The 72,089-nt window shown below is 39.9% G+C and overlaps 3 protein-coding genes across 3 annotated transcripts; all 3 read left to right on the top strand.

The window, feature by feature from the left end:
- Window positions 1-35,567: 35,567 nt before the first annotated feature.
- On the top strand, window positions 35,568-37,696 carry LOC125381567. The gene is made up of 2 exons (XM_048398610.1): window positions 35,568-35,769; window positions 35,867-37,696. Exon 2 carries the CDS (start codon window positions 36,240-36,242, stop codon window positions 37,539-37,541), a length of 1,302 nt encoding a protein of 433 aa, XP_048254567.1. The 5' UTR covers window positions 35,568-35,769; window positions 35,867-36,239; the 3' UTR covers window positions 37,542-37,696.
- Window positions 37,697-37,884: 188 nt separating this feature from the next.
- LOC125381464 lies at window positions 37,885-38,808 on the top strand. Its single transcript, XM_048398018.1, has one exon. It carries the CDS (start codon window positions 37,885-37,887, stop codon window positions 38,806-38,808), a length of 924 nt encoding a protein of 307 aa, XP_048253975.1.
- A 70-nt stretch (window positions 38,809-38,878) lies between these two features.
- Window positions 38,879-63,636, top strand: LOC125381463 (leucine-rich repeat extensin-like protein 3). The gene is made up of 2 exons (XM_048398016.1): window positions 38,879-39,345; window positions 62,217-63,636. Exons 1-2 carry the CDS (start codon window positions 38,879-38,881, stop codon window positions 63,634-63,636), a joined length of 1,887 nt encoding a protein of 628 aa, XP_048253973.1.
- Window positions 63,637-72,089: the final 8,453 nt, after the last annotated feature.

The raw sequence follows: 72,089 nt of genomic DNA, 5'->3' as shown, positions 1-72,089 counted from the left end.
TGATGATACTGAATTCATTTTGGATGGAAGCAGAACCTCATTCGAAGAAACAATTCATACTTTAAAACAGCTTGCTAATATTTCAGGTTTAAAAATAAATTATGATAAGTCCAAAGTTATTTGGATAGGGAGTAGAAAGAATAGTAATGTAAGGTATATACCTGAATTGAATATTAAATGGATTCCAGCAACTTTTAGAGTTTTGGGAATTGTTTTCTCCACAGATCTTAATTTAATTGAAGATTTGAATTATAGAAGGAAACTTTATGAAATTGAACAAAATCATTAAAAAGTGGATGAAAAGAATTATTACTCCTCTAGGAAAGATAGCAGTTATTAAGGATTTATTAGTTTCTAAATTGAATTATTTTTTCTTATCGTTGCCAAATCCTTCAGAGCAGTTTATGAAGGAGTTGAACAAGTTACTGTTTGCATTTTTATGGAATAATAAACCAGATAAAATTAAACGTCAAGTGATATGCAAATCCTCTGCAGATGGAGGTGTGGGAATGGTTGATGTTTTTAAGTATGTCAAATCTCAGAAAATCTCTTGGATCAAGAAGGTGTTGTCTGAAGACTATCAGACACTGGAAGGTGTTGTTGATGTCTTGTCATCCAAAATTATCCACTATGCACAAATACGGGTCCTCTTTTATCCAGAAATTGAGTGATCAAACTCTCAATCCTTTTTGGAAAGACTCTTTGGAGGCTTTTTATGAACTCTCTAATAAGGCTTCAATTGACCTTTTTGATGCACTGGTAAGCGAACCTCTATTTTGTAATCCAGATATCGAGATTGACAAACAAACTGTTATTTGGAAACAGTGGGTTGATGCAAGAGTGTATAGAATTTGCGATTTATTAGATATAAATGGTTGTTTTTTGTCATACAATGACTTTTGTAGAAATCATGAGTTCACACTGCCAATCATGCAGTTTAAAAGTATAGTTTCTGCAGTTTCAAACTATATTAAGAAGGCAAACATAAAAATGGAGAACACCATTAGCCCTTTAGATTACAGTTTATTATTGACTAAACTTTTCTCATTAAAGAAAGTTTCCAAACTGCCTACTATACACTTTTGGGACCTTTGGTTAGTTGGAAAGCCAGACAGAAATGGGAATTTATTTTTGGTGAATTAAGCTGGAAATCCATTTTTATAAAACCTTTCAAATACTTACAACCAACTCATTTCTATTTTATATCAAGAATGTTGACAGTGATCGATGTACTTTTTGCAGTGATGATAGAGAGACGATCGTCCATCTTTTGTGGGAGTGTGATAATGTACAGAATTTTTGGAAACAGTTTATGAGCTGGATAAATGACAAATGTGGACCCATTCATAATCTAATTCTTTCAGCAGAATTTATTATTTTTGGCTTTTAAAAAAATCTTATTACTGATAAAGTGTTTGATTTTATCATCCTGTTCACAAAATACTTTATCTACAGATGTAGAGTTCAAAATATACTACTGAATATACAGTTTTTAAAGAATGAACTCAAACTTCGCTATAAGATAGAGAAAAGACGTTTTTTGTCCACAAACAGAGGTTTGGAATTTAACAAAGACTGGATGATGTACCATAACCTTTTTGAATTTTAGGATATGTATATGTATGTGCTAGTGTCTACATTTCCGTATCATTCAATTGGAACCACTGACTTGAGATTTGAGATCTCTTTTTGAGAATATCATGTGTGTGTGTGTGTATGAGAGTGTTTGTGGCGTCCCTGTGTGAAAGCGTGTAAATGGTGTTTGTTTGAGAAGTGTAAATGGCTGTTGTTTTTATGATAAAAAAAGGGGACTCCATCATGTGATACATATATATTATGTATTAAATCATTTATTATCACTAGTAATATCAATCATCACATTACACATGATGTGCAAACAGTCAATGTATTAATATGCACTATATCGTGTACAATGTATCCTAAACCCTGAATAAAAAAAGTATTAAAAAAACCACCAAAAAAAACTTGGTCATCAAGAGTTTAAACAAACCTGATTCTCAGAAAATAACTTAAGATTATGCAGCCTCTCATCTGCAATGTTCAAAAGTATTAAGGGAATGCTCAAAACAACAGTGTTTCTAATGTGATTCACTACTGACACAAACGAATGGCCACTCGCAAGCAGTGTTCGAAATAAGCACCTTTAGATTACGCGGTGGGACCCTAGTTTCAGATTTGTATGGTTCCTTATGGCTCAATAAGATGGAGGCTTTTAATGTGTTTTTGGTTTGGTTTTCCTACTCGCTTGAGTGTCTGTCACCAGCAGTGACCTGTGATCCCATCAGACACAATCAGTGACATTAAAGTTTTTGTACATTATGTTTAATGTAGCAAGTAATACGAATGTTTCACAAATATTGTTTGTTTTCAAGGCTGGAATTTCTTGGCTCAATCATAGCACCACCATGGCTACTAGGGTTATGTCCCTTTTATGCCCCTCCTATTGACCATTCAGATTCAACCTCTAATATCACTTCAAGATGATCTAATCGATAATCAAATTCTATATTGTCATAAACGGGTCTTACTTCATGAAGTGCATCAAATCACATGAGCACCTTGATTAAAAACATGAAAAGATTTGGAAAATATGTGGAAACCCCCAGTTGACGCTACACATGTTTTGCAAATCCAGCAATCAACCGAAATCTGCCACGACAGTTTACGAACCAAATGTTGATTTCGTTACGCAATTTTGATTGGACCTTGCATAGACTCATAAGTCCAGCCAAAACATAACTCCAGCCTCGTTCGTCAAGTGTGGAAATTGGACTTTTATAGTCAATTAACTCCCTTGCCTCAGGAAGAGGGAACATTTAGTCAGTGCCTGAAACTTATAAGTCTGTGGGTCCTGTAAGCATTTCTTTTATTTCAAACACTGCTCGCATGTATGCCAACACCCTTCCTCCATCATGTAGATAAATGTGGTCCAAGGCGTTGAGGGTAGCTTGTTTTGAATTGAGATTCCGCAATCTTCACTTTGACAGCCTGCTCTGTGGTTCATGTGGACTGCATTCAATTTCACATTGTCAGTGGTTTGAATCCAAGTACACAAGTCAGGATATTCAATCAGTGGGTGCTACATTACGATGTCAATTCTTCTCCTGTTTTCATGAAACAATATTCCTGTCATTTTGATGTTAGTGTCTCAAACTTTGATTACACAAAACATAGATAATTATCAAAATGTTTTAAATATTATGAATACAATGTGTACTATTTCAATCTAAATAAATTAAACATCATTTCCATAAAAACAAAACAACAAAAAAACAAAAAAACTACAAGCATCAGTTGGTACTGACAAACCAGGGGCAAATCAAAAACCCAAATAATTACCATCATCATTTTCAGATCAAAAGGATGACAAAAGATAATATGAAAATAAAAAAGTCCTTCCCATAGGATTCCCCTATATCGGGTAAATGACATTTTAGCTCTTTGTTTTCTATAGATGAACCAACTTACCTTCTTTCATCCACAATCTTTCCTCAGCCAATGGTCCATGATCGCACTGCCTGAACTAAGTCGAGTGTCCTTCATGCTTGTTTACAACATATTTTTCACTGACAACCATTTGTCCACCTTCATATCTGGATCATCTTTACATGAAGCTGCTACCAAGGACATATGGTTTGTTGTGGACTTGATACAAGGGCGGATTGCAGCACATCCACTCTTTTTCGTAGCTGCTTCCAGTTTCTTCCCAACTCCTGTAATCAATTGTAACATGTAATTCGGGGGTAGAAACCATTTGCATATCCACCTTGTCTACAGCTCCTTTCAGACCAGACCCGTGAAGTTCAGGGGTGGAATAGGTCATCAGCAACCCATGCTTGCCGTAAACGGCGACTAACGTGATCCGGTGGTCAGGCTCGCTGACTTGGTTGATGCATGTTATCGATCCCAATAGGGTGGATCGATACTCATGATATTAATCACTAGATTGTCTGGTCCAGACTCGATTATTTACAGACCGCCGTCATAGAGCTCGAATATTGCTGAGTGCGGTGTTAAACAACAAACCAACCAACCAACCTTTCAGACCAGCGGTTCAATTGAAATAACTAATCCCGTTTTCACTAATCTCAGTTGTATTTATTATGTTAACCAGCTGACCATCAGATAATGTCATGCATGTCAGCAAATAGATGATAAAATTATGACAATAGTAATGTGCATGCGAGTGATTGAGTAATTATTGCTAACGACGCATAAGGCGTCTTGCAATGCAGCTATTTTTAGCGATCGTGCAATTGAAGTTGCCAATTCATAGTAAAATCTGTAAAATAAACTGACTAACACAAAATGTGTAGCATTCACCAATCACCATAATGAGTATCCTTACCTTGGGACATATACCAAACATCCAAGTAATGTTTCTTGTTTTTATGATCCTCTCTCATGTATTTCTTCACTGAGACATGGCGATCGGTGTTGACTTCCTCAATGGAGCACCCTTTTATTTTGAGAAATGATAACACGCGCTTCAGTCCCTCAAGTTCCAGGTGATGTGAATTCTTCACTCCACTGCATTAAAAAAATATCAAGAACATTAGCATTCATACAATCAATGAATCAGATGTACAAAGGTTGATATGCTAAAACGTCATACTATAAATGTATCACGTCATCGAAATCCAAGTGCGTGGATCGATGTTCATGATATCAATCACTGTAGTAGTATAGGTAATAGGGGTTCTGGCTCACTTCCACTGGAGCCAGATTTATTACCTATACTGCTACTACAGGAGGAATTTTTTATGTCAAAATGATTATGCGATTCAACGATAGTCATAACGTTAAGTTAAATTGGCTCTAGCTCACCACCACCTGGAGCCAATCAATGCTTCTATTAGTATAAAAATGATGATGTGATTCAACGAAAGTCGTTTTAAAAGAAACATCAATATTAATTAATAATGGATAAAATTTACTATAGCCCACGAGGATATTGGAAAGGTGTAGGAGCAATAAAAAAATTAGCCACCACGGCTAAAGTATCTAAAGATGTGGCCAAGGATTGGTTAAAGAAACAAGCGATGTGGCAGATATATTTACCGGCACCGCGTTATATACCGAGGAAGAAGTTTGATATTTTTACAACGAATGAAGTTCATCAGGCTGACCTCTTGTTTCTTCCCCACGATAAGGTAAAACGCAAAACGTATAAATACGCTTTAACCGTAGTGGATGTGGCTAGTCGATACAAAGAGGCTGAGCCATTAACATCGAAAGATTCAACAGAAGTAGCTAATGCACTAAGCCGCATATATAAACGCGGACCACTAAAATGGCCTAAGCTATTTCAAGTAGATCCCGGTCGCGAGTTTATGGGATCGGTAACTAAACTGTTAACAAAGAAAGATGTCAAAATCGTCCGTGGTGAAAGAGAGGCCCACCGCAGTAAAGCTATCGTCGAAAGATTTAACCGGACATTAGCGGAACGTTTGTTTGGCTATCAGTATGGGATCGAAATGAAATCCGAGCGATTGAGATCAACCGAATGGGTGACACGATTATCAGCCGTTGTATCAGCGCTGAATAATGAAGTAACGAGATTAATAGGGAAGAAACCATCCGATGCTATTAAAATGAAATCCGTGACTTCTGAATCTTCAGCACCGAGGAGAGGCAAATAACGAAAACTTCCGGATAGAGTAAGGGTAAGATATTTATACCAGGCCGGTGAACTCGAAGGAGGCCTACGTCGCGCAACCGATCCCATATGGTCCCTTAAGACGTATAACATTAGTCGATTGGTTTCGAAAGAAGGAGAGCCTATTCTTTATTATCTTCAAGATGGACCGGGTAGGGCATTTGTACGAGAAGAGTTGTTCATAGTTCCCGACGGTACGGTATTACCACCATAACCATAAGCATAGGTAGTTACACGATCATTATCAATCCATCTCTTTGTATCTAAGGGGGATAATGATGTCTTGTTCATTCTTAATCCATATATCCTATGATCGTAACTTCTTAAAGAGTTCATCTCGTGTTTGAACGTTCTACCGTTGAATAATGATTCTTTATACTGTTCGTGTTTGATATGCTTTTTTACAACATACTTCTTAACGCCCTTAGCTTTTCTTATCTCACCATTATCGGACTTCTTTATAGAATACATCTTAGGTCTTAATCCTACATACTCCGCTATAGGGGTCCCAGCACATTCATCCTTCATCTTACCTAACACCTTTTTATTTACAACGCTGTGCAGTGGATTATCTTTAGGATAATCGCTCGTGTCGTACATATCAATTTTTTCTGCCATATCTTTATACACATCCTCGGTTTGTATTTCCATCAACAAAGAATCTGTGTCGGTATATAACACCTCGCATCTATCGCCGTATTGCTTCTTAAGTTCGTTGTAATAAAAGTCATACATTAAGTGTTTTGACAAGTCTAGAATACTCATACCGACGTACACCGGCCTGTTGAATTTTATATTACTCTTCTGCATATGCAACGCGGCTAAGTCGTTATCGAATATCTTGCTTCTGTTAAAAGCCGGACTGGCTATAAGTTTCCTGAGTCTTTCTTCCTCATTAGATCTGACTAATTTAACATCAACACGCTTCCTTAGATTCTCCATGGTTTTACCAAATACCGAGTTATTCATGAGCTTATATAGATTCTTTTCGAAATCGCTGGTAGCCATCTTTCTTAAATCTGTGTTCAACCTTATATAGGGCTCCATCCAAGGGCTTTGATCAAACTTTAGAACTCTGTGTATTTTCTTAAGTTTCATACCCAACGATAGATACAACTGGAGATTTCTGTAGTGAACTATATATTTTGTCTTATCCATCAAATTTGGTACGAGTTTTTCTACGTTAGCTAACCTACTATTACCCATCAAGGAGCGTTGATATTCCGACATCCAATCTTTATTAACCATTAATCTTTCGGGAGCTAGCGGATAACTGTTATGATCTTTATGTAACGAACTTGGATATTCCAAGTCAACTTCTAGTATATACCCTTTATTCGCATCATTATTATGGATATTATCGATATCATTAACTTCGATCCATTCAAAACCACCCGTGGGTAAAGGTTGACTCATAGCCCATCCGTACAAATTGTTAGCGTCGAGATATAATATATGCGTGTCGGGTTTACTCGGATCGTATCCTTCCACTAATTTATTATTAGCCTTAGAATACCTTTTAGCTGTCATCGATATACCACCTCTTAATCCTTTCTCAATAAACAAGTGCATATCGTAATCTGTGAGTAGTTTTAGTTCTACGCTGGTCTTCTTCAACAATGCATCCCACGATAGTCCGGGACTGGAATAGTACCATGCCGGGTCCAAGCCGTATTGTTTGAAACACGTCTTTCTAAATATCTCGAATATATCGGCGAGTAACAATACATCGGTTTTTAAGTACAGATCGTGATAATCGCCTAAATTCTTACAACCTAATTTATCCCAGACCGTCAGAGCATGTTCATAATCGGCATCTGTTATTCTAGATTCTGTTAAGTTACTATAGAATGATTCGAGGGGTGGTAATTCAGTTTCTTCGAATCTAGACCAATCACCCATATATTCGTAAGGATATACACCTTTTCTCAGCAACAAATGATGAGTTATCTTATCGGTATATTTATTTGTTATCGCGAAGTCATCGGGATTGTTCGCATTAGCTAAATTGTCCAGGGAAGATAACAGAAACTGTACGGAGTCTATGAATCTAAGCCAATTACTTTGCTTTGTTCTAGATTTTCCATCCTTGTCCCTATAATGTATAGGTTTAGTCAACGAGAACGATATGTATTTTTCCATATTATTAGGAATGCACGTTAAACCGCCGTCGGTCTTTGAGATAGCTTGCATAATGAGATGTGAATCGTATCCCCTAAGGTTATGAAACACAACGGGGATGGGTATTGTTTGAGCATTCATTTTTAGTTTCAAGTTACACTCGTTATGAGCGGCTCCTCGATAATTACCCATGACGTGACAATGATCTCTTACGGAATCCCCATCAAGGGGTTTATTACAAACGTGACAACTCGTTGACTTCTTATGGACCCTCCAATCATCCCTCGTCATACGCATGGGTATCTTACACGATAATTTTTCCCTGATTATTCTCTCTTCATTTTGTAGATATTCTAGGAACTTTCCCGCTGCATCGGGACCTCTGTAAATCACGGGCGGGTTTGTTTTCCCATCATACCTTACAACGATATATCCAAACCCACAAGGAATATGTTCTTGAGTTTTGTAGGTAAAACTACTATCAGTATTGTTATGGTTGGTATTTTCTATGGGTTTGATAAGCGCTTCGAAGTCGGCGTAAATTACGTACGGTACTGGCATTTGATTACAATAATGTTCAAATTTTAATATATTTTTTCCCTCTTTAGGCATATCGATCCTGATAGCATTCTGTCCAACACCTCTACAGTCTTCTTTATGCGCTTCTAATAGATCTTGTCTGCTGTACCCATGTAGGCATCTTTCACAGAAATATTTCTTTCCCTTATATTTAGTTTGATCGTATAGCAGCCTGTTTAAACTCTTTATCCATGTATAATGATATTTACCATCTTTTTCGATCAGAAATGAATTGATTCTGGGAATATTTTCCGGAGCGGAGCTTATCCTGTGTACAACAATTCCTTTAGAAGAATGTCCGAAAACATTTATAGCTAAATTATTTTGCTTTTCCACCTTATCAATTTGTGATATTGGTGTAGGTTCGTCTATACCATCGAAGTTGAGTCCATCGTTTTGGGGATAGCTAGAAGGTCTATCTGGATTTTTGTCTACGGGGAACAATGCAGATCTTATCATCATTCTTAAACAGTCATCGGATTTATTTTTTACGTTAATTATGGCCTTTTTCTTCTTATAATACGGGGGTAAATCTATATAAGATCCACCTTTGAAGGGCATGTAATTTGCTATATCTAAATATAAACTATCGATTTTATCCACACCCCAACCCGAACCTCTATTAGGCCAGCGTTCTAAAGTTTCCTGTATTCTCTGAATTGATGTATCTAATGATGAGTTTATAGTATCGGATTCGGTTATAACTTCTTGATTGCTTCGGAAATATGGTTCGGTATATTCGGTGCTATCATCTGCGCTACTTTTACTCAATGCCATTTTAACCGTCAGTTGGTATTTTATACTATGTAAATCATTTAATTCATCGTTAATTTTACTCGATATGATGGGCTTAATATCGTTAACATCCATGTTGGAATTAATATCCATCTTCCAACCTCTTAGATATTTACCAACACCGGTGGATGTGGGTACAAATATTAATTCTTGTTGTTCATCATCATTATGTTGATTATGTACATCATTATTATCCAGTAAAGCAATCAATTCAAGAAGGCGTCTTTTTCTTGTTCGGCACCCCCGATTTCGGCACCCCTACAATATTTTTTTTCCACTAGAGCAATAGGATGTGTCCAAAGCATACAACTGTGCCCAACAAATTTCCAATTGAACATTTGTGCCCAACTACAGTATAGAACAAAAATGGAAGAAGCAAAATATACAACTATGGAGAGCATGGGAATACGCGCAGAAATGTCTATATTCCAACATATACTAGTGGAGAATGCATACGAAGACAACTTGCTACCAGATATATCCAAGGTAGACTATTTGGAAGGAAATCTGGGTAGAACACATCTAGAACCTTTGGATGGCCTGCCAACATTCGTAGACGATATGTATGTATTTGGCTATCTAGAAGAAAACGATATAGTATCTCTACGGGGATCTGTGTCTTGTACAACTGGAGAAAGTGGATCTGCAAAACGTAAACTACAAGAAATACAAATAGCAACGCAGAAAGTATACGGATGTCGCGTGCATGCTACCATTGCAAATACAATTTCCTATATAGGAGGCTCTGGGAGCAAAATACGAGACACAATACAACGAATACAAAAACAAACAGAATACAAAGCGAAGAAAAAATGGATGGAAAGATTTTCCAACGAAGAACCCAAAGGTATATTTGTATGCAAAATAGATGTCTCCGAGTTGTCCCTAGAGGAAACACAAAAAGGGTTGGATGCACTACACAAGCAACTATATTCCTTCGGATACGAGATATATTCCATAGACTATACTAGAGACTTTTCTGGTGTACTAGATAGGAAAAAACTAGTGGAATACCTACAAAGCGAGGGATACTTTCTACAAGGTATACAATACGATTGTGGAGAAAGAGAAGGAACAATTCTAGACAATACAGCGTCTGTAGGAGAACATGTATGTACTTGGGTATACAGTAGGAACAATAGAACATTTTCCGCGAAGATATACAACAAAGTTGTTTCCAATTTCGAAGCGGGGGACGTTCGGAATCCAATAGGAGCACATCTTTGCGAATATGTAGATTGTCCAAATAGACACCTACGAAAAACATTTTTGCATCCAGACGTACAGAAAAGAGGTTGTTCTCGAATAGAAATATCTGTGTATGCACCAGACGAAGACATAGGACCTTGGGTTGTAGACGAAATTCTAGAGTTGGTATCCCCCAAAGAAGAACCACTATTTCTCGAACAACCACCAGAAAACCAATGGAGAAACTTGGCAAAGAAATTGGATAGATGTTGTATAGTCGCCTCTAGACCTCTTGGGAAGATATTTGTAGCATGGTATGCACACACAAAAACTAGGAGAATAGCAGGGATACATATACATCCGAAAAAAAAGACAGTAGAAGATACGAAGAAATGGGAAAGAGCAGTAGAATTTGCAATTGGAGACTTTGGGTTTTCGCGCTTGTCCAATATTTCGTATAGACATCCTATCTTCCACAAACGAAGGTGTAGAGTTTGGACCACTCCGATGCTATACAAAAGCAAAGGATTCCAAAACTATTCTTGCGCCATCCAAACAACCAACAAAAATATCCAAGGCAGATACAAACCCTTCCATGCTTCTCCCAAGCACAGAACACATAGAATGGATATTCCGGAAAAACAAATCCCAGAGAATAGGAAAAGAAGTTTCCCAATTCCAAGCAATAGAAATGGAAACCAAAAGACAAATATCCACTCTTTCCAGATCCACTAGAGAACAAAGATTGCAAGACATAGAAGACTGGTTGGATAGCAATCTATGGAAAGAAAATATTGCAAAAATACACGAACAAAGAATACAAAAAGAAAAGGAGGAAAGGAAAAAGAGAGAACAAGAAATAGAAGAAATACAAAAAACATACAAGAATATAGAAGAATATAGAACTGCATCTACAGATACCAAAAATATTGTAGAACAAAATTTGGGAAGCTGGTGTAGAAAGGTGTCCGAATTTTCGGGAAAAACTATTTCTATACTCGGATGGAAAGGAGAACGTGTTGTAGCTAGATGTATCGAAAATGTAGATGTATATTGTTTTCCCGCTATTTGGCAAACAAAAAGACTGCGAAAGATACTAGAATTGCTAGAAACAGCTGCACAACACACAAAACCGGATAGATATGGAAAGTCTATGTATTGGATCCCAATGGTAGAAGGAGACGAATTGTCTTTGCACGTGGAAGAAACAAAAATGTTCTACAACAACGAGAACAAAAAAATAGAATACAATCCACTAGTTGTAGAAAAAACACCAAACCAAGAACTACTAGCAGCAAATACAAAGATAGACAAATTCGAAGAAGAAGTGGAATATTCTTCCATACAATATATAGAAAAAGCGCCAGCATGGAAAGAATGTACAAAAGCATTGGATTTGGAAGGAGTATATACATGTAGAAAATTTGCCAAAGGTATATTTCGAGGATTGGAAAGGACTACTCTGTTTCTACAAACAACAGATGGATCGGAAATTCCAGTATATGGAACATTTTTGCAAGAAGAAGTTGCAAAATTGGAGCCCTTGGATACATATACAGCACCAATACTATGCAAAATAGGAAGAGAAAAGAGAACAATACATAGGAAGAAAGATAGATTGGTATCTATATCTGCAAAACACTAGTACGCAAACATACCACAAGGCAAAACAAGTCTAGAGTGTCCTATTCTATTTGTAGCAATATACAACTTTCCTCCATATTTTTCCCTTCCCCAAACTTTCTCTTCCTCTCCTTCTGCAAGGTATCCATCTATTTCCCATCCCCCTTCTCCACAAGGATACTTTCTGTTTTTCTCTATGTATTCTTTTGCAGTATATACATGTTTGGCATTTCCAAAATCGTATTTCTTCCAATCTTCTACACAAAATCTTCTGGGCATACCATTTTCTTGGACATATTCCATCGTTGTTTCTATACTATACTATATATAGCATATATCCAAATGGAAAATCTATAGCATTCGAAAAGCATCCTGTTTTGTTGGAGGGTCCTGCGGTGGAACAATGGGAGCTTCCTTTTTTCTCCGTAGTTTCCATAGTACAACAATTGGAAGGAGAATATATCCCGCTATATTTGTGTATTTGGCAAACCATTGCGCTTTCTCTACATTCTTTTCCAAGGACTCTACTTCTTCTTCTATATCCTCCACATCCTTCCCCAAGGACTCCAATTCTTCTTTCTCCTTCGCAATATTGTTTCGTATATCCAACAATACTCTATATATATCTTCCAATATATCTTCGGGAGACACACGCTCTATAGGGTTGTATGGTTCCACCTGTGTCGTGCTTTCTACAGGGTTCTCCGAGTTTTTCCATATTCTATACAACCTCCCAGCTCCAATACCATATTTTCTTTTCGCATCCTCCACGGAGATGCTCCCGCGAAGGGCACGAATTTCTTCGGATAGATTTTTCTTTCGCGGCATCGTATACATATTCTACGATATCTTGTCTCCAATAGGAATCCTATACATAGAAATTCCACGCACCAAGAATCCTATACCTAGGAAAAGCAAGCAAATGCTTGTAGCAAAATATAGCAAAATATAGCAAAAATATAGCAAAATATAGCAAAAATATAGCAAAATATAGCAAAATATAAGATTTGCAAAAGAATACATAGAGAAAAACAGAAAGTATCCTTGTGGAGAAGGGGGATGGGAAATAGATGGATACCTTGCAGAAGGAGAGGAAGAGAAAGTTTGGGGAAGGGAAAAATATGGAGGAAAGTTGTATATTGCTACAAATAGAATAGGACACTCTAGACTTGTTTTGCCTTGTGGTATGTTTGCGTACTAGTGTTTTGCAGATATAGATACCAATCTATCTTTCTTCCTATGTATTGTTCTCTTTTCTCTTCCTATTTTGCATAGTATTGGTGCTGTATATGTATCCAAGGGCTCCAATTTTGCAACTTCTTCTTGCAAAAATGTTCCATATACTGGAATTTCCGATCCATCTGTTGTTTGTAGAAACAGAATAGTCCTTTCCAATCCTCGAAATATACCTTTGGCAAATTTTCTACATGTATATTCTCCTTCCAAATCCAATGCTTTTGTACATTCTTTCCATGCTGGCGCTTTTTCTATATATTGTATGGAAGAATATTCCACTTCTTCTTCGAATTTGTCTATCTTTGTATTTGCTGCTAGTAGTTCTTGGTTTGGTGTTTTTTCTACAACTAGTGGATTGTATTCTATTTTTTTGTTCTCGTTGTTGTAGAACATTTTTGTTTCTTCCACGTGCAAAGACAATTCGTCTCCTTCTACCATTGGGATCCAATACATAGACTTTCCATATCTATCCGGTTTTGTGTGTTGTGCAGCTGTTTCTAGCAATTCTAGTATCTTTCGCAGTCTTTTTGTTTGCCAAATAGCGGGAAAACAATATACATCTACATTTTCGATACATCTAGCTACAACACGTTCTCCTTTCCATCCGAGTATAGAAATAGTTTTTCCCGAAAATTCGGACACCTTTCTACACCAGCTTCCCAAATTTTGTTCTACAATATTTTTGGTATCTGTAGATGCAGTTCTATATTCTTCTATATTCTTGTATGTTTTTTGTATTTCTTCTATTTCTTGTTCTCTCTTTTTCCTTTCCTCCTTTTCTTTTTGTATTCTTTGTTCGTGTATTTTTGCAATATTTTCTTTCCATAGATTGCTATCCAACCAGTCTTCTATGTCTTGCAATCTTTGTTCTCTAGTGGATCTGGAAAGAGTGGATATTTGTCTTTTGGTTTCCATTTCTATTGCTTGGAATTGGGAAACTTCTTTTCCTATTCTCTGGGATTTGTTTTTCCGGAATATCCATTCTATGTGTTCTGTGCTTGGGAGAAGCATGGAAGGGTTTGTATCTGCCTTGGATATTTTTGTTGGTTGTTTGGATGGCGCAAGAATAGTTTTGGAATCCTTTGCTTTTGTATAGCATCGGAGTGGTCCAAACTCTACACCTTCGTTTGTGGAAGATAGGATGTCTATACGAAATATTGGACAAGCGCGAAACCCAAAGTCTCCAATTGCAAATTCTACTGCTCTTTCCCATTTCTTCGTATCTTCTACTGTCTCTTTTTTCGGATGTATATGTATCCCTGCTATTCTCCTTGTTTTTGTGTGTGCATACCATGCTACAAATATCTTCCCAAGAGGTCTAGAGGCGACTATACAACATCTATCCAATTTCTTTGCCAAGTTTCTCCATTGGTTTTCTGGTGGTTGTTCGAGAAATAGTGGTTCTTCTTTGGGGGATACCAACTCTAGAATTTCGTCTACAACCCAAGGTCCTATGTCTTCGTCTGGTGCATACACAGATATTTCTATTCGAGAACAACCTCTTTTCTGTACGTCTGGATGCAAAAATGTTTTTCGTAGGTGTCTATTTGGACAATCTACATATTCGCAAAGATGTGCTCCTATTGGATTCCGAACGTCCCCCGCTTCGAAATTGGAAACAACTTTGTTGTATATCTTCGCGGAAAATGTTCTATTGTTCCTACTGTATACCCAAGTACATACATGTTCTCCTACAGACGCTGTATTGTCTAGAATTGTTCCTTCTCTTTCTCCACAATCGTATTGTATACCTTGTAGAAAGTATCCCTCGCTTTGTAGGTATTCCACTAGTTTTTTCCTATCTAGTACACCAGAAAAGTCTCTAGTATAGTCTATGGAATATATCTCGTATCCGAAGGAATATAGTTGCTTGTGTAGTGCATCCAACCCTTTTTGTGTTTCCTCTAGGGACAACTCGGAGACATCTATTTTGCATACAAATATACCTTTGGGTTCTTCGTTGGAAAATCTTTCCATCCATTTTTTCTTCGCTTTGTATTCTGTTTGTTTTTGTATTCGTTGTATTGTGTCTCGTATTTTGCTCCCAGAGCCTCCTATATAGGAAATTGTATTTGCAATGGTAGCATGCACGCGACATCCGTATACTTTCTGCGTTGCTATTTGTATTTCTTGTAGTATACGTTTTGCAGATCCACTTTCTCCAGTTGTACAAGACACAGATCCCCGTAGAGATACTATATCGTTTTCTTCTAGATAGCCAAATACATACATATCGTCTACGAATGTTGGCAGGCCATCCAAAGGTTCTAGATGTGTTCTACCCAGATTTCCTTCCAAATAGTCTACCTTGGATATATCTGGTAGCAAGTTGTCTTCGTATGCATTCTCCACTAGTATATGTTGGAATATAGACATTTCTGCGCGTATTCCCATGCTCTCCATAGTTGTATGTTTTGCTTCTTCCATTTTTGTTCTATACTGTAGTTGGGCACAAATGTTCAATTCGAAATTTGTTGGGCACAGTTGTATGCTTTGGACACATCCTATTGCTCTAGTGGAAAAAAAATATTGTAGGGGTGCCGAAATCGGGGGTGCCGAACAAGAAAAAGACGCCTTCTTGAAGATAATCCACTGCACAGCGTTGTAAATAAAAAGGTGTTAGGTAAGATGAAGGATGAATGTGCTGGGACCCCTATAGCGGAGTATGTAGGATTAAGACCTAAGATGTATTCTATAAAGAAGTCCGATAATGGTGAGATAAGAAAAGCTAAGGGCGTTAAGAAGTATGTTGTAAAAAAGCATATCAAACACGAACAGTATAAAGAATCATTATTCAACGGTAGAACGTTCAAACACGAGATGAACTCTTTAAGAAGTTACGATCATAGGATATATGGATTAAGAATGAACAAGACATCATTATCCCCCTTAGATACAAAGAGATGGATTGATAATGATCGTGTAACTACCTATGCTTATGGTTATGGTGGTAATACCGTACCGTCGGGAACTATGAACAACTCTTCTCGTACAAATGCCCTACCCGGTCCATCTTGAAGATAATAAAGAATAGGCTCTCCTTCTTTCGAAACCAATCGACTAATGTTATACGTCTTAAGGGACCATATGGGATCGGTTGCGCGACGTAGGCCTCCTTCGAGTTCACCGGCCTGGTATAAATATCTTACCCTTACTCTATCCGGAAGTTTTCGTTCTTTGCCTCTCCTCGGTGCTGAAGATTCAGAAGTCACGGATTTCATTTTAATAGCATCGGATGGTTTCTTCCCTATTAATCTCGTTACTTCATTATTCAGCGCTGATACAACGGCTGATAATCGTGTCACCCATTCGGTTGATCTCAATCGCTCGGATTTCATTTCCATCCCATACTGATAGCCAAACAAACGTTCCGCTAATGTCCGGTTAAATCTTTCGACGATAGCTTGACTGCGTAGGGCCTCTCTTTCACCACGGACGATTTTGACATCGTTCTTTGTTAACAGTTTAGTTACCGATCCCATAAACTCGCGACCGGGATCTACTTGAAATAGCTTAGGCCATTTTAGTGGTCCGCGTTTATATATGCGGCTTAGTGCATTAGCTACTTCTGTTGAATCTTTCGATGTTAATGGCTCAGCCTCTTTGTATCGACTAGCCACATCCACTACGGTTAAAGCGTATTTATACGTTTTGCGTTTTACCTTATCGTGGGGAAGAAACAAGAGGTCAGCCTGATGAACTTCATTCGTTGTAAAAATATCAAACTTCTTCCTCGGTATATAACGCGGTGCCGGTAAATATATCTGCCACATCGCTTGTTTCTTTAACCAATCCTTGGCCACATCTTTAGATACTTTAGCCGTGGTGGCTAATTTTTTTATTGCTCCTACACCTTTCCAATATCCTCGTGGGCTATAGTAAATTTTATCCATTATTAATTAATATTGATGTTTCTTTTAAAACGACTTTCGTTGAATCACATCATCATTTTTATACTAATAGAAGCATTGATTGGCTCCAGGTGGTGGTGAGCTAGAGCCAATTTAACTTAACGTTATGACTATCGTTGAATCGCATAATCATTTTGACATAAAAAATTCCTCCTGTAGTAGCAGTATAGGTAATAAATCTGGCCCCAGTGGAAGTGAGCCAGAACCCCTATTACCTATACTACTACTGTAGTGTCTTGTCCAGACTCGAATATTACAGACAGCAAACACACATCTATTGGCTATATTGATACTTTTTGCACATCATTACAGCCATGCATCTGAACCTGACATATTCTTACTCACCTGGACGAGCTGTATATCCAACATTCTTCTGTCTTGAAGATCTATCAAGGTATCTGTGCCATATTTTGCAAAATGGCCCGGGCTGTCGCATCTCCCATCACCTCCCAAAACAAATGGTTTCCCACCAACATTTGCCAACAAGCTGGACTGATGTTCATTCCAATCTTTCAGACAAGATGGTACTGCATAGCATCGCTGTATGTTGATGAAAGTATCCATGTTAAAAATTGGCATTTTCATGCATCTGTACATTCTCAATACTTGTGCGGCACATGCCCTGCTCAAACGAATACTGCTGGCACACAGAAGATTGCCCAAGGGCATTGTTCCTTGCAATTACTGGCTGTTCCATCCTATATTGTGCCCCATCAAGCACTCAGTCTCAACAATTATCATAACGCCTTGTTGTTGCATCAGCTTAACTTGACAAGCCATGCCACACAATGAACTTGAACTTGACTGATGTGAGCAAAACTGAAGTAGTTTGGCAAGTGATGTTTCAGAGACGAGAAACTGTCTTTCATTCTGTGGATTTGATGACAGGTGGAGCAAATGATCAGTTTCAATATCAGTATCTGTATCACAGTCGGAGTCAGTTTCATTTTCCTCCAAATCTGAATATTCAGAAGGAATGTACTCCTCATCACTAGTTGAAAAAATTATGTCCTCACAGGCATGGTCATCCTTCACTACACATCTCTTGCTGATCCGGGGGCGGTCGGGTAGCCTTGTGCTTAAAGCGTTCGCTCGTCACGCCGAAGACCAGGGTTCGTATCCCGACATGGGTACACTGTGTGAAGCCCATTTCTTGTGGCCCCCGCCCTGATATTGCTGGAATATTGCTAAAATCGGCGTAAAACCATACTCACTCACTCATGCTGATCATAGCGCTTTATGGAGTATGGCCGACTTTTTGACGTCATGACAGTTAAGGGTCACGTGAGTTCACGGGCGTCTGAGCAGAATATGCATAATGGCCGAAGCCGAGAAACAGTAACGGTTTTCTTGATTAAAAGATGAATAGAAATATTTTTGCATTAAAACTTGGGTTCATGTTTCTGATGAATTTATACATGCGATACATACATCCGTGATTTCCTCATTCATTTAAGAATGAAATGACAAATGGTCTTTGTCACCAATACAAAGTGTCTAGAACAAATCAAGCAAAATACATTAGTTGTGAAAACGAACGCTGTGCTCGTAAAACTGCGTTTGTTTGAAATGTAAACAAAGCTAACTTCAGATTTTACACAGTGTAGCATTTGCTCCTATTTTGAACTATCCATTTGTGCATTATTGGCTTTAGGTTTTCAGAATATGCATGGGAAGAGAATCGTAGGAAGAATTAGGGAATTAAAAATAGAAACATTGCAATGAATCGATAAATTCAACACAAATAGTTTCCGTCTTGCGTGACGCCATGACTGACGCCAAATCACACACAACGACAACGGGTTTTCTCTTGGTTTCAATGAAAAACATAACATCAAGTAAGAGTACTCATATTGTCAGAATGTTTCTGATTACTTACATGTCACATTTATGTAAATACGATCCCTGATTCAACGAAAGTCCCCTTGTAAAATCCCGCATACTGCTGTCAGTAAACACGCCATTTTGTAAAAGTCGGTCACCGGTAGTGATGTCATACGTCAACATTATTGTACATATTTGGTAATTTCTTTGACCTGATGGTCCTTGAATGAAAGTACACACGATCATTATATCCTGTTGTGGACAGTATCAATTATGATGTTGATTTTGCATATCTTTTATACTTTTTTCACGCAATAAATTTCACTATGGATATGTATCAGTGTTCACTATATCATACGTAGATTTTGGTCACACAATATACGAACCTTTGATAATCTCCTGTTTCTTTGAACATTGTTTACATAAGAAATTGATAAGTTTATAGTGTCGTATACGATATTTCTTTCCTTTGGACGAGTGTTAGAAGATGAAATGTAAATGTAACTGCAACGTGGACGTGCACTGGTCAATATTATAATTTCATAAAAAACAGTTTAACGAACAGCCGTTTCACTTTATTTTAAAACTATGAATGAATATATTACTTGAACAAAATGGATAATATTTTTGGCTAAAATATGTGCACAATGTAAGAAGAGTTGTCTTGGTCTTGGCATTGTTTTTTTTTATGTCGTTTTTGATATACAGATGGTGACACGCCAGGTGCGCATTATAGTCACAAACAGCTTACGAATTATTCCTCTCGTTTTGTATTAAATAATCAATTGGTTCACCCTTTTTTTCAAAATTGTGATCACAGGATTTTGAACTTTTTACTTTATTTCTCCAAGAATTGTGAAAAATATAACACATATAAACTGTTGATCGAACCTTATACGATTATGCCGATAATTCTATACCATAGGAATTTTCTTCGCATCTTTTATTGTATGATTCTGAGATGAGATGAACAGAAAAGAATCACATAATAATCAACAAATACATGTCCAATTTTGAAAGTATTTTTTGTTGTTTTGAAATATTCTTTTGGGTATTTGATTTCGTAAAATTGATAGAAAAACAGATGCGTGTCTTGTCCAATTACGATACATGGAAAACTGTCTAATTGTTTATCTATTCAAGACATTATTTACATTCCAAAAGCAGTCATTTTATGTTGTGTCGAGTAAGCGTTAAATTCCGTTTTATACGTCGAGATTGTCCATACCATGAACGAAAATTAGGGAAGATATATATTAATCAAAATGCCAGTGTCAACCTTCTCCGACGTTGTCAATGCCATACAACCAGCCATGACGTCAAATAGAATGGTGTCATTCTTTCAGTAATTCATTACTTTTGATGAAAAGGCTAATGCTCCATTAATAAGGGTGCAACATTAATCAAATTACACTTGCACAATCAGGAAAATGTTGGAATATAAGAACTAATTTATATACTGAACCGTAAAATAAACGTCACCCCAAGTAACATTGCATGAAAAGTTGTCATTTAAATAACTGGGTAATTTTTGTCAAAGTTCCTAAAATTAACATTACCTTGTCCGGATAAATGAAATTTGATGATAAAATAACAAAGCAGATGACAATAAAAATCGATCGCCCAAACGCATCACGGCAATGGCCATAGTAACCCGATGCACACGAGTCCCGTGCAGATTGAAATGCACATGCGTTCCCCCATTTCTTGCCCTATAAAAATCCACCCAGATCGGAAAACATTAATTCGTTATTGAATTGCTACCACATGCCAAGATTGACAAGAAATCAGCGACGACAAGCCCTTGGATGATTGCAAGCTGGTCAAACCGCCCGGCAAGTAGCCACTGCATTTCAAGTCTACGTAAGGACCATATACAGGCTCCAGCAACGGCACCAGACCACCAACACTACTGATGACCAACCACGTAGTGGAAGACCAAGGGTCACCACCCGACGTCAGGATCGTCAGATTGTGTGACAGCATCTTAAAGATCGCTTTGTTACTGCTGCGGAAACTGCTCGACAGACCATGGGGACACACCAGCTACACATTAGTGCGGACACCGTGCGTCGACGATTGACGAGCAGACACCTCCACTGTCACAGGCCACACTAAGGACCCATTCTGACACCACGTCATCACCGGGACCGTCTTCAGTGGAAAACACAACACCAGCATTGGTACCACCAACAGTAGAGAAGAGTCCTCTTCTCAGACGAGAGCCGTTACTGTATCTCAAGAGCAGATGACAGAGAGAGAGAGAGAGTCTGGCAACGCCGTGGGAAACGTTATTTGGATGCTTGTGTTTTTGAGAGAGACTCGTGGGGTGCTCCGAGCATCATGGTGTGGGGAGGAATTGGTCTTGCACAGAGAGTCGGCCCTGTGGTCTTCCAGAACATCAGTCCTGGGAGAGGCAATGGTGTCACAGCAGCTCGGTACATTGATTTGAGTTTGAGACCATACGCCATACCTCATTTGGCACGTCGCTGCAACCACGAGTCCCCTCAATCCCGATTTATATCCTGTTGAGCACCTGTGGGACGAGATTCAAAGGCGGCTGAATGACGTCCGACCAAGGCTGACAACTGCAGCTGAACTGAAGTGCCTATGGCCTTCATCAACCCCCTCGTCCATTCCATGTATCGACGTTACACTGCAGTCATCAATGCACATGGCGGACACACAAGATAGTGACTTGTGATGCCATTTTCTCAGGGACTAGTGTTATGGTTCACTTTAAGAAAATTTGACACTTTAATTTAAACCTTGATGATCAGTTTTGCCAAGTTTCATCTTTTTATTATGTCTCAAAGTATGTTTACAGTGTTTGGACAAATAAGGTTTTTCATATATCTATCCATGGTAACGTTTCTTTTTCGGTTCAGTGTAGGTTAGATAGGGCCATCTATTGCGCTTTTACTTCCTCTTTTATGAAGTACGATTTCATAATTTTTTATGGAAAATGTGCGTCAGAAAACAACAACTTGGCATCCAGAAGGTTAACTTAGTCATTTATAGCATTTTTTTAAGCATTCTCCTTTAAGACCATGCGTGAATAAACTCGAGATTAGTCAAATAACTACCTGGACAGAATGATTGATAATTCAAGGCCAACTGATAGTTTAAAGTTTTATTAACACAAGGCAATTAAGCAGTACTAAAATAGTCAGATAAGACGACTCAGATCAGAGACAAACCCTATTACAAGTATTAAAGTGAACATAAATATAAAATACCAATGCAAGTTCATGTTATCCGTGGAAACAGGTTACATTTTGGCGTAAAGGTCAAACTAGCTGTGAAAATGAATGGAGCACAGAAGGCATTGCATTCTACAGAGACACAGGTATAGATTTTGACGTCGCCAGTACAATCACACCACATGTTGTGTATTTAGTTGTCTGTAGGAAAAGCGACAGGGTCTTTGAAGTTTCAGTCGGGCACCGACGCTGCAAGTCGAACTGATAGACAGTTCTTGAGTATCTCTCAGATGGTATTTGTACCTGCGCGAGAATAGGGCGGATCTCTGCTCGGACCATCTCTCACCTCCAGTGGTTATTGAGAGTGCTTCTGAACTTGATATCACAGGTACGATTATTAATTGACATAAGTTATATATACTGTACAACGTTGGTACTTTAAGAATATGCTGTACATACAACCTAGGCCAAAGTGGTTTTACAGTTACAGCAGAAAATGTAAGTAAAAACTAGGGTGAAATTTACATTGATTTACATTACGTTACATTTACATTACGTTGAAAAAATAAGATATCGCGCACATTACCAGTGGATACATATTGCCTTCTATGCATGTTGCACATACAATACTAAAATAGTATTTAATATTCAGTTAGGATAAGCAATAAAATACAACAGTGGCAGTCCATCAGTTTGGAACCTTGTCACAATCAGTGAAGCATTATGAACACAAAGTGTATAATCTGATTCAAACTAAATGTTTCTTTTTCGCCCCGAAAATTCATTTTTCTTCTAGCTAACTATCTCGTTCTCCAGTTCTTTCATACTTCCACTGTATAATATATCGGCAGAGTTCAACTATATCTTCCAACGCCATGGTAAACACAATATACATATACATGCATAACACACAATATGATAAAAGTATAAGAGCATGACCATTCAATTTATTGAATGTATAACTAATGAACCTTTAAAAAGCATAAAGATCAACATATCTCACTAACAGCCTCTTATGCATAACATTCCTATCAACTTTCCTTCATGCTCATGTAAATAACTAATACACATACTTACGAGGCCTCAAGACAGGTGTGATCCAATTATTGTTTATGTTGGTTGACTAAACAGTTGAGGGGCAAACCTTGCATATGGGACTCCCAATTACAACTTGCAGACACATGTAATACATGATGGTAGGTACAGAATGTCAGTCGAGGTATTGAGGTAGGTGCTGAAGAGGCTGAGATGAATATGAGAAAGAGCTTGTGATAAGACCAGGCTGTATGGAATCCCCAATGGATCACAAACAGCATTTGTCGTATATTTGTTCGATACACAAATAGTTGTTACCAAGACATGTTCTTAAGAATTAAACAACAATCTCGTAGTTTTTAGAAACGAATGTCACTATAAAATTGATGTTTCCTTCTAAAACAGTGGTTGTTACCGTATGGTGTACGTGATATACTGTATACTGTGCGTGATATACTGGACACTGTACGTAATATACTGTATACAGTACGTGATATACTGTATGCAGTACGTGATATACTGTATAATGTACGTGATATACTGTATACTGCACGTGATATACTGTATACAACACGTGATATACTGTATAATGTACTTGATATACTGTATACTGCACGTGAGATACTGTATACTGTACTTGATAAACTCTATACTGTACGTGATATACTGTATACTGTACGTTATATGATGTACACTGTACGTGATAATATGTATACTGTACTTAATGTGCTGCATATTGCATGTGATGTGTTGAACACTGTATGTGACACACTCTACTTGATATACTGTAAACTGCACATTATAAATGTAAGCTGTACCTGTTATACTGTATACTCTACGTGATATAATGTATATTGTACGTGATGTAATGTACATGTATACTGTACGTAATATTCAGTATGCTCTTCGTGATATACCGCAAACTGTACGTGACATATATGGTACACTGTATGTGATAAACTTTATTCTATGCATAATATACTGTATACTGTACATGAGTATTGTATATTGTACGTGATATTCTCTATAATGTACATGATATACTCTATACTGTATTGGGACATACTGTAAGGTTATACTGAAAACTGTGTGGGATCTATAGTCAACAACAAAAGTTCCTGTGAAACCAATATTTTAATGTATTTTTCAAACAAGTAAAGTTTGGTTTTCAATATTGTAGTACATGAATGGAATCAAGTCACAAAAACGCAACTGCCACAGAAAAGCATGCATTCAATGCAAACGTTGACTTTTATGCATTACACTACCCAAGAATGGGTATAAAAACATGTGCGTTAAAGGGATTCCATATGCATTGTTTAGCATAGTGCTGACAACAACCACTCAGAAAAACAACAAAGTTACGCAATTATTCAACATTACGAAACGCCTCGCCAGTCCGAAAATGAGCGTCTGCGAGCCATTTGTATGCTTGAAATAGTATCGAGTCAACGAGATGTTGCAAGACAATTCAACGTCCACAGAAACACCATTTGATGTTTATGGGAACGTTGGCAACAGCCGAATGCAGTCAGACACCATCCTCGGAGTGGCAGGCCACTCGTAACCAATAATCTCGAAGACAGGAAATCGATTCCAGCCAGCAAAAGAGACTGCAAGAAGCATCCCTGGCCTTCGACGAATATCTTCACAAACCGTGCGTCGTCGCTTCAGATGTGCAGGGATTGTCGCCAGAAGACCCACCAGACGTCCCATTTTGACAGGAAACCACCGTCAAGCACGTCAACAGTTTATGCTGGACGGCCATGCAGTGGGGACAGGTTCTATTCACTGACGAGTCTCGTTTTCGCCTCAGCCACAGTGATGGACGGATTAAAATGTACCATAGTCGAGGTGAACATTAGTCATGGAAGAAGATCGGTTCGGGGGCGGCAGCGTTATGGTATGGGGTGGGATTACAGCAAGACAGAGGACCCGTTTGATAGTGGTAGAGGGAAATATAAATGGACAGCGCTACCGCGACGAGATCACCTGCCCTGTAGTTTTACCGTTTTTGCGTCATCATGGCCCAGGCATTACCTCTCAACATGACAACGCCTGGCCTTATATTGCTCGACTTGTTCAGGACTATCTTCAACGTGAATGTCATCACCTGGCCGGCTCGCTCCCCTGATCTCTCCCCAATCGAGCACATGTGGGATGAGATGGATCGGCGCCTTCGACGTCAACCACGTGTTCTACAGACACTCCAGGAACTTCGAAACATGCTCCAGCAGATATGGACAGATATCCCACAGGACTTTGTGCGACGCCTGGTCCATTCCACGAGACGAAGATGTGTTGCTTGCATCGCAACCAGAGGTGGACACACACGCTATTGATTTGTAAGTTGACATTTTGGCATGTTCATGGTTTTTTTTATGAAATCACGCATTTTCTGAAGACAGTATGGCAAATTAAGCCATTTGAACACTACCAGGAATCTTTTATCTGTTGCAAACCGAAATTGTTTCAGATTTGGTAAAAAACATAACTTTGCATTAAATCTTATTCAACTTTTGTTGTTCAGTATATATACTGTTCGTGATAAACGGTACACTGAACGTGATATACTGTATCGTTTACGTGATATACTGTATCTTGTACGAGATATACTGTATCATGTACGTGATATACTGTATCGTGTATGTTATATACTGTATCGTGGACGTGATATACTGTATCGTGGACGTAATATACTGTATTGTGGACGTGATATACTGTATCGTGTACGTAGTATACTGTATCGTGTATGTGATATACTTATCGTGTATGTAATATGCTGTATCGTGTGCGTGATATAATGTATCATGTACGTGATATAATGTAACTTGGGCGTGATATACTGTATCGTGTACGTGATAAACTGTATTGTGTACGTGATATACTGTATCGTGTGCGAGATAGACTGTATCGTGGACGTGATATATTGTATCGTGGACGTGAAATACTGTAACGTGGTCGTGATATACTGTATCGTGGACGTAATATACTGTATCTTGGACGTGATATACTGTATCGTGGACGTAATATACTGTATCGTGGACGTGATATACTGTATCGTGGACGTAAGATACTGTATCGTGGACGTGATATACTGTAACATGGGCATGATATATTGTATCGTGTACGTGATAAACTGTATTGTGTGCGTGATATACTGTTACGTGGACGTGATTTACTGTATTGTGTGCTTGGCATACTGTATTGTGTACGTGATATAATGCATCTTGTTTGTGATATACTGTATCGTGTATGTGATATACTGTATCGTGGACGTGATATATTGTATCGTGGCAGTGATATACTGCATCTTGTTTGTGATATACTGTATCGTGTATGTGATATACTGTATCGTGTACGTGATATACTGTATCGTGGACGTGATATACTGTATCGTGGACGTGATATACTGTATCTTGTATGTGATATACTGTATCGTGAACGTGATATACTGCATCTTTTATGTGGTATACTGTATCGTGTATGTGATATACTGCATCTTGTTTGTGATAAACTGTATCGTGGACGTGATATAATGTATCTTGTATGTGATATACTGTCGTGGACGTGATATACTGTATCTTGTATGTGATATACTGTATCATGGACGTGATATATTGTATCATGGACGTGATATACTGCATCTTGTTTGTGATATACTGTATCGTGTGTATGATATACTGTATCGTGTACGTGATATACTGTATCGTGTACGTGATATACTGTATCGTGGACGTGATATACTGTATCGTGGACGTGATATACTGTATCTTGTATGTGATATACTGTATCGTGGACGTGATATACTGCATCTTTTATATGGTATACTGTATCGTGTATGTGATATACTGCATCTTGATTGTGATAAACTGTATCGTGGACGTGATGTACTGTATCGTGGACGTGATATAATGTATCGGGTATGTGATATACTGTATCGTGGACGTGATATACTGTATCTTGTATGTGATATACTGTATCGTGGACGTGATATACCGCATCTTGTTTGTGATATACTGTATCGTGGACGTGATATACTGTATCTTGTATGTGATATACTGTATCATGGACGTTATATACTGTATCGTGTATGTGATATACTGTATCGTGGACGCAATATACTGTATTGTGTACGTGATATACTGTTTGCTGTAATGCATTGGAATGGTGATGACAATCCACAATTCACATGCATTTAGGCTTTAATAACACACTAATTTAGGTCATTGAGAAGTAATCTAGTGGAGGGTAAATACATATTAACAGCTTGTAACAATAACATTTTTGGTGGCAGTTTCTTTCTTTAAAACAGTCTAATATGTATGATATAATTATATTTTGCAAGATGTTTCTGAGACAATTTTCTTTCAGATGAAATCCCAGACACAACCCATGCTACAGTCGTTTTACCAAATTGATTAGAATTTAAGACACCTCATGCGCAACGCTTTACCAAACGCATTAACTTCAAAAACCAAAATGGATGTGTTAGTCCATACAAATGCAAACTTTCCATTCCACTTCTCTCGAACTTTGACTTTGATTATATTCTGTTTGCTGTAATTGATGCATTGGAATTGTGATGACAACCCACGATTCACATGCATTTAGGCATTTATAACACACTAATTTAGGTCATTGAGAAGTAATCTAGTGGAGGGTAAATACATATTAACAGCTTGTTACAATAACATTTTTGGTGGCAGACTGTCTTTTTCTTTAAAACAGTTTTCTTTCAGTTGAAATCCCAGACACACCACCAGCTACAGTCGTTTTACGAAATTGATTAGAATTTAAAGCACCTCATGCTCAAGGCTTTACCCGCCCAATCAAGTTTAAACAACAAAATGGATGTGTTAGTCCATACAAGTGCAACATGTCCAAGCCATTTATATTTGACTTTGATTACCACTTCTTCCTTGTCATCCAAATGCCTGATTAAGAATAAATCATAAACAGACACGGCCAGGGCAAATGAACCATCATAATTCCATTTCATTCGCGTGATGCCCCTCAGTCCGTTTATATTCCCAGATTCATTCAACGTAAATGCACCTTTTCCAGCATGAATGAGGGACCTTTTTACTGCCATTTGGAACTCAGACCAGCTATATACAAATATTCCAAACTTCCCCCTGCAGGCAAAAACACGCACTGAGTCAGCGGAATGTCTGTAAAAAAAGAGTAATTTCTGTGTCACGATAGTCTCTTTGAAAGGTGTACATGCGTGGATTGTTAATTGTGAATGGAAAATGAGTGAAAGAGTGGTGCATAATAAAACAGCTGTGCTCTTTATATTCAAATTAAACATAAATGATTTGTGTAAATTCTAATGGAAGGTATTGGTTTCTATAATAGTGAGAAGCTTCTGAGAGCAGCCTGTATGTACCACATAAACAGTAGAAGTGAAGCACAGTCTATTGCTCTTCCCTCCTGAACTAGCTGCGAGCTGTACATCTGTCCACTTGTGTGACAGTCAAGAGGGCGCACAATACATCACGCGAGTTTGTTTGGGGATGGTACATATACTGCATCAGGAATAAACATTGTATTTAGCGAGCATTGGCGAACATGTATATTCTTAATACAGGACATTTACCATCCCCAACACACACACGTGATAAGCTTTTTTTATCATATGGTGTTATTCCTATATTCTGTGCTCGAAGAACGTCTTCCCTTCTCTCAGAAACCATATCTAAAGATTGCAAGTTTTCCTGGAATGTGCGCATTTATATATTACGTCAGAAGGTAAGTGATGTGTCAGTCAGACAGTGGCAACAGTCATATTAGTTCCAACGGAAACCTGTTTCTTATACAGTGGCGTAACTATACACAGGCAAACCAACAATTGCCTATACAAATTGTTACTACTAGCCTTTCGCAGTAACCCATCGGTCTGTCTGAGAGTGCAGCTCCACTTTATCAAACGAAGGGAAGCTACTCCTTACATAGTCTATGAGACGTCACGTTTGTTTAGAGTTTGCCTGTCTCGTCATAACGTTACGAAGTGCCTTCAGTTGTACACTCCTAGACAAAATGAAACGCGTTAACGTCGGACATATTTCAGCATAATGCAACTGCTTTTATTTGAGAAAAGGTTCCAAGCCTCAGAGGTCAAATGGCAAATGTTTCGTAGTTTATATATTCTAAGTTGCCAAAGCACAGCTACGTCACAGTTAGTATTATGAACTATTCTATTGGTAATGGAAGCAGTTATCCCAGTAGTTTCTTTAGATTACCGATAGTTTATTTGGAATCGATCGCCGACTGACAAAAGTGACGCCACGTTTGTTAACACTAAAAGTAGTCCACACTTGACCTTTGATATTTGCATCTCTATCCGCATTTGATACCGACGGGTATTGTTTTCATCCGTTGGCTTTATCCTGCCGAGAAACCTACCCATTATATTATTAAGACAGGGCTCATGAAAACACCTATTGTATTTTTATACGTAGAAACACAACCCGTAGATAGGGTGTCAGTACAGATGACTGATTGATGCTGCAGCACAGATGTGTTCGTCCATTGGCGTTGTTTACCTGCCGATATACGTCTGGTATTGGAATAATCGAAATGTTTGGGACAAAACACTGATGGGAAAGGCTTTTGTTCTGTCAGGAACCCTGGTATTTGCTACTTTCTTAGGAATCATACATGTTATTTCCTTTTGTAGTTACTGCAACCTTTCTTAATCAATCTTGGTGTCATGTTCACTGCCAGATGCAGCTTTCTTAAAACACCTACAAGTCATGTTGCTCTCCTAAGCCCTATAAATTACAATGTCTATTGTTCTAGATGTCAAGTTGTTCCCTAATCCCTCTAGGTGTAATGTCCACTGTCAGGTGCTGCTTTCTAAAGCAATGAAGATGTAATGACCACTGGCAGGTTTAGCTTCCTGAACACTCTCGTTGTAATGTTCACTGTCAGATGCAGCTTTCTTAATCACTTTAGGTTTAATGTCCACTGTCAGTAGCTGCTTCCTAAGCACTCGACTTGTAATGCCAACTTTACAGTGTGTGCTTTCTGAAGCACTCCAGATTATAATGTCCATTGGTAGTTGCTGCTTCTGGAGCAATATGGATGATTCACCCACTGTCAGTAGCTGCCTTCTAGAACTTAAGGTGTAATGTCCACTGTCAGGTGCTGCACTCTAGATATTATATTTACATAATAAAGCCCCATAGATAGAATGTTCACTGGTATTGGCTGCATTCTTGAGAACTCTTGTTGTAATGTCCACTAGCAGTTGCTGGTTCGTTAGCACTCACGATATGTACTGTCTTCCTCTTTCGGCTATTCTGTTTTCGTGAACTCTTTATATTTCAATGTTAAGCACTACATTTTTAACATCCATTAAAAATGTTCCCTAGACCCTATAACTGTAATGTCCGCTGGTACTTGCTACTTTCCTGATCACTCTAGATAAAATATTCGCTGACAGTACCTATGTTTGTTTTAGCGCTATAAGTGTAATGTCAATTTACAACGTTCAAATAAATTTGATATGTACCTCTTTCTATGATGCTTTAGGTGTAATTTTGAGTTCCGCAATTGCAATGTCCATTTAAAATGTTCCCATGAAACTAAAATGTAATTTCTACTGCTTTCCTGGGTGCTATAAATGTAATCTTTTTGGCAGTTTCTACTTCTACTCTTTGTTGGTAAATATTGGTAATTTTCGCAATATTCGGTTGTTTTTTTATAGATGACTTTACTCAAAGCCAACAATACATTTTGACCTAACATGTTACTACCAGAGGACATAGCATTGTCATCAGCGACAGAGTATCTTTTGAGTCACTGCTTCTAGACACGTTATCGTGTCTGTGAGAAAAAGCAGCCAAAGAATACGATTGAAAGCAATATGTTACATCGCCTGATGAAGGAGCAGCCAGTAACATCAGCAGATATATGGGCAGACGAAGCCCTGAAACGTTGCAAGGAGTTAAATGTTTCATGGTTCGCATATCTTTTCGGGACATCAAATATACACCAAACGAGTATCTTACTATTAGAAAATATACACCAGCCAGCATCTTACTATTCTACAATATACACCAAGCCAGCATCTCACTATTCTACCCTTTACACCAAGCCAGCATCTCATTGTTCTTCAATATACACCAAGCGAACATCTTACTCTTCTACAATATACACCAAGCGAGCATCTTACTATTCTACATTATAAACCAAGCCAGCATCTTACAATTCTACAATATACACTAAGCGAGCATCTAACTATTCTACAATATACACCAAGTAAGCAACTTGCTATTCTACCTTAAACACCAAGTCAGCATCTCAATATTCAAAAATAGAAAAAAGGAAGCATCTTACTATTCTACAATGTACACCAAGCTAGCAACTTACTATTCTACAATATTCACGAGCGAGCATCTTACTATTCTACAATATACACTAAGCGAGCATCTTACTATTCTACAATATACACCAAGTAAGCATCTTACTATTCTACCTTATACACCAAGCGAGCATCTCAATATTCAAAAATAGAAAAAAAGGAAGCATCTTACTATTCTACAATGCACACCAAGCTAGCATCTTACTATTCTACAATATTCACGAGCGAACATCTTACTATTCTACAATATATACCCTGCGAGCATCTTACAATTCTACGATATACACCAACCGAAAATCTTACTATTCTACAATATATACAAAGTGTGCATTCTACTATTCTACTATTTTCCACAATCATACTTATCTACGATATACACCAAGCGAGCAACTTACTCTTCTACAATATACACCAAGCTAGAATCTAGATATTCTACAATGTACACCAAGCGAGCATCTTACAATTCTACAATATACAGCAAGCCAGGATCTTACTTTTCTATAATATACACCAAGTGATCATCTTACTATTCTACAATATACACCAAGCGAGCATCTTTCTGTTCTACAATATACACTAAGTGAGGATCTTACAAGTCTACAATATACACCAAGCGAACATCTTTCTATTTGACAATTTACACCAAGCGAGTGTCCTACTGTTGTGAAATATGCACCAAGCGAGCATCTCAATATTCTACATTTTACACCAAGCAAGCATCTTACTATTCTACAATATACACCAATTGATCATCTTACTATTCTACAATATACACCAAGTGAGCATCTTACTATTCTACAAAATACACCAAGCGAGCATCTTACTATTCTTCAATATACACCAAAGGAACATCGTACTATTCTACAATATACAGCAAGCGAGCATCTTACTATTCTTCAATATACACCAAAAGAACATCGTACTATTCTACAATATACACCAAGTGAGCATTTTACTATTCTACAATATACACTAAGCGAGGATGATACTTTTCTACAATATACACCAAGTGAGCATCTTGCTATTCTACAGTATACACCAAGCGAGCATCTTACTATTCTACAGTAAAACCCTAGTTAGAATTTTGTATTTCCAGTAGTTTGTTTGTGTATTTACACGAGCTCTCATAAACAAAAACATGACGTCTTTGAAAGGCATTTAGAAGTGAATAATAAAATAAATTATCTCCGTTTAAAAAGAAGATGGTAATACATACTGTGTGATGACCCCTTCCCTTTCCAACTCAAGGTGACGTGGACTCTTGACTTCCCGGTAATAACACAAATGCACCTCAGCACTGATCATGAATAAAAAGGTCTGCCATCCGAATACATATATGCAGGACATACTGTCATTTTTCAGACATGGTCCCGTGTCAATAGTTACCGTTGTCATGGTATTGTAGTTCCGAGGTAGAAGGACGTTATCCCACTGGACGTGTTTCTCCAGTAAATTTCCTCTGAGTATGAAAAGTTCGATGACGAAATTAACCCCCTTTCTTTCACTCAGAATGTAGAATTCATTAGCAAATGAAGGGCTCCATGTCAACGATGTCATTATCATATCGGGTCCTTGAATCTTAGTTGTGGTCCAGTTGTCTGTCAAATCTGTAATGTAAGATATTTACCGATGTAATGTGCTTGAAAAACATGAGAATACCGTTATTTGAATGGGTTGGGTTGGGTAGAGTTGGGTAAGGGTAAGTGTATCTGTGGGTGAAGGGGTGAATTCGCAATTCACTATGCAGAGTTGAATCACTGACGTATGCCGGAAACCTATGACTATAAAATCCCAGATTCTCCCTGATCTGTTTTCTAGGTTTGCAAGGTTTGTCAGCACCATGCATGTGCGCCTGGGTTTCACCAAAATGGTAAACGTCCAGAACCTATGTCAATTTGAAATTTCCTTGTCCTAGTCACATGAGCCTAGTTCGAGTTCAAGTGCTCATGGCGATGGCTACTCCTTCAACAAATGTCCTTAGATATTTGTTATGAATATTTTCCCTTTCAATTTTACCATAAACTGCCCTCGAAATGCGTGCGATCATTGACCGTCTTTCAAGCTCTTTATTTATTTTATCAATCATGTTTATTTTAGCTACGTCACATTGCACCCGGCCTTAGTGGGTGCGCATCTCAAGTTATGATTATGATTATGATTATTATTCACTGATAAATCTGCGTCTCACAAGACCACGTAGAAGCCAATGATTAATTACAACAGTACTCATATTTTCCTACAAAATCAAATATGAAAAGGAGACATCAGGAAGTACCTAATATAGTGAAGATATGGGATAGATCTAATAGATCTTCAGCAACCCATGCTTGTCATAAAAAGGTGACTATGCTTGTCGTAAAAGGCAACTAACGGATCCTACGTATTTTATGGATACCCATAACAATAAATCAAACCAATAGATCGTTTGAGTTAGCATGAATATCAAAAATAATTAGCAAGTCGATAGTCACAATTCCCACTGTTGGTCCTACGTGAAATGTTCTTCGTGAATACTGTAAATCATGAAATTAATGCAATAATACGTCATCACATTAATGCGAGTATAGAACCCTGGCCTAAAATGCGTCATGACATTCATGAGAGTAGCCTTGCAAAAATCACTGTATGTGATTCAATAATGTAGTATTGGCTGATAGACGCTCGACCGAATAATATAATTTACTAACTTAAACTGTTCATCTAATTTCGAATAATGTATGTAACATAGTTCATATGTTCATGGGCTTCTTCACAGAATGTATAGTGTGGAGGACTACTTCATTTGAGGATAAGTAACATAAATAATGATGATATTATCATGATATTATTGTCATTATTATTCCTTCAGATTATTAAAAAAGGTTATTATGTTTTCATATTAAAACTTAGAGAAAGAGGTATGGCGATTGTGGAGATTATTTTTTAGCATCGGCATTGTTAACATAATTCTTAAAGATACTATGTTTAGATTGTTTGCTTAATGCCGCACTCAGCAACTTAAGGATATCACAACATACATACATATAGGTTCAGTTGTATTATTAAATTCGTATTATTTTGTAAATGTTACAGAGACCTGATGAAGTGATATAAAAATGTATAGTCGCCATTCTTAAAAGTAAGCATATGTTAGAATCATCAACCAGAAATATTGCACACCAAAGGGTAATCATATATCATGACACTATTCTACGTCAAAATCAACGATATTTACATTTAGTACTAACGACTAAAAGACTTTATCGCGCGTATCCAAACCATGGGCTAATTACGTCTGTAACCCAACCACCCCTCGTAACCCAATCACCCCGGGCCACCACTCGGCACCGTGCCCGGGGAATAATCCCGCGCAAGCATCAACCCCTCTTTGTTAGTCGGTCATTCGCGACCAACCCTCCACCAGTACACACGTGTGTCACTGTCTAGAAACGCTTTCTTTCGCTTTGCACGTTTCTTTTGTACCCAGTCGCGACCGTTTTGTCGATTACGCTTCGAATACCATCTATTCCAACACTCGCCGTATCGCATTTACACAATCGCGACCGTTTCGCCGATTACGCTTTAAATACCATCTATTTTCAGCACTCGCCGTATCGCATTTATTCCGTTCCACTCACCACCTCGACCTTTGTGATGCCTCCCAAGAGAAGAGCAACCGTCAACCACAAGCTGGTGAGGGGAGCCAAGCAGCCAAGGACAACCAGAAGACAAACCCCGGGAGTACACATTGTACAGGAGGCAACAGCTGATGGTGAGTCTGCCATTCACGGCAATATCGAAGGTGGCAACAGAATTAACGTACAATCGGCGCAGCTTGTAAATGCCGCACAGGCTGCCAACTCGGCTACCCAGGTAAACGAACAACTGGAAAGAATACTCCAGTTGCTGAAACATTCAGCGCCTGGCCCGGTTAGCGCAAACCAACAGGTAAGGCGTGGTTTTAGTTCGCCCGCCATTTCGCCCAGCATAGGGAGAATCCCCGATGCCCTCAACGAGGCCGACGGAGACGCGGCTTGGCCAGCCAATCACACCACAGGATACGGGGATTCCCTTTCTTTCCGTGCGGACGGGATAGACGCGCACGTCAAACAACAGGTGAGGGAAAGATATGGCGTGGCGAGTATGTCGACCTCGGCACAATACTACCAAACAACGAGGGAGGTCACGAGGACGGTACGATTACCATGGCGTACGACTCCTCAGGTAAGGTAATTTTTAAACCAATTAAGCAGCAACCAAAGCGTCTGTCCCTGGCGAGCTTGACTTCAGCTTTCCACATTTTCATGTGTATATATGTTAGTAGGCACTCCGAGGTCCGCACAACCCAGGGGTTGCTGTCCTACATGGAAACCATACGGACGGCGGCGCTTCGATTCGGGGGGATGCCTGGTCAACCTACGACCAACAATTCCGACACAGAATGTCAAGGGACCCCTCACGACGCTGGGACAACATCGACGGGGAGTTGTGGCTGAAGTACATGGTAACACAGCCGGTACGACAACCAGAATCAGGCGGACGGGGCGCAATGACACGCGTACAGGGGGACATCGCCAGTCAGGTATGCTGGGATTTCAATAAATTTGGCTGTAGCAGGGTTAACTGTAAGTACACTCACAAATGCGGTAAGTGTGGCGAACATTCCCATAGCTCTAGGACCTGCTTTCGAGGGAATGGGGTCCAACCGACCCCATACAAGCCCAATCCTAACAGAAAACAACCCCGCAAGGCAGGTAAATTCAATGGCCCCTTCCCCCGTGGACCTCAATGAAATGGCACCTTGGTTACGCCAATATGCTAGGGTCAATTACAGAGATGCAAATTATTTATGGGTAGGTTTTAGCTTTGGCTTTAAGCTCGAGTTCCAGGGAAGCCGCACGGGTCGCCTGGCACGAAACTTGCGATCAGCCACGCACCAAGACACGGCAGGCTACGTGAAACAAAAACTACAAAAGGAAGTCGACCTTGGCAGGATGGCGGGCCCCTTCAAGGACACCCCCCTAGACAACCTCCAAGTATCCCCAATAGGCCTGGTGCCCAAGAAGCAGCCAGGGTATGGTCAGCACCTGGGTAAGCATGCGGAGGAATTCCGTCTAATCCACCATCTATCCTATCCCAGGGGTAAATCTATAAATGACTTCATAGACACAGAGGCCTGCTCCCTTGTGTACGCCAGATTTGATGAAGCTACCCATATGGTTCAACAACTGGGAAAGGGAGCACTACTAACAAAATTCGACATTCAGTCGGCCTTTAGAATTATACCAGTCCACCCATCCGATTTCGAGCTGCTAGGCATCAGATTCGAAGGTGAGTTCTATTTCGATAAATGCTTACCATTTGGCTGCTCCATATCTTGCGCCATATTTGAAACGTTTAGTACCTTCTTGCAATGGTGCATGCAATCCCATCTTCCAACGCGTCCGATCATGCATTACCTGGACGACTTCCTAACGGGGGGCACAGCAGGCACCAGCCACTGCTCAGACAACCTCAACGGATGCGTGAATACACTTGAACAGCTCGGGGTTCCTATTGCGCACGACAAGACGGTGGGCCCCACAACCAAACTGACATTCCTAGGGCTGGAAATCGACACCATTGCAATGCAGATCAGAATCCCAGAGCCCAAGATCAAGGAGGCAACAAGGGAAATCCATGACATCCTGTCAACAGGTAACATCAAGGTCACAAAAAGGGCCCTTCAGTCCCTCATAGGCAAGCTTAACTTTATGTGCAGGGCTATACCAATGGCAAGGGCATTCAGCCGCAGGCTAATCGATCTGCTTAGCAAAGGTAAGCAACCATTTCACCACATTAGGATTACCAGCTGGGTCAAGGAAGACCTACAAATGTGGTTAACATTTCTTACAGCGATTTCCTCCAGCTGTTTTCAGACGCAGCGGGCGGCGCCGGCTTTTGGGCCTACATGCAGGGCAAATGGTTTAACGGCGCATGGCCAACCCAGTGGGTGACGGATGGAACTACACGGGACTTGACGCTCCTGGAGCTGTTCCCCATCACACTGGCCATCCAAATCTGGGGCAAGCAACTCGCAAACAAAAAGGTCCTCTTTTACTGCGACAACCAAGCCGTCGTAACAATAATCAACAAGCAGTCAACCAAGGCCCCCAGAGTGATGAGCCTACTCCGTCGCCTAATCCTGCAGTGCCTCCGATATAATATTATGTTTAAGGCAAAGTATGTATGTTCAACTGCTAACACTATTGCCGATGCTCTCTCGAGGTTTCAGCTCAAACGCTTCCGAGAGGCAGCACCAGCCGCGGACCAGAACCCCACACCTATCCCGTGCAACATATGGCTGATCTGAGGCAGGAAGCCGGCAGACTCCTACAACAATCTCTGTCTACTAATACATGGGCCACTTACCAAACAGGCATCAATGCCTTGCACCAGTTCCGGTCCGCACACCAGCTACAAGAAGTGTGGCCAGTCCCGCTGGATCAGGTCGTAAACTTTATTGCTTATCTGTCAGTCACTCACCACTCCCCCAACACAGTCAAGACTTACATTGCAGCGCTGTCTTCACACCACAAATTCCACGGGCTCACCGACTGTACAAACCATTTCCTGGTAGGCAAGATTGTAACTGGCTTACACAAATCAGCGGGCCGTCCAGACACCAGAAAACCGATCACTGCAGATCTGCTGCAGGTAGTAACCAACAATCTGCCTCACGTATGCTCATCAGCATATGAAGCCAGGCTGTTCAAGGCAGTCTACTGCACAGCCTTCTTCGGCTTCTTTAGGGTTAGCGAACTGGTCCAAACTGGACCCTCAAAAACAGGTTGCGCCATCCAGAATCTAAGCTTCTCGGGCAACCCCCAGCAGCTTGCAATCCATTTACCACACTCAAAGTCCGATCAGTACAGGATGGGGACAACAGTTACAATGTCACCTATACCAGGTAACCCGCTATGTCCGGTAGTCGCCATCAAGCACTACCTGGAGGCGCGCCCCTCCGGCCCACAACATGCATTCGTCCACTTTGACCATTCCCCCGTTACAAGGTACCAATTCCAGGCACTCCTAAAAAAGGCCTTAGCACACAGCAACATAAACACGGCCTACTATTCTTCGCACTCCTTCCGCATTGGGGCAGCCACATCAGCAGCCATGAACGGGGTGCCCGAACACCTCATACAACAATACGGCAGGTGGAAATCAGATTGCTACAATGCTTACATACGCCTACCAACAAATTCAATGTTGCACAACTAATTCAAATAGTCTTTCATGGTACTTACTACACTTCTTATTGTTTACAGTTTGGATGGTGGGATCCAGCTACATGGCCAGGGCACGGCAGTACTTGCTCCTGAAGGGCACCAGTCCGAACCAACCGAGGATGCTATGGCTGGCACGAGGGGGGATGAGGTGGAAGGAGCTGGACACCATTCTGGATGCACAGGTCAAGGCGACACGGCGCAGCCCCAGAGCCCTCATCATTCACCTGGGCTCCAACGACCTGTGCTCGGTCAAGGGCAGCCAACTCTACCTTGACATGGTGGCATCAATCCTTCGGATACAACTCCAGCTTCCTGACACCAGGATCATCGTATCCTCAATGCTGCCCAGGCGCTACTGGCACGATGCCAGGGACCCACTAAAGATCGAGGGGATGCGGAAGAATACCAACCGCCGACTGGCCAACCGAGTCAAAGAGCTCGGCGGTACAATGGTGCCACATCCCCAGATCCTGGCATCAGACAAGACATGGTACGCCTGGGAGGGCGTCCACCTCAGCGACAAAGGACTGTGTGTGTTTACGGACAATTTATTGCATGCCCTGGCGCTCGTTTTGCGCCAGTAAGGATATTATCTCCACAGGTTAGTGTTTCCTTTCAGTACATAGGCAAGCCGGGCAACAATGCTATCTCCGCGTATCGAGTGGCCGTGGGTGTGGGGTAGCACTCGGGTGCTTTGTGGCGGGGTTCTTGTGGGCTACACTGCTAGTAACAAATTAACTTGCTTCCAAATTAATACTCGTGCTTAAGGCTACCTGCTTTTCAGCGGGAACCTTTCCGGGGTTACCTGCTTCTCAGTGGGAACCTTGTCTTTCCCGACTTTTCAGCCGGGGAATCGTAAAATAACATACGTTGGGGCAAACAATTGCCACGTATATGGGCCCGGCGGCGGAAGTCGTCTTGTCAAGCGGTAGCTGACAGTTGGGTCCGCGGCGGGGGGCCGCACAATGGTTTTGCTAATGGGGCCGGGCAGTGTGATCTGCTTTGGCCGGCTACCTGGGGCCGGGCAGCGGCAGTCTGACTTAGGCCAGCAGCGTGGAGCTGCTTTTGGCAGCGTGGGAGTTGCCAAGCAATGGTAGCGGTTAAATATGCTACCGTGGGGGCCGGACAGCGGTAGCAGTCCCAGGCCAGCAGCGCTAGCTGCTATCGCCGTCGGCCACGCGCGTGGCCATGGCAACGGTAGCATTTTGGTATACACAATTAGCAGCTAAGTAGCCCTCTAGTACCTGCACACCCTCGGCCATTTAACCCAACCTCATCTTCTGTTTTTATTATAGGCACGGGCAACCACGGCGCGGTGGCCCGTGCCTCTCCTTGGCATATCGCGGGATAATTACATTTAGTACTAACGACTAAATGACTTTATCGCGCGTATCCAAACCATGGGCTAATTACGTCTGTAACCCAACCACCCCTCGTAACCCAATCACCCCGGGCCACCACTGGGCACCGTGCCCGGGGAATAATCCCGCGCAAGCATCATCCCCTCTTTGTTAGTCGGTCATTCGCGACCAACCCTCCACCAGTACACACACACGTGTGTCACTGTCTAGAAACGCTTTCCCACCCACCCACCCACTCAGCTTGCCACTCCCTTTTCTTTCCTTTTCAGCCTGACGTGTCCTCTTCACCTGGAATGCTAATCACTTCTTTTTCAGCGTTTATTCTATTACAGGTACCAGCAGAGCGGATTGTATATATGTAAATAAACCTGTACATATGTAAAATAGGTTTTCAGAGCGCTTGTATATATGTACATACTTTTAAATGATTCTGATATATGTAAATAAACATGACTGCCTAATAGCTGTATATATGTATATATGCAATACCTGTCTCAACAATAAACTATGTCGAGGTGTGCGGGGTTCTTGTGGGCTACACTGCTAGTAACAAATTAACTTGCTTCCAAATTAATACTCGTGCTTAAGGCTACCTGCTTTTCAGCGGGAACCTTTCCGGGGTTACCTGCTTCTCAGTGGGAACCTTGTCTTTCCCGACTTTTCAGCCGGGGAATCGTAAAATAACATACGTTGGGGCAAACAATTGCCACGTATATGGGCCCGGCGGCGGAAGTCGTCTTGTCAAGCGGTAGCTGACAGTTGGGTCCGCGGCGGGGGGCCGCACAATGGTTTTGCTAATGGGGCCGGGCAGTGTGATCTGCTTTGGCCGGCTACCTGGGGCCGGGCAGCGGCAGTCTGACTTAGGCCAGCAGCGTGGAGCTGCTTTTGGCAGCGTGGGAGTTGCCAAGCAATGGTAGCGGTTAAATATGCTACCGTGGGGGCCGGACAGCGGTAGCAGTCCCAGGCCAGCAGCGCTAGCTGCAATCGCCGTCGGCCACGCGCGTGGCCATGGCAACGGTAGCATTTTGGTATACACAATTAGCAGCTAAGTAGCCCACTAGTACCTGCACACCCTCGGCCATTTAACCCAACCTCATCCTCTGTTTTTATTATAGGCACGGGCACCCACGGCGCGGTGGCCCGTGCCTCTCCTTGGCATATCGCGGGATAATTGTGTATGCTATTGCTACATGATTGGTTATGACACGGAAACGTCATGATAAAGCAATTAGAAATTGACATTTGATTATATAAGATATCTACGCGATAAAACATAAAACATTGTTCTATCATGACGTCATTTTTTGAGATTCAAACATGCACTCGCAACTTGAGGACGTCGTAAATTTGACGTTATTTTTGAGAGGGAAGTGTCTAGTGAGTTGTTTCAAAAGGTGGAGCTGGTGAAGGTAGATAAAAGCAATGCCCAAACAATCGCATCCGAAAGTGAGGGCGATATGACAATCGGTATTGGGAGAAAAGGTACAGATAATCGACGAGCAATTGTGAGAATATGCGGGAAGGACCAAATTCAAACCCTCCTGTTCATAAAATGGATTTATCTGGCATTGCCGTGGTCGAATTCTATTTAGGGAGTCATCATTATTTAAGAAGGGGGAAATATTTTAAAAGCATTCATTTTTTTCTAATTTAACACCCTTAAAGAGGCTGTACATAATGTTGATATCTCATATAAGAAATATACGAGTCGTGGTCATTGTTTATCATACAATAAACAACTCCCACTCGTCGTTTGTTTCGTAATTACATGACCATATACACTGGCATCATATCTCATGTTTATCAGTTAACAAAAGCGACATAAGCCTTCCCATAACGATTCCGACAACACCAGGAGCATGTGTCATGATTCAACATAAAAAATGATGACTCTTGGTGCTCGCAAAAAGGCGAGCTCATCCCGATCCACGAGTGGCACCCGCCACAAACACATGCAAAGGCAAGCCAATTGTTCACCTGAAAAGGTACGGGAACACACGGTAGAAGCCAAAATAGAGACATCATTTTGGTCATTGATACGTCAAACCTAGAAATGCCGTCTACACATCTAACACAAAGCCCAAGCCAGGAACCGAATCCTTTAAAACCACCCAAACAACCCCCTGAGCACGACTCTAGCCGAAATTCAAAGTTCTGTTAATTACATACATTTTCCCCTAACCTAAAGTAATCTATACTAGTTCTGAAGTAAATCGTATTTACCCCTATTAATCCTCTTATGTCATTTATTGCCGATAAACAGAATATGCACACTTTCTGAAAGTAATGTGTGATAAGTCACGCACCAAACCTATACTCTCAATATACATGTTGCTCTTACTTAAAAAAAAATATTGGGTTAACATGATACTTTTATTAAAGTGCCATGATTTCCTGCTGTGCCATCATTCTAATTTGAAATAATGACAAAAATAGTTATCACTCATCTTTCAATATTTTTCAAGGTTGGGTTAATCAGAAAGATATTTGAATATATACAACAGCTATACTTACTTATCTTTATACTTAAAAGCATCAGGTTTGTCTTGCATACAGACCCCGAAACAAATATGTCCAATACAGCTCAATACTTGGCAAAATGAAGAAAGTCTCTTGGCTCCTTTTTATTATATTTTATAACTACTGTTTAACAACTGTTTTTTTCTGTAAAATATGTTCATTTCAGAGATTAGATGTTATTCTAGCATCAGGTCTGTGGTACGTTCATTGTATCAGTGTTGACATTAAAACGATATTTACATATATAAGTACATACAGAAGAAATGCTTAGCATTTATCTTTTTAGGAAGAGTGTAGGACTTGCTTAATACATGTATATGTGGACATATATCTATGGATATTTGGATGAATATAGATATACCTCCTTATAGATAGTGTCCGTAGATGATTGTAGAACGTGCCTGAAGAAAATGGAATAATTATGTGAGTAATTGGGTTAATACAACGTTTACCAATATTCAGCCATACTGCGATATTGGTTTCCAACATACAAGACGGACCATGAAATTATGACTTAAATTTGGACCTGGCTTTCTGGTGTGATGTAACACCCCAGAATCTCCTGAAGAAAAAGAGCTAAACGCACGAATAAAGATCCCCAGATGAAACTGATGTATACATCTGGACATATATTTGCGTAGTATTACTACGTTAATTCATCAGTATATATATATGTATTTTGCGCAAAAGGATATTGCAGGAGCGACGCTGACATGCGCATATAACCTATTCACCAGTGCTTTTTCATTTGTCTTTTGATATATACATGTATCGATGTGAACATGGAGAGTCTGTCTGAAGAAATATAGACATGCATGGGATCTTTTGGATAGTTGTACTTCACGGTAAGACTAAGGCTTAGTTTCTGAAAATATAATATTTTGATTAAAATGAGAAACTATATTTAAATTTAAAAGGAGCCCTAGTGGGATGGAAATTTCAGCCTGAACCTGAACATCTAGGCTTGTTTCATTTTGGGCTATAGCATTACAGTGAGGCCTTGGCGGAAGGGAAAATAATATGGTTCAGGGACTGTGAGACAAATTTCTTCACGGTTTGTATCACAGTCGTGATCTTTAGAGCAACGAAATGTGAGCCATCTGAGACAGCGACTCGACAACTGTTTGCATCCATCAGATACCAATCATTACTGTCACTACTCTTTCCAAACGAAAAAGGGGCGGTCGGGTAGCTTAGTGGTTTGCTCGACACGCCTAAGACCCGGGTTCAAATCCTGACATGGGTACAATGTGTGAAGCCCATTTCTGGTGTCCCCCACCGTGATATTGCTGTAATATTGCTTAAAGCGGCATAAAACCAAACTCACTCACGCTTACTCCAAACGAAAAACAATTGCGAAAAGTGTATAGAGTATATTTTTAATCCTTCTAATTTACTATTTAGATACATGTTTTTATTTTAAAGTAATCATATGTATCTCATGTTAAAAAATGTATTATTAGTATCTGTGATGCTGGTACCGTTTTGTCGCGATTGTGTAGCTTTTGTGGAGTTCTTATGAATATCAAATACATGTCTTAAAATATGGACTTGTAAAAGAGCTCATCATTGAACCATATGCAGTCTTACCCATTTAATTGGCATGTATGGATATATTGTCTATCTACTTATACACATTTATTATGGACATATGCAGAATGTAATTGTACCGTATCATTAAAAACATTACCCATGAAGATCAGGTACGAAGGCGAATAACATAATGGTCAGGCATGCTGATTTGGTTGATGCATGTCATCGTATCCCAATTGCGTAGATCAATGCTCTCTATGTCCAAAACCTGGATTGTCTGGCACAGACTGGATTATTTACAAACAACCGTCGTATAGCTGGTATATTCCTGAGTGCGGCGTTTAACAAGAAACAATCAAACAAAAACTATTATTAAACACCTTCAAACAATTAGAAATTAAACTTGTATTTTCTATATATTTAGTTTTATTTATAAAATAATAGCATCCATAATTTAATCATTGCCTTGATTTCTTGTCAGTTATTAAATGCACATGTTCAAACCCCTAAACTTTGAATATTTGATTTTTCACAAATGGTTACGTTAGTGAGCTGTCTCAATCTCTGGTTACCTACTCACACGAACAGATTAAAATAATTTGTTTGTAATGTCATATTTCAGTTTATTTGATTCAAAATTGCGAAATTAATAATTAATTTATCACAATGTAGAACCTATTTGTTTATATCACTATCTGATGTTAAGGTTTTATGCAGAAATTATAATGAATTCAAAATGTAGAAGGATACACAATTTGCCATTATTTGCAATGCAACCTTTAAACTATACAAATTATAATATAAAGATTAAAATGCCTGTAACGGGCAGTGTTTAAGAAAGAAATATTAGTTGATTAGTCCCAATTTTCAGATAAACGCTTCAGTAGTATTATTGTATATCCCCTGATAGATGTTTACAATGTAGTTCTCATAGTTTGTGGATAATTTAAAAATCAACATAGAAAATATATATATATGCTTTCTATCTCTTCATTGTGCCCTTGTCCGTGAGCCCTTGCTCTATTCAGCAAACAGCCCAAACCCGAAACTCCACAACTTATCCGATTACACTGACCCAGGCTGGCCCGAGCGGGATTTTCCTTACACGTCAGTTCTCCATGCGATACTGACACTCTTGTACGTCTCCAAGACCATAGATAATAAATTTAAAGGAATCCAGCTCAAGTCCAGAACGATTGCCTCCATTCTATCCATGAAAGTAAATATTAATTAAAAATATTGTTTTGGGCTCCTTTAGATTATATTTTGTAGATACATATTTTTAACTGCGAAAATTGTACTGACCCAGGTACTGTCCCTATTGAAGCTAAACTCGAATAAGAATGTCGAACTGTCGTCCATTGTTCGATGTCAATGCATCGATGACAAGTGAGGATATCCTATAGTAATCGGTGATGCCGCAGTACACTATAATACAAATAATAATCAAGTTGACTAGTATGTACATTACTACAGTGAACATGTACATGATCATGCCCTTCGTAATATCAAATACTAATAAAGTATTGTGTGATGAATTTAACTGGTTTAGTGGTAACATGTGATAATAATATTCCATCAATTTCTTTCCTGGTTGGTTTATCCATGTCTACAAAATAAAAATAAAACAATTAAAAAGGAGCACAGAACAATTGTTAATTTCAGGCTAGAGCTGTGGAAATCTAGACTTTCCCAATCATGGTCACAGCTCATACCACACAATAACAAGTCAAGTTTGCCACCCGCCGGAGCTCCTAGATTTTGGTTATAGCATCTAACATGGCAAACTCTGCTCTTAAGTAAACAAGAACCTAATCAGTGACGAGTCTCTTATCATCCCTATTTGACTGCTTATAAAAATCTGATATCTCTTCTCACAGCTGGTTAATATATATTTCTCCTGAATATTCAAAACAGAGTGAGTGAGTTGGTACTACATATGTATACGGTTCTATTTTAAATGACTGCAGTGCTCCGTTATGAAAACACATTGTTTAAACGCCGCTCTCGGCAATATTCCAGTGATATATGACGGCGGTCTGTTGTATAAGAAATAAATGTGAACTGAATCTTGAATCTTGAAAGTTGTAACTTTTCCGCAAATAAGTATCACATGCAGTATACAGTATATCAACTGCAATATAATGTATACAACATGCAGTATACAGTGTGTTGCGAGCTCTGCGCTGGGCTGGAACACACATTTCAAAACCCCTCTCCCTTTGGCAAACACCTCATGGGGATGTAACGAGGTCACAGGTCGGGCTTGCACTCGTCAGTTGTCTGATACGGTCAAGAGTAAGATCTTCCGGATTAGAGGTATGTGGATTGTTGATGAGGTACTACGTGTTTGGAACTGGGAGTTGAACACAAAGCACTTATAGAGAAGAGCTCACAATAAAACGTTATGGACTCGCGGACGGACTTGTGTTTTCAAGTCAAGACTTACATGTATCAGGTTGAACTTCAACGACAGATATAACTTGGTTACCGCTTCCTAACTGTAACATAACTGAACTTGATGCCTTTTATACACATTTGTGATGGGGCGACAATGCGACAACGAGACATATTTTGAACTTGAAAATGTCGCGTTACGGCATCGTCGCTCTTTAGTAAAATAAAGTATTCAAAGAGTATTCAAAGAGTGACAATGCGACAACGCCAGAATGCAACAAATTGGCAAAATGTCTCGTTGTCGAATTGCCGCGCTTTGGTTAATTTTGACACGTTTTGCTTGTTTTTGTAAGGGAGTCAATGCGAAAATGCGACCATACTACAACATGACAATGATAGTGATCCGTGCAAATAGTGTGTGAGCTATGAAATAGATGTCTAACATGCAAATTAAAAGATAAAGTGTAAATATGCGCTATTGCAGCTTCTGATTTCATAGATCTTCAAGAAGGATTATCAATAATGGGATGGGTGATGAGTTCAACTGCATGCCGAGACTAACAATACATTTTGTCAACATATTGTTAATACTCGTCCATGTTTCTGACGGACAATATTATTTACATTCTCGGTAATAGTTAGGACGGGAATGATTATGTGTTTCCGTACTTTGTTCAGGTGAACTATTGCCTTGTCCTTGCATGTGTTTGTGACGGGTGCCACGTGTGTGGCAGGATACGCTCGCCTTTTCGCGAACACCCGTTGGATGGCCTGAACCACTTCGGATTTTTATCCCATATCAGTCTGATACGCCGTGATATAACTGAAATACTGTTGAAAGTTGTGTTTAATGCGATCACCGTAGTGTGCTACTGCAACTGTCCAAATTTTGTGTGGTGATGTTATGTAATATGTAAAAGAAAGCATATTCAATTATCCAACTGATTTGATTAGAATATACTTGCGTCAGTGTATTCTATTAACGCCCAAAACCGTATTTGTTAAACACATATAATAACAGATCACACACACATGGTGCCTTGACTTACTACTAGCTTTAATAGGTCATCCCGGAATAAAATAGTTCCCCCAAAAGGAAAGAACATCTGTTTTAGTTTGTGTACAAGAAATGTATTCCAAATAATATCCTCATTAGATGAGAAGGTCTGTTAAGAACTACCTCAGTAAGTCAATCACAATGACAGAGCGTCGTAATACATTTACATCAAGCACAAGGCGTCAACATGGCCGACACGATAAACGTGAAGGGAGATATTTCCGAAGTTGTTAATTAACCTGTGGCTATTTCAAGCATTAGTCATCACTGATGAATTGGCCGATCATTGAAAGGTGATTGTAAAGATGTGTCAAATAGATACTAAGGTAAGTTCATAGATTCATGTAGATTGTCACTACGATAGTTTGGAATTTTGTTTTCGTTTTTTTTTCTGGGATGGGTTGTAGGGAGGCTATCCTTGAATGGGCATGCAACCAAACTTTCTGACTTATCACAGAGTAAGCCAAGACGCTTAGTTCAAAATTAAAGGTCTAAATGATGAGAAACAACGCTTCTGTATGAATTTGTGCTAGGGAATTTCCAGGGTGTTCCAAAGGAATGTGAAAGTAGTCAGTGTTTACGTCATTTCAAGAATACAGTCACGTGAAAAGCGTCAAGTGACCGACCTCTCGTCCGTATATCGTGTAAACTTCACATTAAAAAAATAGTTACTGTTATAAGCAAATAAAACCTTACATATGCTAAAACTGACTAATCAGCAAATCTCGCTGCACTGCGCGCGACAGATACCAGAGCAAGGCATGCCAGAAATATGAAATCTAATGCTTCTGAAAGGACCAGCGCCGACTGGCCGTTAACAGTTGTTCAAGGCCGAGCAAAAAAGCATCGTTTTTCCGTTCATTTTACGGACCTCCTCCGTGGTCTAGTGGTAGAGCGCCCGCCCGGAAAGCGGAAGGTCCGATCCCCGGCCGCGTCATACCAAAAGACGTTGTTGTTACCCTGTCTGGCGCCCGGCATTAAGGGGCTAAAACAAGGACTGGTCGGTTCGGAGTCAGTATACTGTGTCTGAGTGGGGTATTCATGCTAAACTGCGGCATGGTATCTCAGTGGGCTAGCACTATAAATTGACATCAGTCGGGACTGGTACAAGCAACCACACACGCACACACGTGCATTCACGTCGCTATATAAGTGCAATAATCTTGGACGCGACGTTAAACGCCATTTCACCTCAACTCACCGTCCATTTTACGCTTGAAAATCTCGACGCTTTTCCGGACACATTATGGACGCTCACCAGTTAATGAATTTGAATGAATTTTTAGTCGTTTTTATCGTCCAATGACAATATACGGAAAAAAACGATGTTTTCGTGTTTGCAGTGTGATTGGTCCACGATACAGTACTTTGGATCCTGCCCCAGAGGGAAAATAATTTATAAGCGGGTAAATAGATACCAATACGCGGTTTGTTTGTAGACTGTCATAGTAAAATATATTACAAAGCTGTAAGGATAGCATTGGCCTCAGCAGTGAAAATTGAGCTATTGTCTGGCATTCAAGATGATATAATTTTTGATCCAACGACAGTGGCACTTGCAACTTTGCCAATATCCTTGGACGCATCAGTAAAGACTGAACGGTGAGTGCCGTATTTATATCTTAATTGTATTATTTCCTGTTGATGATCTGGTTGATTTGCGTCAGATTTGATAAAACGTGTGAGGGAAAAGTCTACTTCTCTCACCAACTGCCAGGGAGGAGTAGACAAAGCCTGTAAGGAGAGGCTGTCAACAGGACATAGTCTTATTCTTTGATGGTGGATTGAATGTTGTGTACTTGCAAGCCCCAAGGATACACAGTGGTGTCATAGTCCAATTTAGAAGGTATAAATTTGTAAAGTAGGGTTGTCTGATCCCCTCCCCTCTCTTAAACCATGCTGTATAATAAGCTTGCTGGTTATTAATATTGATTGATTCTAAACGAACAAAATGGTCAATAGTTCATTAATTTTTTTGGGAAACCCAATTGAATATTAGCAATAATATCAATGGATTCGAAAAAAACATTCTAGTCGATTAATGAGTTCCATGGTTTTACAAACGCAGCTAGTTAACGCTGGTTGGTTTGTTGTTTAACGCCGCACTAAGCAATATTCCAGCTATATGATGGCGGTATGTAAATAATCGAGTCTGGACTAGACAATCCAGTGATTAATATCATGAGCATCGATCCACGCAATTTGGATCGATGACTTGCATCAAGCAAGTCAGTGAGCCTGACCACCCGATCCCGTTAGTCGCCTTTTACGACAAGCATAGTCACCTTTATCGCAAGCATGGGTTGCTGAAGACCTATTCTATCCTAGAAAATGTTAGTTAACCAAATGGGTTGATAGTTAGATGGATCGGTATGGTTTTGATATAACAAAGGCATTATGCCACGAAGGACGAAAAGTACTGTTGTCCAAATATTATAGAAATACTAAATATTGATATTAGAGATAAATGAAGCAAAATGTACGGAATAAAGAACAAATGATACAGTGGACATGTAGCCAGATTTACAATAAGTTAAACATGTTGATTGGATACTAATGAATTGGTTGAGCAAGCTGATTGGCTACTAATTAAAAAGTCTGCTGCTTGACTAGATCTTCAGAGGCAGATGGGATGCAATACTCTTTATCTCTGTCGATGAACGTTTGTGACGACGGATTTCTATGGGTTCTGAGAGTTTTCTTTCTGTGAAGTCCTGATGTCTGGTCGAGAGTATTTGGACAAAACAAAAACAGACAGCTAATCAGCCCTCTCGGACCACCAGCAAACGTTCACCAGCCATCGAATCTAGTTTGACAAAGTCCAAGTCCTCTCGACTAAAGGATGCTTTGGTGTTTACCTGGCATATATTCCAAATTAGTTCTCAGTGAGGCTACTGTGTCCTAATTATTTTACATTCTTCCTTATCATCCTTACAACATTCAAACTTGAAACATGTAACAACATTAATATGTTCTAAGTCACTCAGTATTTTCACTTTGATTTTCACGTGTTTTAAGGTCTAGAAAACCGTCTGCTCTCCCACAGGTGTAAGAAATTTACCTCGTTCTGTCATGTTGAATAACTTGGTATTTTCTCGTGGTTGCGTCGACATTCTAGCTCTCCTTTGTGAGTGTTCTTGAAGGTCTGAAAGGAAAACACGGGTGCTGATTTAAATCAGAGCAGAAAAAGTTTGATCAGACAAGACAATCCAGTTATTGTCATTGGGTACAATGATCGACACTGTCTGGTTTGATGCCATGCAACAGAGTAGTGAGTGAGTGAGTGAGTGAGTGAGTATAGTTTTACGCAGCTTTTAACAATATTCCAGAAATATCACGTCGGGCGACACCAGAAATGGGCTTCACACACTGTACCCATGTGGGGAATCGAACCCGGGACTTTGGCTAGGCTACCCAACCGCCCCTGCAACAGACGAAGTTTCGTCTACTCGATCCAATATGCTGCCATTTTCAACCAGCATATGTAACTGGGAAACTATATTTTAACCCGGAATCTCGTAAATGGCTGTAAATTCATACGCTGTTTCCAAAGTACCTGCGTTGAGTAAACACTTGCAGTAAACAGCGAGTATTTAAGAATGACATAATAAGATAAGGGGAATATTACCCTCGTGTGTTTGTGTATTATAAATACCATATATTAGGAATAAATAATATGCATTATGCACGCGAAACGTTCGTATAATACATTGGTTATTCCTTAAATAGTATATATTTGATACCGAATCATATGAAGTTAACAACATCTATTCATGTGAAGATATCGAAATATCCATTCCAAATTAATGTGTGATGTTATTAATATCTTCTGATATTATGCCCAGTCATGAAATAATTTTGCTTGTTAAAGTATACCTTTTGTAAAACATTAGCACAAAACATATGCAGACGAACGTAATGTGCAGATAAATTCATAGTATGCACACACCATAGGGGACACACTTCGTTTCACCACTTCGAGACTTTACACATCTACTTCCTGGTTGACACTCGGAACTGAGAGCCTGTGAAATGAAAGAATTTTAAGCTGTAAAATCTAGACTGGTTAGTTTGAGTGCGTGTTCATTTTCTGATGTTGCACATCAGTACTTGTGCCATAATCTAAAAAAACCCACAGCACAATGAAGTGCAGAGATAGCGGATTCACTGATTTTGTTGAAACTAAAAATAGTATCGTTATTTAAATTACGTCTCATGTTGATAAGAGCAGTGTGGGGCAGTTTTAATGTCTCAGCCTAAAGTTTCTTTTGTAGTTGATACAGCATAATTAATAAATGCTACTGAGCTTATGATGAGACTTGGGAACTTAAGTCCACCAGCAGAAACAAAGACCCAGTTCAAATAAATATAACACGTCAACACCAGAGAGCAAATATCCTCGACTTTCCGCCCAAACGGATTCAATTGGGCGCTTAAGGCAAAATAGCTTTGAAACCTGTATGACAGGATCACTGAAAATCAGTCATGACGCCACATGGTCGCCCTTCTCTATGACACAAACAGCCGAACAACTAGACTTAAAGGGAGAGGTGAGTATTGGACAAATGAAGCCTTCAATCCTTGTTTTGTCTTTCCCAATAAGTTGTACTTTCAAGAAACTACAGTTTCTGTAAACCAAATAAATAATTTCAGCGTTTCTGAAAGATATGAGGCTTTGTTTGCATTTCATCGAACCTGCAGCAGCTAACATACCTGAAAATCATATTTCATCAAAGTATTTTCATTTAGAAATTATCTTCAAATATATTAAGTCTTTGATAATAAACTGAACAACAAAAGTTCCTGTGACATTGAATAAGATTTAATGCAAAGTTGTTTTTTACCAAATCTGAAACCGTTTCGTTTTGCAACGGATAAAAGACTCCCGTAAGTGTTCAAATGGTTTAATTTGCAATACTGACTTCAGAAAATGCGTGATTTCATAAAAAAAACATGAACATGCCAAAATGTCAATTTACAAATCAATAGCGTGTGTGTCCACCTCTGGTTGCGATGCAAGAAACACATCTTCGTCTCATGCGTCGCACAAAGTCCTGTGGGATATCTGTCCATATCTGCTGGAGCATGTTTCAAAGTTCCTGGAGGAACACGTCAAAGGCGCCGATCCATCTCATTCCACATGTGCTCGATTGGTGAGAGATCAGGGGAGCGAGCCGGACAAGGGATGACATTCACGTTGTTTTGTTGAAGAGAATCCTGAACAAGTCGAACAATATAAGGCCGAGCGTTGTCATTAGGATAGGTAATGCCTGGGCCATGACGACGCAAACACGGTAGAACAACTGGGCTGATGATCTCGTTGCGGTAGCGCTGTCCATTGATATTTCTCTCTACCACTATCAAACGGGTCCCCTGTCTTGCTGTAATCCCACCCCATACCATAACGCTGCCGCCCCCGAACCGGTCTTTTTCCATGACACAATGATTGACGTAACGTTCACTTTGACGTCGGTTCATTCGAATCCGTCCATCACTGTGGCTGAGGTGAAAACGAGACTCGTCAGTGAATAGAACTTGTCCCCACTGCATGGCCGTCCAACGTAGACGCTGTCTGCACCACTGTAGACGGGCTTGACGGTGGTTTCCTGTCAAGATGGGACGTCTTGCTGGTCTTCTAGCGACAATCCCTGCACATCTGAGGCGGCGACGTACGGTTTGTGAAGATATTCGTCGAAGGCCACGGATGCTTCTTGCAGTCACTGTTGCTGGCTGGAATCGATTTCGTAGGTGTGTTGTTCGAATCGAGTTCTTGTCGATTATTGGTTACGCGTGGCCTGCCACTCCGAGGATGGTATCTGACTGCATTCGTCTGTTGCCAACGTTGCCATAAACACCAAATGGTGTTGTTTCTGTGGACATCCAATTGTCTTGCAACATCACGTTGACTCGATCCTGCTTCAAGCACACCAATGGCTCGCAGCCACTCATTTTCGGACAGGCGTGGCATTTCGTAGTGTTGAATAATTGCGTAATTTTGTTGTTTTTCTGAGTGGTTTGTTTGTCAGCATAATGCTAAACGATGCATATGCAATCCCGTTAACGCACATGTCTTTATACCCATACTTGGGTTGTGAAATGCATGCAGCTTGCATAAAAGTCAACTTTTGCATGGAATGCATGTGTTTTTTTTGTAGGAGTTGCGTTTTTGTGCCTTGATTCCATACATGTACTACAATATTGAAAACCAAACTCTACTTGTTTGAAAAATACACTAAAATATTGGTGTCACAGGAACTTTTGTTGTTCAGTATGTATAACCAAAAGGTGGCAAACACTAACAGTATCATGTGAAAAATACATTGTGTTGCTTTAAGAGACATTGGCATTCTTTGTATAACAAAGTATACAATGTGAAAATATGGACACATAGGCAAACAGGTAATGATTCCCCCATGTCCACATGTGTCCTTGATCTATTAACATTAATTTGAACATGCCCAAAGGGACTGTGTCTTCTTTTCTTTGGAACATCGAACATATATATTGGCTTCAACATGACGGATACCCGTCCACCCCAGCCCCAAATGCATTTGAAGGAAAACATATTCAGGGATCGTTAGGGATGTCACGATACAGGTGTCACACGATACGTTATCGATACAGAAGCCACGGTACGATAAATATCTCCATACTGCATATACGACATTTTATGCAGTGAAATCCACAGATTAGGCTGAGAATTAGAGTGCATAGAGTTGCTCATACAGGTAAAGGAGGACAACTTACAACTGACTTATACCCGTCGATATGACACTGTCTCAAGTTAACTATTCTGTATGAGAAAATAACGTTTTCAGCATGGCCTGTTAATTTAACATGTACAATACAGTACAACCCTCTATCTGCCATATGGGAAAAAAACATACAGCTTTCTACAAAACATAACAAGAAACAAACAAGTTTATGTACTGTATTTAGGCAGGCGGCCAGGAAAAGCTGGTCACTCTTGTTATCGTGTTGGTTTCGTATCCGAAAGGCGACACAGAAAATTGTGAGGAATTTATGAAATAGTTTGTACTCTGTTATCAATAAGGATGATGGTTCAACATGGACAATCATTATAGGGCTAAATGTGAATCAATGGCAAATTATGTGTATCAGGTATCATATAGAGCAAAGTTTGTCGAAGATACTCACAGGAATGAAATGAATCTAAAAAGGAAACCACTAAATCATTAAATTCGATAAAGGCAATCTAGCAATTAGGGGCGGTGATTAACAGGTTAGGCTTTCGGTCGTTATGCTGAAGAGTGAGTGAGTGAGTGAGTTGGGTTAAAGCCGCTTTTAACAGTATTCCAGTTATATCACAACGTGTCAGCTAAATGTGGAAGGAAAGCCCGAAGTGATGCAGGTCTCAGACGTTTACCAATTCGGTGAAACCCACGAGCACGGGTATGGTGCTGACAAACCTATAAACATAATTGGGGCGAACCAGGATTTGAACCCACAATCATATTTTTCTGGCGTGCGAATCGCGGCGCCTTAGACGACTGGGCCACCCGTGCCCCCTTATGCTGAAGATCCTAACATAGGACCATTTCTGTTGTCTACATGTAACATTGTTGTTATTAAGACGACAAAACACACCGGCATGTCTGTAATGCTGAAGAACCCTAGAAACATCATCAGATAGTTTCTAACCAGCGATCACAGGGTTCTGGCACGCCTTATGGATGCAAATGCAAATATTTGCGCCTCAGACATGTAGGCCCTATGACCCAAGGTCAGGGGTCCGCATCTCACTATCTAAAATAGTTTACAGTTTGTCATTTTAAAAATAACAAATTTATGTCCTAACTAAACTTACTAAATTTGGTTTCTTCCGACAACTCCAGTCTCCTTCACTCTGAGAATTGTTTGGTTTATCAGACTGCACATTCTTTGATGCCGAGCAGATCCTGCAAACCAGCGTCTTGGAATCAAATCTTACATGACTACAACTAGAAAGCTGCAAACACTTGTCAAAGCACAGTAAACTACCATATGGCTCGAATTCAGCAAGGGGAAAGTCACATTGCTCTTCTTGTGCACATTTTCTGAATACAGTCATATCTTTCTGCACATCTATGCTGTACATTACGACCCACGTCAAGGTAATACAAAACCAATGCACATGAGACATCATGGTCAACAGCTTGAACTCTTTGATACCAACACTGTCAGTTGCTGTAAAATAAACGTCTGTGTATAGAATGTAAATTTAGTACTATTGTCACAGGCGTTCACGAAACGTAGTGCTAAACAACCTTAAGAAAATTCCCATGATCTGATAACCCGCACTTCGTCACACACACACAGTCCCCTGATCTCCCTTTGCTCACGGATCACCCACTGTCGGTAGTCCCCGGTGATCAATCGGCATCAATATGTCACATGATACCAAATTAAAATTGACTGTTCATACGAACATACATGTATCAATAAAACAAATGTATATACCATTGAGATATGTTGTGGTGTTATCTTCTTGCTATGAATGTGCTCGTCGTGTGCATTGTCAGTCAAATCCCATTGTACACCACATAAGTGAAATGTCAGCTGGAAGATTTAACTCTCCGTCAATATAAACATGAAGTAAAACTAACCATAAGATAGATAGTTAAAGTGAAGTACTTCAAATTGAATGTGCCTTAATGGAAAGAACAGCAATTAATTATTCGTGTAAAAACGATGGCGATGTCAAATATGAATTTTATTTTGTCCCTTGTCATTACATACTATAGATTACAACAAGTATAATGGATAATTCAAGTAAAAAACAGATCTTCATTGTAAAGAGAGTCATTTGCACAAGCAAACTTCAGGACCATATCTACTATTAACTGTCAAGAGTGTATGTTATGCTAAGAAAACTATCACAAAAACATCAGCAGAATCATCATTGCGCACTGCATCTTCGATTATCCAGGGAATCATACCTTCTATTTAGTTTGTTAAATACCCTGGATCCATTTGTCGCTTCAGGTTCGTTTCGGAAGTCGTCTCTCTTATCACTAATATTGAACAGAATTTCTCTCTCCTGAGACCTGATACCTACACATTGCATGAGCCCTCAAGCTGTGTTACGGGGTGTGGAATTTTGACTGATTGGTTAAATTTTAGTCATGTCATATTTTGCACCAAAAATACTACTGTTTCAATACACTACATACGACCAACAAAACGGTAAGGGAACTGTTTAATTGATAGTGAAGGTGTTATGACCATGAATGTTTCTATCATTAATTCCGGTACATGTAGACAAACATCTGGTGACCACGATAGCATGTTGGATGACAGCTTGTTGGCATACTGTTGATTAACTTGTGCATGGTTCCCCTAGGTGTTGCCTACCATTCCGTCTGAAGAGGTACCCCAAACTGGGCCACGTTGGTGGCTAGGTCTCTGGCAAACGATCTCCACCCGATCCTACAGATGCTCTATTAGAAACGTGACAAGAAACCTTGTGGGTCAATACGATGTCCGTATGCCTTCTCGTCGAAAAAAATTGGTGACGTCCTGGGTATGGCATTGACATCTTGCGGCTCTTTCGTCAAGATGTTGTTAGCCAGTCGAATGTCCGTTCACAATAGTTGTCCTGTCAATCGTGATACCGACACCATAACATTACCAACTCAACATCAATCATGGTCAAGATTTGTTGCCCTGGCATACCACTCGCCACTACGTCAGCAACAACGTTTTCTGCAATACGTGAATCGGGGGCAAAACATTTATTCGCAAACATGGTGTAATGCCGTTGGCACACAGCCCATCCCTAGTTTTGCCTAGCCCACCGCAAATCTGTGCTACATTAGAAGTGTAAATTCGCCTTCCTGTTATATGCAACAGGAGTATATTTGAATCTTTAGTGCAATGTCATTGTGATTAGATGTTGCGTTCAGATGCCATAGGTGCTCGTAGAAATGAAATAGGGTTTAACGTCATGGAGTAAATCACTGGATTATCTGGTCCAGACTCGGCTTTTATTTACAGACAGCCGGCATATGGCTGGAATATTGCTAAGTGCGGCGTTAAACAATAACGATTGGCGTAACTTCGTATCCATTTCTCTATATATTTATAATGTTTATTGTCCATCTGCTTTGGCGAAGATTACGGACAGTGCTTTAATGTTCTTCATATGTTCAGGAAATATCTCTTCACCATTGTTATGTGGCATTGTATGTTATTGCTTAACATTAACTGTGTTACAATGTTTTCGTTGAGATTTCGGGGGACGCTCATGCATTGTGTTTGCGCATTGATTAGAAGGACAAAAATGTAATGCCATTGAATCTAAGCTGTCGCCAGCACGCGCATTTTCATCACGTCAAGACAAGCTTTTATGTGAGGGTTGCTTATCATCCCTGATTCCCTGCCTAGTCCATCGCGGAGGCTTGACCACTGTCGCCACTAGGTGAATATATTTTATTATCACAGGCTTTTGCTATCACCACTGTATTTTTGTATTTGATACAGACCATTGCCATTTTATCATTCATTGCATTGAATATTGCATAACAACTCTACTGTTTATTGCTATTGTAATTTATGTGAAGTAAGTTGTATTGATTTGTAAATCTTGTTAATTTTTGTAATTCATTTGTTGCTTATGTACCACTTGTTGGTTTGTTGCTGATTTCACACTAAATTATTTTACGTACAGATGTCTAGATAAGAATAATGTTTCAGTTTGGGAAACGACACGTAACACCAAAACGTAATGTTTTAGGCCTGTATTATTTCTTTATTTCAGGACATGTCATGCCCCCCATCTGTTTTACCCATAAGCTGGTTTCTTTTAACTTTATCAGGGTTATTCCCCAGAGGAATTGGAAGGTTGTTTTTTAAATGGTTCTAGTATAGTAAGGAACAGGTAATGCTCACAATAAATGATTTAATTTGGAAACTAATTGCCAATAAAGTTTCCTATATACACATTTTATCGTTATAGTTTAGTTCAAATAGTGCACACAGATCAAGTATCAAATTATATGCCCAGTACGCTAGTTAAGATTCCATTGTGGGCATAGTCTTTTTTCGATCTTTTTCCGAGCCTGTCCATATTAATCTCATTGTATCTATGTTCACTTTAAATCCCGAGACTCGGACATTAAGTGGAAGTAACTGCATAACAGCAATCAAAGATTGTTTCTGTACCATTTAAGATGCATGTTGGATCATCAGCAAACAGCGGGAGCAAATAATCAATGTTGCTTATTTTTAATCTCTCATATTTCAATTGTAAACATTTCTATAATAACGGATGCCGAGATTTCTACACATAATACAAATACTATACGGAATTAGGGGCCTCCTTGACAATATACTCTAGATATATTAAATAGGTGTGAGCATGTTTGTAGACTGGATTAACAGGTTTTAATCCACTTTCTTCTTGAATTTCCAATTGAAACCATTCTTAACTTTAATGTCATCCCACTTGATCGGTCAACGATAGATCCTAGACTTTGCTGTTGAGCAATGAGCAGGAGGCTAAAGTAACTGAATGGAATTTTATGCAGCCTTCGACAATATTCCAACATATTCCAGAATGAAAAAGGAACGTTGTGTATCAGCGGAAAAAAAGAGTTTCATATAAAGTGGAATAAGTGTTATGTTGAAACATAAAATTTGATCATTCGTCTGATCAATGTTTTGTCACAGCCAATTCAATGACAACACCCATAGCTGGTAACAGGAGATACGCGTTAACAAAAGAGAAGACACGCCCCAATATAGGGGTTGGTAACAGCTCAAATAACAATGTCAATATCGGATGAGACCACCAACTGCGTTGATTCAGGCGAAGCGGAAGTTAGGCTAGCATTACCAGCTGATTCTGGTCCTTTCGTAGGTGTCGTTCCATCTCAGACATGTTTTGTTGGGGTAGGGTCTGGAGAAACAGCCGTCCGTGACATTGCAGTGATATGCTGCCTCATAAAGTCGTGTTTACGGATATTAACATGCTGCAACTTGACATTGCACAAAGATCTCGAACGATGTCGTCCCGGTAGTGAACGCCTAACACATTGTCCTTAAGTTTTGTTCTCCCGTGACTTGAGATGCCACACCTTATCATTACACTTTGACCCAAAAACTGGTTACGTACGGCTCTGCCGCTACTTGACCCAATCGAAGAATAATTTTGTCCGAGCTGTTAATGTTGCAATTTGGTATCGATTCCAACCGAATATTGTTAATTGTCTTGTTGACGTAACGTCATACATGGACGACCGCTCCTTTACAAGTCATTGGTGTTTCCCTGCTTTAGTCAACAACTCCAAATATATTGTGTTTCGATAAACATTCAAATGAATGGTTTGTTGCTAACCTAATTTGTATGAAATACCCTTCCGTTCATATTCTTTGACGTATATATCTTTCGTCTGTATGTTGTTTATTAACAGTTGTGTATTCTTAAATAAAATGACACGACCAATGAGGTCAGCGTTATCCCGCCAGCCCACGTACACACCTATATTGACAAATGTGTTGCTGGTGACATACATTACGTGTGATGCTATGACTATGATTTGTTTCACCTTCTGTTCAACGAACGCCATTACGTATGATTTGTTTCACCTTGTGTTTAATGAACGCCATTACGTATGATTTGTTTCACCTTGTGTTTTAGGAACACCATTTCGTGTGTGTCTTCTTCAAATTCCAATCAAATCTCTAAACTCTGTCAACGTCAGATCTGTACATGTCACTATACTCTAGTTCGACAGGTTCTATGAAGACTAAATGTATTATTACTATTAATGAATAACTTGTCAATATAGGGCTGAACAATTGTCGAGATGACTTTCAATCTGAACTGACTCACACACTCATGCTCCGCTGAATCAGATGTGTCATGACAATACTGCTGAGCGCATAAATCTTGAACAAACAAACAAATGAAAGATCGCGTTTATGTATCATGTACGTGATTAGCCTTGATCCTTTTGTTGGCCTGTGAAAATCCGGGGTAGAATAGGTCCGCAGCAACCCATGCTTGCCGTAAAAGGCGAATATGCTTGTCATAAGAGCGACTAACGGGATCGGGTGGTCAGGCTTGCTGACTTGGTTGATGCATGTCATCGTATCCCAATGGCGTGGATCGATGCTCATGATGTCAATCACTGGATTAAATAGTGATGACACTAAGTGAGCGTATCATGCCTTACCGGTGCAAAACGTCACAAACGCATGAACAGTAAAGTCAACTGTTCAATGGTTTTCTGCTTCTGTCATGCGCAGTTTCTCGTTCCTAGCATCCATTCTGTTCCTCCATTCTCTCTACTGGATGGTAATGCATCTAGATAGCTGGAGGATGATAGACAACATGCGCAAATTCGCAGTCTGTAATCATAGCTGATGCATGAAACTCATGGCCTCATTAATGCACATTTCAGAACATTCCATCACAGATCTTACACTAAATCCTTTATCATTATATCCTGCGATAGACAGGGTTGGATATGTAGTAAACTTGAAACGATACGTCTTGCAGCCTGGAAAATATATAGTGTCCGATCAGGAACATGACTTATATGAATGTAGAACAAATGATAAAAGTACATGTATCTGAATTACATCAAACTCTGAAATTGTATTTATACATAGTATATTCATTTTGTTTGGCCGATTTGAATGCTTATATTTTTAACGTTTATTTAGTGACTCAATATATTTTTTGTCAGATAATGTAAACTCAGTAATGCTTTTCAATGGTAAATAAATAGATAAACTATCAAATTGCATGCATGTCTCATCTCATGAACATATCAGTTTTGTCAGTGTATGAGATAATTATGTTTTTAACAAGCCAGTAACACATTGTCCTCACTGTGGGACCATGGAAAGGCGCATATGTCTTGTAAACTTCACATTAGAAATTATAATATGTTTCTGAATGCCGCAAATCAATTCAGACAAACATCCTCCCTGATAGAAAGTCGGTTCATTTGTCCAGCAAGCTATTACGCATATACATGTGTAAATGCACCACCGGCCAATTATGCATATATATGTGTAAATACACCACCAGCCCATTATGCATATATATGTGTGAATACACCACCAGCCCATTATGCATATACATGTGTAAATAAACCACCAGCCAATTATGCATATACATGTGTAAATAAACCACCAGCCCATTATGCATATACATGTTTAAATACACCACCAGCCCATTATGCACATACATGTGTAAATACACCACCAGCCCATTATGCATATACATGTGTAAATAAACCACCAGCCCATTATGCATATACATGTGTAAATAAACTACCCGCCCAATATGCATATACATGTGTAAATACACCACCAGCCCATTATGCATATACATGTGTAAATAATCCACCGAACAATTATGCATAAACATGTACGTGTTAGCCCGAAAGGCTATACATATTTGAAGATAATGTTTTAAGGAAAATCATTTCCTGAAAGATGTATATTAGCATGATGTCAACGTGGCAGTCCGATACCATTTCTAATTAAGGACATAAAACCATTAATTAATTTTGGCAGAAATTCTGTCCACACCCCTCCTCCAGTTGCTAGACCTGTTGTCTCCACCCTTCCTCCAGATGCTTTATCCACCGTTCCCTTCCCTCCTTCAGGTGTAACATACACTGTCCCTATCCCTCCTCCAGATAATAAACCTGTTGTCTCCACCCTTCCTCCAGATGCTTTATCCACCGTTCCCTTCCCTCCTTCAGACGTAACATACACTGCCCCTATCCCTCCTCCAGATAATAAACCTGTTGTCTCCACCCTTCCTCCAGATGCTTTATCCACCGTTCCCTTCCCTCCTTCAGACGTAACACACACTGTCCCTATCCCTCCTCCAGATAATAAACCTGTTGTCGCCACCCTTCCTCCAGATGCTTTATCCACCGTTCCCTTCCCTCCTTCAGACGTAACATACACTGCCCCTATCCCTCCTCCTGATAATAAACCTGTTGTCTCCACCCTTCATCTAGATGCTTTATCCACCGTTCCCTTCCCTCCTTCAAACGTAACCTACACTGTCCCTATCCCTCCTCCAGATAATAAACCTGTTGTCTCCACCCTTCCTCCAGATGCTTTATCCACCGTTCCCTTCCCTCCTTCAGACGTAACATACACTGCCCCTACCCCTCCTCCAGATAATAAACCTGTTGTCTCCATCCTTCCTCCAGATGCTTTAACCACCGTTCCCTTCCCTCCTTCAAACGTAACCTACACTGCCCCTATCCCTCCTCCAGATAATAAACCTGTTGTCTCCTCTCTTCCTCCAGATGCTTTATCCACCGTTCCCTTCCCTCCTTCAGACGTCACATACACTGCCCCTACCCCTCCTCCAGATAATAAACCTGTTGTCTCCACCCTTCCTCCAGATGCTTTATCCACCGTTCCCTTCCCTCCTTCAGACGTAACCTACACTGTCCCTATCCCTCCTCCAGATAATAAACCTGTTGTCTCCACTCTTCCTCCAGATGCTTTATCCACCGTTCCCTTCCCTCCTTCAGACGTAACATACACTGCCCCTAGCCCTCCTCCAGATAATAAACCTGTTGTCTCCATCCTTCCTCCAGATGCTTTATCCACCGTTCCATTCCCTCCTTCAAACGTAACCTACACTGTCCCTATCCCTCCTCCAGATAATAAACCTGTTGTCTCCACTCTTCCTCCAGATGCTTTATCCACCGTTCCCTTCCCTCCTTCAGACGTAACATACACTGCCCCTACCCCTCCTCCAGATAATAAACCTGTTGTCTCCTCTCTTCCTCCAGATGCTTTATCCACCGTTCCCTTCCCTCCTTCAGGCGTAACATACATTGCCCCTACCCCTCCTCCAGATAATAAACCTGTTGTCTCCTCTCTTCCTCCAGATGCTTTGTCCACCGTTCCCTTCCCTCCTTCAGACGTAACATACACTGTCCCTATCCCTCCCCCAGACGCTTAACCTGACGACTCCACCCTTCTTCCAGATGCTTTATCCATCGTTCCCTTCGAAATTAGGTCCTTGAGATGTAGCATCCACTGTACCCATCCTTCCTCCAGATGATTTATCCACCCTTCCCTCCTTCAGACGTAACATACACTGTCCCAACCCCTCCTCCAGGTAATAAACCTGTTGTCTCCACTCTTCCTCCAGATGATTTATCCACCCTTCCCTCCTTCAGACGTAACATAAACTGTCCCAACCCCTCCTCCAGGTAATAAACCTGTTGTCTCCACTCTTCCTCCAGATGCTTTATCCATCGTTCCCTTTGAAATTACGTCCTTCAGATGTTGCATCCACTGTCCCCACCCCTCCTCCAGATGGTAAATCTGCTGCCCTGGCTTCTGCAAGTGTGGGTTACTAACGAGGGGTCGTTTCTTAATGTATTCATTGTAATTGCAACGTATTCGCTATATTCTCTTTCGCCATTTACCTGTCCGTGATTCAAAGTCGATGTACTTTGTCCTTAAAGATGATGTTTATATCTTACCATCCATAAAAATCTGTTTGTCAGAAAACATTAAAGAACGTTAAACGGAGATTTATCAAGTCATTCTGTATAAATGGCCATGAGGCCAACAGTACAACATGTGTAAAATATGGGACAATATAATGATATGGCGCCACTAACATGATTCTATTTTCTTTCACAATACATTCATATTATTTCTTATTTTAAAGACTTTATCGAGGAAAAAACAGAGCTTAAGTAACTTATCATAATCAACTATGTTCAACATATTTTGGATGATAATAATAATAAATTGGACGATATTTAATATGTAAATGGTTATAAGCCGGACATACCAACACGACATGGAGTTCATCTTCAACTTGTGCATTACAATAATGACAAGATGTATCTGGTGTTTGGTACTTTCTATAAGAATTTACACTAAAACCATGGATATTACAACGTAGCTTTGTCAGGCGTCTCCGTAAACCTGCATTATTGATAAACAAGTATTTCTCGGGATTGTAGTCATGTTTAATCATTGAGTAGAATTTTAAGTATCTTGATATGGATATTTCATGGCTCAACTCTTGGAAATATACATCTTTACATCGTAGCTGACAAATTTATAAGAAGAAGTTTCTGTAATCAATTGACTGGGCTACCCACACATAACCAAAACCATATTTGCAAAGCAGTTTCCGTACTTCGAGACCCAGTTTTCATCACCCGATTCGTCTTATCTTTTTAACATTTCATAACACTTCTTGGTGTATCTGTGTGTTGGTTGACGGAGAAGCCTGATCCAAAATGTAAGTAATCTGACATTTGCAAATAAACATAGCGGATAGCGCAGCTAAACGGAGATTTATTTCGCCAATACAAAAAGTTATTTAATACATAGAAGAAATTTAAGAATCGTATTACAACAAAGTGGTGATAAGGTCTACTATATTATATATTTTTTTCAAATAAATGTTGAAATTTTCTCCAATAAATTAAAACATATCTTCCAGTCCAATATCGAACATTTCCAAGGCTTTAGTTTACGTGTTTTAAAAAATCTAAAAATCCAATCTACAGATCAAAATGCCATCTACTATGGTGGACGTCGCAGGTGAAAGGAATCATGGCAAAATCGCTGAACTGATGAGCTAATCCTTTTCAATTTGTCATCCCTTCCCCACATGTCCTAATCTTGAATGAACTATATAGCATAATAAATGTCCAAATTGGAGATGGAAACCCAAAAATATATTTGTTTCAAACACAGAAGAGCCCATATATAGTTAAGAATCATATTCAAGGTTACTTTCCATCTTGGTTTTCATCTCATAAATTAAAAACAATATCTTCATAATAATTTTTAATATCTAAAACTATGATTGTATAACCAGTGTTGCAATATTAATATCTTACTGACGTGCAGTGTCTGCATCAAGTTTGCTTTGACAATGATTACAATTGATAAAGGTATTATTTTAATTTCCAAAACTCCTAGCCTGTTATAGTTCCCTATTCAAAAACTGAGGGGGCACGGGTAGCCCAGTCGTCTAAGGCGCCGCGATTCGCTGTGCAGAGTTGCGTCCCTTGGGCACGCCAGAAACCTATGATTGTGGGTTCGAATCCCGGTTCGCCCCAATTATGTTTCTAGGTTTGTCAGCACCATACCCATGCTCCTGGGTTTCACCGAAGTGGTAAACGTCTGAGACCTGCATCACTTCGGGATTTCCTCCCACATTAAGCTGACACGCCGCGATATAACTGGAATATTGTTAAAAGCGGCGTTAAACCCAACTCACTCACTAACTCACTCAAGTGCACAAGTATCAGAATTTTGTAAAAAAAGGATCAATGGTTAAACACGTGTGATGACTCATAACACTAATGAAGGAAACGTATTCCACGGGACAGAATAATACGGGTACATATTCCACTTCAAAGTATACACTCAAAAAAAAGAAACGCAAAAGTGATTTTAGATGTATATTTCATTTATCGTTATTATAATCAACAGACGGCAATCGATTGTTCAAAATTGGCACACATCATTGTCATTGAACCAGGTGCCATATGTCACACATGGAACAGTAGATTTTCGAGGAGAAGGAATTCCTTTCTCAATATCTTTATGGCCCCCCATGAGAGTCCAAAACTGACTGGCATCGTCGTCCCATGGAACCTATCAGATCCCGAATTGTGGTCAGGGGAATGTTCACCAACTCTGCGTGCTGTGTTTGTGCCAACTGTAGGAGGTTCGGTGCCTGCTGCTGACGTGCTCGCAATCGTTGATCAGATGCATCCCATAAATGTTCGACTGAGTTTAAATCTGGAGACCTGGATGGCAATCGCAGAACCTGAAAAAGGCTGTTGTCTTGTTAGAAAATGTTGTTCGATTGTTGCATGATCATTGGAAAGACGTGTGTCCAAAGAATCTCATCCGTGTAAAGTTGTGCCGTTAAATCCCCTGTTACTTGCACCAGGTCTGTTCCACCAGTGTAGGCGATCGCTGCCCGCATCATCAACCTATCACCACCATATCTGTCCCCCCTTCCCCTATGCAATTTTGTACATAACGTTCCCCGCGACGCCTGTAAACACGACGTTCACCATCCGCATGGTTAAATAAACGTGACTCGTCACCAAACCGAACCTGTCTCCCTTGCAGTTGTGTCCATACTCTTTGACCTTAAAACCACTGACGTCACAGCGATGCAGGTCCGTCAAAACGACACCTTGACCTGGTCGTCTAGCGCCACTACCTTCCTCACTGTCTGGGCTGATATCCTACGCAATCCTGGTATTACCGTAGTTGTAGAGGTGGCCGTGGTGGTTCTTTCACGTAAGTGACATAACTGGATGAAGCTGTCCTGTGCTCTAGCAGTGATACGTGGTGTATAATAACCGCCCATAGTCTGGTGCTTGGTGCATCGGGAAAACCCTGGCTACAGCTGAAGATGATTCTCCAGTTTGCAGTCGGCTGATGGCATTGTTGCGTTGGGCTTCCGTCAGTCGTGGCATATTTTCGCCGTTTATATTTACTGTAAGATTGTGATGGCATGCAAATGAAAACCCAACATTTTGTTAAGCCCAAGATGTGATGTTGCAAATGTGAGTGAGTGAGTGAGTCAATGCTTTACGTCACATCGGCAATATTTCAGCCATATCGTGACGAGAAGTTATACACTTTTAATCCATATATTTAAACTATCGATGGACAGAAAAAATACTAGAATATCACAGATTAATGTTTTAAACTAGCATACAACCATAAAAAGATATCATTAAATGAAACAGTACAATATAAAAAAGGGCTATAGATCGCCAGCATCTGAAGGTAGATCACCATGCTAGGGTCCTTGGGGACTTACAGTTCTTTTGCTACCTGCTTGGACCCAAGCCGGATTTATATCATCCCCTCAGCTGTTGGCGATTATTGACAAATTTTTCCAGATTAAAGGAACATATACTCTACGATCAGTGCCATCTGTGACAAACCTCCACTCTTTGTCAACTGCTCTGGCAACCATGCTTCTTCTTCTATGGAACGTCCAAGTTGGAAACTTCAGTCTAAAATTTAAGCACGAACGCAACATCTCGTTTTTCGCTGCAAAAAAGGTTGTTCTTGATCAGGAACATCCAGGTCAAACCTATTCTACTGCTGTTTCCGCCTCTCCTTAGGTATCTAAGCCCAAACATGTTACATGTCCCTCTACAGTTGCCGACCGACTACACGTGGACTAAAACATCTGGTCCAACGTTATTGTCTGCGGCAGTTAAGGTGAGGCCTTCACTGGAGAACTCAAGTACACAAACAATCACTACGTCACAGGAAATCACTCAGTCCAAGGCATCTTGTGATAAGGAATCAACATTACCTCAGGGACAGTCATCAAGAAAATTAGCTCAATCATCTTACTCAGAAAAAAAGTGTCAAACAAATTGTTAAGAACAAGTCCAAACAAAAACCAGAATCTTCTAAAAGGTATCAGAGTGGTAGACCATCAAAGGGGGCAGACAACACTATCCAACTTTTACATAAGTATGGATCCCTTGAGAACATGGATGTGTCCGACATCAGCCATCAAAGGGCACATAGCTTGTCGCCCTCAAGGAAGGTGAGGAGTAGATCTCCTGTCAATCCCCCGAAAAGATGGTTTCTTCAACTAATATTCTACAGTAGAATTGTAGAGGGGTAAAGACTAATTTTAATGAATTACATCTATTAGTCAAAGATTTCAATTCATCAGCATTCTGCTAACAAGAGACATATTTAAAGCAGACAGACCATTTTAACTTACGTTTTCCAGTAATCAGGATTTTTGAAAGGTTTAGTAGAATCTTCATCCTCAGAAGAAATCGAATCATTAGATTCGTGTGAACGTTTTTTGAGTGGGGGTGTCATGGTAGTATTAATTGTGATTCGCCCTCCTAGCTCCCCACCCACCATGGAGTGTCTACGATGATGCCACACGTCTGTGGATCTCCAACAGATGGCACCAAGGATACCAGGAGGGTATACTCAAGCAGAAGTACTAACCAGAGATCAATAAATCCACCGGATTTGTCCATGAGCCACCGCCATCTGGCACTGGCATCAAGGCAAATTTTGTATATATCAAGTAATTCAAAGAGCAAAATTATATGTACATTCAAATAGCCCAAGTGGTGTGTTAGTCTAAGGAACATAATTGCCGGCTCCAGCGCCCTCACCCCCCAGACTACCTTTCTCCGCCGACACAGGGACGCAACCCACGGCAAACAGGCTGCCCAATTTGGTCGCCTTTTACGACCAGCAATGGGGTGCTGAGGACACATTCTACCCCGAGTCAAGGGGAAAGAGCTATTAGCGTTACCAAGCACTCACCACGGGGAGGTTGCTCTTCAAGTTGGTGTGTTTTGGTACCAGGCTCTCACGATTTTCCCATCTTTTTACCATTTCCTTTTGCAGAACCTCATTCTTTCCACATAACTTCACCCCAATCCATGCAGAAATTACCAATAGATTTTTGGTATTATTTTGTGTAAGGAAGTCGTCAACACCCTGTCAGAAATTTACGATTTTACTTCTTTTGCGTTTCTCTTTTTTTCAGATATTTTATTGACTGGTGTGTCTATTGCAATGGAGTAACTGATTGTGGGAGAGATTGTATGGTGGGTTGCATTGCATGTGATATATTTCTTTTTTTTAATACATATTGTCAAAATTGAAGTTAAGGCAGGGTTGTTTAATACTTATAGACTAGTGGTAGAGGTCTGTCAAAGGATGTCAATGTGCAGCAAATGAGGGTGTGTCTCCGAGTTTTTATTACATTGAAATCCTAGGTATTATGAACACTATTTGTTATTGGCTGCAAAGGGATTGTCCTAGGAAATCATGCAAAAGCTGATAAAAATAAAGAGTTTGCATCACTTCATCGATGTGATGTTCTCCTAGAGTGGTAGAACGCCTCACTGTTTTCTGACTTCTCAAAGAAGTTGTTGAAGTCCTTGTCCCACAAGTTCCATGATGCCAGAAAACATCCCTGATATATGATATTGTTTAACATTAACCTGTAGATTTGCTGAGAATGAGTCTGAAGCTGAATATCGCGCCTTTGGGGCCTATCTGCAGAGGAATACCATGAGTGATTCTTCATTGTTGTGACCTGTCATTGTCAAAGCCAGCATGTGAAAGAATTCTGACAGTTGTGGCCCTGGCACAGTGGTTCATGTATATTTTGTTTAAATGTGCGTGTTCTGACTTTGATTTCATCATGTCAGACAATCAGTTGTTACCAAGTACCTGTGCAGTATTCGAGTGAGTTTAGAGAGATTTGTTTGGGATTTTTATTGTTTGGGAAGACATCAGTGTTTTATGCATGTAGATTCTAATAATATAATGTAAATGAAGCAACATGGCTGGAAGGTGAACCAATCGCATATATAAAACTATGTTACTGATTTCCATTTTAACCAAACGATATATACTGCATACTTTGTAAACATATTTTGTAAAGAAATGTCTTCTGCAAGCAAAAAGTTAATATTGCAAGACCCCAGGAACATACATTGATTTCTGTGTCTTCATAGGGGCGGTCGGGTAGCCTAGTGGTTAAAGCGTTCGATCGTCAGGCCGGAAGTCCGGGTTCGATTCCCGACATGGGTCCAATGTGTGAAGCCCATTTCTGGTGTCCCCCGCCGTCATAATGCTGGAATATTGCTAAAAGCCGCGCAAAACGATACTCAATCAGTCACTCACTCTGTGTCTTCATAAGGTACCCTCACTGCTATTCCACATTTAAGACCAATGTAGAGCCATTTCTGGTGTTCTCCTGCCAAATACACATGTACATGGTATTCACATTTCAGCTTTCTTTGTACAAACCATAGTTAGGTTGTAGGGCACAAAAAAATACTTACTGGGTTGATTTCCTCTTGCACACCGAATGTCCAGACTCGTGTGACAGAAAGTGATCCATTTTGGCGCTCTTCCACCAAATACACCCTGTACAGTTCCATGTAGGAAATACCGCTGTATATTGGCAGAGGAACGTGTGTTATTACAAAGCATCTGGCCAACACTGTTGTCCAGCAAGAATACCATTGTATACATTAATGATGCTTTTAACGTATATTTGTTTCAGGAGTTAGCGAAAATGACTTAAATGCCAATTGGTGCTCGTGTTAAAGCCGATCCTGGGCTTAATTCTTGAGACTCGCGAAGATCCGTGGTTAAATTAGGTCTACAGTAACCCATGCTTGTCTCTCCCGCAAAGATTCGGAGTAAAATAGGTCTTCAGCAACCTATGCTTGCGGTAAATGGCGACTTTGCTTGTCGTAAGGGGTGACAAATGGGATCAGGTGGTCATTCTCGCTGATTTGGTTGATGCATGTCATTGTATCCCAATTACGTGGATCGATGCTCATTATGTCAATCACTGGATTGTCTGGTCCAGACTCGCTTATCTACATACCGCGTCATATAGCTGGCATATTTCAGAGTGTGTCATTAAACAACAAATAAACCAAAACAAGTTCTTCATTTAGTAAAACTAAACATTGTAATCAGTCGTTTTTGTATCCTTGTTTGTTTTTGTATCATAAAATCTGTATTGGAGAACGTTAAAATGTCCTGATTTCAAGCTTGTCTGTTTATCAATGCAAGGATCATTATTGTTATGTATGTAGCTGTGTTCTCTCAAATGCACGGTTCGGAACTTTCCATTGCAGATCGTACATGTTCTATTATGTGGTAGTGCTTATTGTAACTTTATTTCTGATGAATCAGGCGCCCGTATAATGTAGTGACGTGGTAGTGACTCGGGTGCTCGCATAATGTTGAGATGTGGTAGTGACTCAGTTGTTCGCATAATGTTGAGATGTGTAAGTGACTCAATTGCTTGCATAATGTTGAGATGTGGTAGTGACTCAGTTGCTCGCATAATGTTGAGATGTGGTAGTGACTCAGTTGCTCGCATAATGTTGAGATGTTGTAGTGACTCGGGTGCTCGCATAATGTTGAGATGTAGTAGTGACTCAGTTGCTCGCATAATGTTGAGATGTGGTAGTAACTCAGCTGTTCGCATAATGTTGAGATGTGGCAGTGACTCAGTTGCTCACATAATGTTGAGATGTTGTAGTGACTCGGGTGCTCACATAATGTTGAGATGTGGTAGTAACTCAGCTGTTCGCATAATGTTGAGATGTGGTAGTGACTCAGTTGCTCACATAATGTTGAGATGTTGTAGTGACTCGGGTGCTCACATAATGTTGAGATGTGGTAGTGACTCAGCTGCTCGCATAATGTTGAAATGTGGTAGTGACTCAGTTGCTCGCATAATGTTGAGATGTGGTAGTGACTCGGGTGCTCGCATAATGTTGAGGTGTGGTAGTGACTCAGTTGCTCGCATAATGTTGACATATTTTAGTGACCAGAATACAGAGTGATAGTCCAGACATCCTAGTAATTGACACCTTC

This window comes from Haliotis rufescens, unplaced genomic scaffold, assembly GCF_023055435.1.
Source record: "Haliotis rufescens isolate VD_foot unplaced genomic scaffold, xgHalRufe1.0.p SCAF_18, whole genome shotgun sequence".
In the NCBI taxonomy this organism is placed as follows: Eukaryota; Metazoa; Mollusca; class Gastropoda; order Lepetellida; family Haliotidae; genus Haliotis; species Haliotis rufescens.
This window is presented reverse-complemented; position numbering and strand designations above follow the sequence as displayed.

Bases quoted from the DNA above. Each gene is read 5' to 3' on its own strand.
- LOC125381567 (XM_048398610.1), top strand. From the start codon at position 36,240: ATGGGGTCCAACCGACCCCATACAAGCCCAATCCTAACAGAAAACAAC.
- LOC125381464 (XM_048398018.1), top strand. From the start codon at position 37,885: ATGGCTGATCTGAGGCAGGAAGCCGGCAGACTCCTACAACAATCTCTG.
- LOC125381463 (XM_048398016.1), top strand. From the start codon at position 38,879: ATGGCCAGGGCACGGCAGTACTTGCTCCTGAAGGGCACCAGTCCGAAC. The intron at 39,346-62,216 runs GTGTGTGTTTAC...TAATTTTGGCAG, and splicing joins CACCTCAGCGACAAAGGACT to AAATTCTGTCCACACCCCTC.